General features: G+C 34.3%; 8 protein-coding genes across 9 annotated transcripts; 5 read left to right on the top strand and 3 right to left on the bottom strand.

Moving 5' to 3' along the window:
* Positions 1–18,729: 18,729 nt before the first annotated feature.
* On the bottom strand, positions 18,730–20,383 carry LOC133785008 (H/ACA ribonucleoprotein complex subunit 3-like protein). The gene is made up of 4 exons (XM_062224267.1): positions 20,306–20,383; positions 19,931–20,007; positions 19,507–19,549; positions 18,730–19,007 (listed from the first exon to the last, which is right to left on the bottom strand). The coding sequence occupies exons 2-4, from the start codon at positions 19,982–19,984 to the stop codon at positions 18,910–18,912; spliced, it is 195 nt and encodes a 64-aa protein (XP_062080251.1). The 5' UTR covers positions 19,985–20,007; positions 20,306–20,383; the 3' UTR covers positions 18,730–18,909.
* Positions 20,384–22,402: 2,019 nt separating this feature from the next.
* On the top strand, positions 22,403–24,878 carry LOC133785005 (uncharacterized protein At1g03900). The gene is made up of 3 exons (XM_062224265.1): positions 22,403–23,105; positions 23,222–23,506; positions 24,520–24,878. The coding sequence occupies exons 1-3, from the start codon at positions 22,611–22,613 to the stop codon at positions 24,586–24,588; spliced, it is 849 nt and encodes a 282-aa protein (XP_062080249.1). The 5' UTR covers positions 22,403–22,610; the 3' UTR covers positions 24,589–24,878.
* Positions 24,879–25,369: 491 nt separating this feature from the next.
* LOC133784988 (protein CHROMATIN REMODELING 8) lies at positions 25,370–31,094 on the bottom strand. 2 transcript variants are annotated; one of them, XM_062224256.1, is made up of 8 exons: positions 30,844–31,094; positions 30,468–30,630; positions 29,505–30,053; positions 28,987–29,392; positions 27,928–28,804; positions 27,190–27,799; positions 26,582–27,043; positions 25,370–26,427 (listed from the first exon to the last, which is right to left on the bottom strand). In XM_062224256.1, exons 2-8 carry the CDS (start codon positions 30,555–30,557, stop codon positions 25,747–25,749), a joined length of 3,675 nt encoding a protein of 1,224 aa, XP_062080240.1. In that variant the 5' UTR covers positions 30,558–30,630; positions 30,844–31,094; the 3' UTR covers positions 25,370–25,746. The 2 variants fall into 2 exon arrangements, with proteins under 2 accessions (XP_062080240.1, XP_062080234.1); XM_062224250.1 differs by having other exon boundaries at positions 30,468–30,636; positions 30,844–31,093.
* A 214-nt stretch (positions 31,095–31,308) lies between these two features.
* LOC133785000 (ABC transporter I family member 19) lies at positions 31,309–34,510 on the top strand. Its single transcript, XM_062224261.1, has 6 exons — positions 31,309–31,514; positions 31,642–31,802; positions 33,101–33,152; positions 33,344–33,480; positions 33,709–33,795; positions 34,075–34,510. Exons 1-6 carry the CDS (start codon positions 31,310–31,312, stop codon positions 34,360–34,362), a joined length of 930 nt encoding a protein of 309 aa, XP_062080245.1. The 5' UTR covers position 31,309; the 3' UTR covers positions 34,363–34,510.
* An 8,105-nt stretch (positions 34,511–42,615) lies between these two features.
* LOC133784981 (uncharacterized) lies at positions 42,616–47,917 on the top strand. Its single transcript, XM_062224245.1, has 14 exons — positions 42,616–42,831; positions 43,043–43,346; positions 44,027–44,201; positions 44,399–44,482; positions 44,650–44,891; positions 45,011–45,218; positions 45,408–45,487; positions 45,669–45,753; positions 45,894–46,025; positions 46,125–46,238; positions 46,329–46,376; positions 46,735–46,819; positions 47,122–47,178; positions 47,262–47,917. Exons 2-14 carry the CDS (start codon positions 43,123–43,125, stop codon positions 47,381–47,383), a joined length of 1,656 nt encoding a protein of 551 aa, XP_062080229.1. The 5' UTR covers positions 42,616–42,831; positions 43,043–43,122; the 3' UTR covers positions 47,384–47,917.
* A 3,193-nt stretch (positions 47,918–51,110) lies between these two features.
* LOC133784975 (protein SCARECROW-like) lies at positions 51,111–53,299 on the top strand. Its single transcript, XM_062224238.1, has one exon. The coding sequence runs from the start codon at positions 51,591–51,593 to the stop codon at positions 53,238–53,240; it is 1,650 nt and encodes a 549-aa protein (XP_062080222.1). The 5' UTR covers positions 51,111–51,590; the 3' UTR covers positions 53,241–53,299.
* Positions 53,300–59,162: 5,863 nt separating this feature from the next.
* LOC133784964 (casein kinase 1-like protein 6) lies at positions 59,163–64,243 on the top strand. Its single transcript, XM_062224229.1, has 14 exons — positions 59,163–59,923; positions 60,042–60,082; positions 60,457–60,526; positions 60,729–60,877; positions 60,967–61,062; positions 61,285–61,355; positions 61,611–61,672; positions 61,757–61,820; positions 61,930–62,014; positions 62,285–62,411; positions 62,570–62,643; positions 62,724–62,787; positions 63,310–63,449; positions 63,577–64,243. The coding sequence occupies exons 1-14, from the start codon at positions 59,848–59,850 to the stop codon at positions 63,817–63,819; spliced, it is 1,362 nt and encodes a 453-aa protein (XP_062080213.1). The 5' UTR covers positions 59,163–59,847; the 3' UTR covers positions 63,820–64,243.
* Positions 64,244–64,809: 566 nt separating this feature from the next.
* Positions 64,810–67,820, bottom strand: LOC133784971 (vacuolar protein sorting-associated protein 2 homolog 3). Its single transcript, XM_062224235.1, has 11 exons — positions 67,669–67,820; positions 67,533–67,577; positions 67,131–67,165; positions 66,990–67,040; positions 66,802–66,906; positions 66,620–66,691; positions 66,416–66,487; positions 66,227–66,307; positions 65,991–66,026; positions 65,842–65,897; positions 64,810–65,289 (listed from the first exon to the last, which is right to left on the bottom strand). Exons 1-11 carry the CDS (start codon positions 67,700–67,702, stop codon positions 65,238–65,240), a joined length of 639 nt encoding a protein of 212 aa, XP_062080219.1. The 5' UTR covers positions 67,703–67,820; the 3' UTR covers positions 64,810–65,237.
* Between the last annotated feature and the right edge of the window lie 2,612 nt (positions 67,821–70,432).

Raw genomic sequence — 70,432 nt, 5'->3', positions numbered from 1 at the left:
GCATTTTTACGTGAATTATATTATTATATGATGGTGAATGCATGCATATGGGCTCATATATTAATTATGAGGGTAATTTGTTAATTTGGTCACTGTGGGCGTAATTGTATATTTTGGGTGCATGGTTGTGATTAATTAATATAGCCACATTATAAGGTGGATTGGTTCGAGCTAATCGACATGAGACGATCATGTGATGTAAGTGTTCGGTCTAGTCATAACGGGTTTAAGTTCGGGGCTCGGGGTGAGTCTCGGGGTGAATATAATGGTTAGAGCATTACCGAGAATTAAAGGGTAATGGGGTATGATTTATTGGTATTTGGGAATATTGAGAATAGCGGGAATTGGAGAGCGTTAATTATAATTAACGAGATAGGCGGGAAATGACGGTTTTACCCTCGGAAGCTTTTAGAGGGATTTATTTGGCTTAAGGGCAATATGGTCTTTTGACCTTAAAGATTTATATCAGCCTTAGGAATTTTAGAAGGCTGTGGATTGATATTAAAACAGAGCATATCCTCATCTCTTCCTTTCTCTCCCGTACAAGCCTCCTCCTTCACTTTTCTTTGAATTTTGAGAGCTCAAATTGAGGTGTTGAGCTAGGGGATTAAAGGTAGCAGCTAGGGAACTTGTCTCAGCCATTAAAGAGGATTCAAATCGTGTTTGAGGTAAGTTTCAACCATTAGTTTCTGGTTTATGCTCTATTTTGGGTTTAAACTTTTAGCTTGTGATTTTATGGTAAATAGTTGGAATTAATGGAAGTTTAGTTGATGTTTAACTTGGGTTTTGATGTGGGTGAGTTATTGATAATGTTTAGTGGTTAAATTGGGTGTTAGGTTGAGGTTTGGAACTGGTTTGAAGGTTTGGTTTCGAGGAAAAACGCAGGGGAAGCAAGCTGGTGGCTTTCTGGTTTGCGTAATGTGCCGCGGCCTGTCTATGGTGTGCCGCGACCTGAGTGTGTTTCTGGGAGGAATTATGCCTCTATCTGAGGGTGAGCCGCGGCATGGCTATGGTGAACCGCGGCCCATCAGGGTATTTTTGACCAAAATTGTGTTTTTAGCTTGGGGATTCAAGCCATGGGCCTCGGGGTTGATCCTAGTACCCGGTTAAGTGAGGATTGATGTCCCGGAGGCTAGATATTGATTTCGGAACTTAAGTTGATCATTTTTATTGATGATACCTTATATTTGGTTATGACTAGGTGACCGCTAAAGGACTAAAAGTTGATCGTTCTCAAGGGTTGTTCTTTTAATCGTTCTAGCTCGACTTTGAGGTAAGAAAACTGCACCCTGTGTATATGAGACATGCATGGCTATTATTGGTGTATGTCGGTTGATTATTATGTATGACATGCATGGCTATTATGATGCATGTTGGTTGATTATTGAGTATGACATGCGGGGTTATTATTGATGCATGTCGGTTGATTATTATGTATGACATGCATGGCTATACTTGATGCATGTTGGTTGACTATGAAACGTGACATGCATGGTTGTTACTGGTGCATGTAGGTTGACTATTAAACGTGACATGCATGGCTGTTATTGGTGCATGTTGGATTGCTGGATATATATTGCATATGATGAATGAGAAACATGTGATTGGGACATGCTTTATATACTGAGTATGATATTGTTCAAAGCTTGAGCCTCTGTGTTATGCATGGTCCTAATTGTACTAATACCTGTTTAGTAAGCATGTTGAATACCTTGTTTATGGATATGGAACATGTGATATATGACTGGAGCATGACTTACTTGTGTATGACACTGACTAGTCAGGGACCGACTCTAAAGTCGAGAATCACGCACTGAGTGGCTCTATGGCACTAATGCTAGACCGACCCAAAGGGTCGAAGAACTTATAAGCACTTGCCTGGTCTACGACCAGATGACTATAGCCAAGGTATATGACCTCGGTGACCGTTTGTCACATGGCTAAGGGACGTTGTCCATAGTTTCGACTCTAGAGTCGTGAGGAAGGTTATGTTGGTGACTAATCACCTTGCACCTGTCCTAATCAAACTTAAGAAAGAATCACTTATCGGTTAAGCCCTGGTGACCCTATCGTCACATGGCTAGAAGGAGCGATGCTCACTATTGTGACTTTTGGCTATTGTCACCTATTCGCTTGGACTGATAGTCCTGAATGGTTATTATGACCGTTGTTGATATTATATCATGCTTTATTGTGTTTTCTTGCTGGGCTTTGGCTCACGGGTGCTACGTGGTGCAGGTAAAGGCAAGAGGAAGCTAGACCATCCTTGAGTTGGAGAGCTTAGGTGGTGACGTGTACATATGCAGCTGCTCGTCCGCCACGGCCGAGGTTTAAAGTGGAACTAGGGTTGAACCCTGTTTTGCCGCTTAGAACGACCTGTTGTAAATATTTTCTGTAATAAACTCTGAAACTTTATTTTCGGGATCCCAATGTATATATATTAAACATTCTAGTGAAACGTTACATCTCAATCAAAATGTTTAATCCCTAAACTGCTAATCATACCTAGATCAGGATTTTGGCCAAATGACTCGATTAGCGAGTTTAGCACTATTTACAAGGCACACCGTAACGGTCCCAGGAGTTGGGGCGTTACAGCAGGTTTTGCAAAAACCTAAAGCATCGGGACGTCTGTTAAAATGGGCTATCGAACTCAGTCAATTCGAGATTTTGTACACCCCCCGAACTGCTATAAAGAGTCAAGCCCTGGCCGACTTTGTGGCAGAATGCACAGGATTCAAGGAGGATCCTGTGGAAGAGTCACCCCAGGTCACCTCGACCCAGGCGCCACGGAAGATCTTTGTGGATGGCTAATCTAATGAGAACGGCTCCGGGGCTGGAATCATTTTGATATCCCCAGAGGGGCATAGATTCCACTCGGCGTTGAGATTCAGATTCGAGGCCTCTAACAACGAGGCCGAATACGAAGCTTTGCTGGCCGAGCTAAGGGTAGCCCAAGAGTTGAAGGCCAGTTCCGTTCAATGCTTCAGTGATTCCCAGCTCGTGGTAAACCAGGTGCTAGGTAAATATCAAGCACGGGGAGCCAAGATGGCTGCTTACCTGGCCAAGGTAAAAGTCAAACTGTCCGCATTTGAACGAGGCTCAATCGAGTAGATACCTCGAGAGCAGAACGCTAACGCAGACGCCCTCGCCAAGCTCGCTACCTCCGGGGAGACGGAGGCGTTGGGGTTAGTACCAGTAGAGTTCCTGAAGAAACCAAGTATAGAAGAGGTCGGGGTGGAAATCGAGGTGATCGACGCCAGACCGACCTGGATGACCCCCATCCTTGAGTACCTTACCGAAGGAAAATTACCCGAGGGGCGTAATGATGCACGGCAGGTACTGTACCAGGCTCCAAGGTATACGATGGCAGATGGGGTGTTATATCGGCGTGGGCATTCCCTACCCCTCTTACGATGTGTTCTGGCAAGCGAAGTGAAGGCCATCTTGCAGGATGTGCACGAGGGCTTTTGCGGGGATCACACTGGGGAGCAAAGCTTGGCCCTAAAAGTCTTAAGGCAAGGATATTACTGGCCCACTCTGTCAAAGGACTCGATCTCGTATGTCAAGAAATGCGACAAGTGCCAGCGATTCGCCACAGTTGCCTGAGCTCCCCCAGTCGAGCTGAAGATGATCTCGTCCCCATGGCCATTTACGGTCTGGGGAATCGACTTGGTTGGCGCCCTTCCTACTGGAAAGAGCGAGGTCCGCTACGCCGTGGTGGCTATCAACTACTTCACAAAGTAGGCTGAGGCAGAACCTTTGGCAACAATCACTTCCAAGAAAGTCTTCGGCTTCGTGGTCAAAAGCATTATCTGCCGATTCGGGCTGCCGAAGAAAATCGTATCCGATAATGGGACTCAGTTCGACAGCGACCTCTTCACCGAATTTTGTGAAAGGTACGGCATCATGAAAAGCTTTTCCTCCATGGCCTATCCTCAGGCAAACGGCCAGGTCGAGGCTGTCAATAAGACGCTAAAGGCGAGCCTTAAGAAAAGGCTGGACGAAGCCAAATGGGTCTAACCAGAACAACTCCCACAGGTACTGTGGGTATACCGGACCTCGCATCGAACCCCTACGGGGCATACTCCTTTCTCCCTAGCTTTTGGGAGTAAGGTAGTCCTTCCTGTTGAGTTAAAGGTATATTCGCATAGAGTCCAGACATATGACCAGGATCGCAATCATGAACTACTTTGGTCATCCCTCGACCTGATTGATGAAAGGCGAGAAGAGTCACAGCTCCAGCTCGCACATTATCAGCGAAAAATTACGCATTATTTCAACTCAAAGGTCCGAAAACGCGCTTTTAGCATTGGCAACCTGGTCCTCAGGAGAGTCTTCTTAGTTGGCAAGGGTCCCAAAGATGGAGTATTGGGACCGAACTAGGAAGGGCCTTATCAAATAACCGAGGTCACAAAGGAAGGAATCTACAAGTTAGCCAGGCTTAATGGAGAAGCGGTCCCACAAGCTTGGAACGCCATCCACTTAAAGAAGTATTATCAGTGACACCCTTGTAAGGCTTACTCAGAAAGGCCATTTCTTATGTATTAAGCAATGAGAATTAAATCTTCTTTCATTATTGTGTATATTTGCAAATGTAATCTCAAGTAACCACGAAAGACCCTTTCCTAATTACTTGGGGGGGCATATGATACCTGGATAATATAACCAGGCCGCCTTAAAGACTTAGAAGTTGATTCAAATCGATTGGTCGGTGTTTTTCTTAAAAAACACGACAAATTGATAAAGGATTAACACAAACTAAGTCATATCCTAGATATAACCAGGTCCTAAAACTTAGAAGTTGGTTCAAATTGATTAATCAATGTTTTTCTTATACAGCACAAGATATTAGTCAAAGAATTAACGTGAACTAAGTTTTCAAACTAATGTCCTAGACATAACCAGGTTCTAAAACTTAGAAATTGGTTCAAATTGATTAATCAGTGTTTTTCTTAAAAAGCACAAGATATTAGTCAAAGAATTAATGAGAACTAAGTTTTCAAACTAATGTCCTGGACATAACCAGGTCCTAAAACTTAGAAGTTGATTCAAATTGATTGATCAGTGTTTTTCTTAAAAAGCACAAGATATTAGTCAAAGAATTAACGCGAACTAAGTTTTCAAACTAACGTCCTGGACATAACCAGGTCCTAAAACTTAGAAGTTGATTCAAATTGATTGATCAATGTTTTTCTTAAAAAGCACAAGATATTAGTCAAAGAATTAGCGCGAACTAAGTTTTCAAACTAACGTGCTGGACATAACTAGGTCCAAAAACTTAGAAGTTGATTCAAATTGATTGATCAGTGTTTTTCTTAAAAAGCACGAGATATCAATATAAATTAACGCGAACTAAGTTTTTAAAGCGAGGTCCGGGATTCAACCAGGATTTGTCTTAAAAGTTGGATCAAGATTGGTTAATATGTTTTTCCCAGAAAAATATAAGAGTATCAATCATAGCACCACCAAAAAGAAAAACAAACTAAGGTGCATAGAATAAAAAATTGATAAAACCAATTGTCTCGAGGTGAAAAAAACCTCATACAAAGTTACAAAAAAATATATATACAAAGAAAAAAAAAAGGCCCTAGGCTCCACCGGGCTGCTCCGTTGAGGTCGCCGTCTTGCCCTCCTGCTCGGCCACTGTGGAGGCCTCCCCAGTCTCAGAAGGCGCCTCTTGCTGGAGGCGAGCTTTGAACCCTTCCCGGAAGTCCTCCCAGTCCGCTCCTAAAAAGGAGAAGTCGCCGTCTGAGTTGAAGACCCAACAGTGGTAGAGCATGTCCTCCATGGCGGAGCTGGAAGCTGCCTTCTCCGTTGCCAGGGCAGCCTTAGCCTCCTTGGCTCCAGTCTTCGCAGAGTCCAACTCGACCATCGCGGCAGCAAGGGCGGCCTTGGTAGCCTCAGCCTCTTGAAGCTTAGGACGGGCTGCATCTAGCTCAGCTCGCGCAGCCGCAATGGCATCCTTGGCCTCCTTTTCCTGCTGTTGGGCTGTCTGCAGGGCAGCCAAGGTAGTTTGATGGGCGGCCAAAACCACCTGATGCTCGCCCCTCATGTCCTCGAGCCGAGCCTTAGACCTGGATATGCTCCGGTGAAGAGCCAGAGCACCCTACAAAACAAAGAGGCAACTGCCTTAGAAAAAAAACGAGAGAGACAAGGCAAATCATGGTAACCAAAGAGTATAAAAGGGCAAAGCCAACTTACCGTTAGAGTCATTCCCAGTGAAGACTCCATCACACTCTCCGGGCTCCTTGTCTCGATTGCCCGCAGGTCCCTCTCGGTGGCGTTGTAGTAGTGGTCGACGGTGTAGGTCGCCGTCTCGTACACCGTCCCCCGGAAGACGTTAGGAATCTTCTCTAAGGCCTAGGGGTCCACCGGAACGCGCACCTCGGGGGCTACGACTGTCAGAGTCCCAGCCTCCACCTCCATGTCCCGAGCAGGGGCCGGAGCTCGTGGAGGAGGCGGGGGCATCTTCTCCACTGCTGGAGGAGGCGGAGGTACCTGGGCCTGGGCAGCTGGGCTCTGGTCTTTCCCCTTTGCAGGGGATTTGGATGTTGTCCCGACGGCCTTCTTTTCCACCCGAAGCTTCTTCACCATGGGCCCGGAAGCCCCAGCGGAGGAGTTCCCTCCGGTGAACCTAGCTCGCAAATCCTTGTTCCCGGGCTGAGATATCTCCTCTGGCAAAACAAAGACAACATTAGTATACAAGTTAGCATTTATGCAAGAGCAACAAAGATAAGGAGAAAACAGAATTCAAAAACATATATCGTAAGGTATCCTACCCCCCGAGTTAGAAGAGGAATCTATGGTCACGACCATCGACCCCGGAGCTTCTGCGGGGGAACCTAAGACAACGACTTCGCGGGCTGGCACGAGTTCTGGGTCTGAATCTGGCTCAGGACTAGACTCTTCTACGTACTACCTAAGACCCGGAGCTACGGTACCCTCCTGGAGAGAGGGCCATGACCGAAGGTTGGTCCCATACTCCTCAAATAAGGCCGACCTAAAGGCTAGGGTGTTGTCTACGACTACGGTAACCCTAAGGCGGCTACTTTCGTAATCCAGCACAAGCCGGTTGACACAATGGAGCAGGGTTATGTGAATTATGCCATTTATGCATGTATATGTGAATTATATTATGATATGATGTTATATGCGTGCATGCGGGTCCACATTTGAATAATTATGTTGTTTTGTTAATCTGGCCCATTGAGGGTGAATATGTGTATTTGGGTGCATAACTTGATTTGTGAATGAGATTCCATTATTATGGAGATATATTCGAGCTATTCGGCATGAGACGGTCATATAGAGTGGATTAACGATTTTGTCATAACGGGGTCAATTTTGGGGTGATAGAAATGTTTATTTGATGATAGATTGGGAATATTTGAGATCAGGGTGAAATTTCGAAGGTTTTGACTATAATGTCCCCGGGGGTATTTTTGGGACCCCGAGCATTAGGTTTTATTTGAGGTTACTTAAGCTTGAAGTAGTTGTCAGATAAAACGTACGATCAGAAAACCATTCGTTCTCTCTCTAGTTCATTTTCGCCACCCGAAGCATTTTTGAGGAAATCTTGAGTTCTAGGAGTCGGAATCAAGCGAGGATTGAGGAATAGCGATCCTAGGAAATATTAGAAGCTTCTTAACCGAAGGATTCGATGGAAAACAACCCAATCGAAGGTAATCGAAGTTTAAGTTTTGAGTTTTTCCGAGTTTCTAAGCTTTGAATTGATTTTGTGAATCGTTGAGTTTTCGGTTTGTTTGAACCTTGGGTTTTGAGGGTTTTGAAGTATTGAGAAGCTTGGGAACTTTGTTTTGATGATTGGGGAATGTTTAGGTATGATTTTGGAGGCTTTGGAGTGTTTAAAATACGTTTGGGAGTGGCCCAGAGTTGAGGGTCGCGGCCCTGCTTCGAAGAAGCTGGTGGGAGTTTTTGTTCCTGCTGGGCGCCGCGACCCTAGATGGAGGGCGCCGCAGCCCTTGCTTCAGGGAACTCTGGGGGCCACGGCCCAAGGTGCCAGGGCCGCAGCCCTTGCCCTGTTTTTGCCCTGTTTCCTCGTTTTGACCCCGGGAACTTAGTTATGGGCCTCGGGAGTGTTCCTACTACTTGGATTAGTTGGGATTGATCTTCCGGAGGCTAGATATTGGTGTGGAAACCTATGTTGATCATTATTATTAATGATGTCCCCTTTTTGGTTATGATTAGGTGACCGCTGAAGGACTAGAGGTTGATCGCTCTCAAGGGTCGTTCTTTTTATCATTCTAGTTCGAATCTGAGGTAAGAAAACAGTGTATGAATACAGCTGCACCCTATATATGTATATGACATGCGTGATTATTACTGAGGCATGTTGGTTGATAAATGTGGACATGGATTGCATATTATATGCTAGTGAATGTTGTATGCTTGTACATGTACTGATTAGTCAGGGTTACTGACCTAAGAGTCAGGGATGGCATAGCGTCATGAATGCAGGGCCAAATGAAGATTAGATCTAATCGATATTGGCATTGAATGGCTCTATGGAATTAATGCTGGACCGACCCTAAGGTCGATGAAACTTATAAGCGATTGGCTAGTCTATGACTAGTTACTCAGAGCCAGGGCGCAGGGCCCCGGTGATTGCTTGTCACATGGCTAGGGAACGATGTTCCAAGGTTATGACTCTATGGTCATGAGGAAGGTTATGTTGGTGACTAATCACCATGCACCTATCATGTTTAAGCTATGAAAGGTTTGTTATCTGTTAAGCCCTGGTGATCCTATCGTCACATGGCTAGAGGGGGCTGTACCCATTTTAGTGACTTTTGTGACTGTCACCTATCTGTTTTAGACTGATAGTCCTGAATGATTATTATGATCATTGTTGATATTATATCATGTTATATTGTGTTTTCTTGCTGGGCCTTGGCTCATGGGTGCTATGTGGTGCAGGTAAAGGGAAAGAAAAGCTCACCCAGCCTTGAGTGGAGAGCTTAGGTGGTGTTGTGTACATATGCGGCCGCTTGACCACCACGGCCAAGGAGTTCTCAGAGGAACTAGGGGGTTTACCCTATTTTGCTGCTTAGGTCGGCGGGATTGTAAATTTGAAACAGTAACGACCATTTTGTACTGAGAACTACTTGTAAATGTTTTGATAGCTCTGCAGAGCAGTTTATAATGTAAACCATCCTTTCCTTTTATTGGTTTTTCAACCTTAACCTATTAATCACATTTAGAGCACATTTTTAACCAAAGGATTCGGGTAATGAGTCAAATTTCCGGTTCACCGTAACTAGTCTGGGGTAACCAGGGCGTTACACCGGCTGCTGCCCCGAACTGGGCCCTCTCCACGTTAGCTTCCTGGGCGACCTCCCGCGCCCTCTTCCGCCTCATGAGGGGCACCTCATCCTCCTCGTCCTCGTCTTCGTCTCCTCCCCCGGCCTCCTCCTCGGGAATGGGCCTCATCTCGCGAGCTGGGGGAGGCCCCCGCGGTCTCCTCAGGTTCAAAGTCTGGCCCAGGGAGATCAGTTTGCATGTCACGAGCCGGCGGTAGTCCTTTTCACTGGGGGGCAAACCCGCCAGCATCTCGTACTAACTCTCGAGGATCACAGACTTGTCTGTCCTTGCAAAAATGGCTGCAGAATTATTCTAAGTCAGAAATGGATAAAGGGGGAGCTAATCAATACTTAACTTACGAGCTAAGAGTAAAAGGTACTTACTAGGACGGTTGAAGTAGTGAAGTTCGTGTTAACCCAAGATATGTTTCCAAGAGGGGGGGTGAATTGGAAATTTAAACTAATTTCGGAAATTTAAAACTTAATATGCCAAATTATACAATAAATCAAATTTATCAAGTAAAAGCAAATAATATGGCAATCAAATAGATATAGCAAATAATCAAACTTGTAATGTAAAGAGTTTAAGGTTAAGAAATTGCAAACTCTCGAATTTTACAAGGTTTGGTAGAACTAAGCCACCTACGTCCTTGGTCTTTAAAGCTATGGACCTAGCTTTGAGTTCCACTATTGAGCCAAGTCAACGGGCTTGACTAACCCTTACAACCGAGAATTTTTCACCAAGGTATTTCCAAACCTCTTACAATAGTTTTCCACCACCAAGGACTATCAACCTCTTTTTCGGATTGTTGAAGTGCCAATCTCACTCTAACCGGGTTGTTTACAAAACCGGTGCCAACCTCACCTCAATCACAATATGGGAATGTGTTTGATATTACGAGCAAAAATCACTCTAGAAGTATGATGATACAATGAGAAACCTAGAGTGATTAGCAAGCACACTTAGAAGAAAAAAAATACAAATTTTGGCTCAAGTGTGTGAATATGTGTTTGGATGATTTAAACTTTGGGAGCTCTTTGAAATCAATGGATTAGGTTTGATATATGTAATAAATGCTCAGCCAACCCCTAATTTTGAGTGAAAAATGAGTTTATATAGAGTTTGGGAAAAAACTAGCCGTTTATAGCCATTGGGGGTTACTTTTTGAAGCTGCCTGCCGCGAACCGGAAGTCCGGATGGGGAACTGGAATTCCGGATGGCAGGCAGTGAGCAAAAGTTCAAAATATGCCTATTTTCCTGTTTTTCAATTCTTTATAACTTTTAGCTCGTTTATCCGATTTAAAAAATTCCAATTGCGTTACGACCGTATCAGGATGTATTTTCTTAAAAATGAATTTAGGATGTCTAGTTCTCATTTTGAAAAATCACCATTTTTAGCACGTGAATGAGCCAAATTTTATACTTATGACTTAAAGTAAACTTGCAATCACTTTACAAGACTAAGAAATGAAATTAAACCTTTATCTTGAGTTTCTTGAGTCTTGAAATCCATTTCGGGTCATTTCCGGAAAATTTGGTAGAATGACCATTTTGCCCTTGGTCATAAGTTTGACTTTGAATTGCTAATTCACTTTGGTTTTTGCTACAAAATTGAGAAATCATTAGTAACAAATAATAATCAAATATTTGTTAATCATCAAAACAAGGAGACTTAAGAGTTTGGGTCAACAGTTCGCAGTTGCGAAACCCTGTGGACATAAAGAACTGGTCTTTGAAGTCGTTGGGGTGGCTGGACAGCTCGATGACCGCAGTCGTATTTGGAAATCGGGTCAAGTAGTAGAACCCGTCGCCTCGCCCCCACTGCTCTGGACTGGCCTTGAGGCAGAAAAAATATAAGATATCTGCTGGAGTGGGGACCTCCCACTCCTATTTCAGAAACAGATATCTCAACCCCGCCAACAAACAGTAGGAATTGGGGGGGAGCTGGAAAGGAGCCAACTTCACATAGTTGAGGAAGTCGGTGAAATATTGGTCCAGCGGGAGGAAAGCCCCAGCCTTGAAGTGCTCGTCACTCCAAGCCGCGTATTCCTCCCCGAGCGGCGCGCAGCTCCGTTCACCTTCTAGGGGAGGTCGGGCGATCAGGGCGCCCCTCCCCATCTCGATGTTGTGGGAAATGAATATTTTATTCACTTTCCCCTGGTCAGTGATCTTCGAGATGATCTTCTCAGCTTCGAAGAAGGCATCAGGCGCCACCTCGAGCTCCCGCTCCACGGCTGGCCCGAAAACGGGGATGGGGGAGTCTGTCACCACCTCCTTTCCTTTGGATTGTTGGGAGGACGAGATGCCTGCAGTCTTTTTTGGGGCGTTCTTCTTGGGTCCTATCTGGTCGCCTAGCGAACAAAAGAAGAAATTTTAGAAAGGGTGACCTGAACATAAGAAAGAATTTGAAGAGGTGTTTCCTTTACATGGGCTGAGGTAATCTCAGCCCGTGGAGAGTGAGACTACGCGGTTCTATGAACACGCGCCTATGCTCCCAACGGATCCCCTATTACTCGGAATTCGTGTGTCAGGAGGGTTAGGATAAAAGTTTGCCTTGGAAGGAAAGTTTCAGTAGGCAAGAGGTGCAAAACCGCCTGTGAAGCGTGTCCCCTAAGCCACCCGGTTTTGCACAAAAAATGCTGGATATTTTAAACAAGCATACCCAAAAATCCTACCCGGAAAACGCACCCTATGAGCCATGCTCCTAAATGGTTTTCTTCTACAATCGATGCCCTAAACTAAAAACCTACACCCTTCATACCCACAAAAAACCAACAAAACATTGCATGCAACTACAGGAACTATTTACCTAAGCTACAGTGAAAAGACAATTTAAAGCATACACAGTCAGAAAACTTACGAAGTATTTTGTTGTGGGGGGGGGGGGGGGGGATGAAGGGGTCGTCTGGGTTGGGGCCTCGACGGAGTGACTGGTTCCAAAACCTCAAAGGAGCCCTTGCGCCTGATCTTCTGGAATGCTGGAAACGGAAACCGGAAGAAAAAGAGGGTTTTTTGAGGATGAGAAGAGAGAAGAAGATGGGAAATTCAGAAAATTTTCAAATAAACGGGTGGCCCATGCGTATGGAGGCCACCCCTTTTATATACGTGAAAGGCCATGAGAGGAGGGCCGTTGGATCGCCCTGATGTGGGATCTGAGACTCTCCACTCGAAAGGCGAAACGACGGCTGAGTATAGGCTAGGCCATTTAATGCGGTTCTTGAAAGATGTACCATCACCAACCACGATGCTCCACGTATTCGGTGCCTGCGTAATGGGTGGAATATGGAGAGTCCATGGAGAAGCCTAAAAGCCCCTACTGTGGCCCCAAATGACGTTGTGTGCCACGAGCAGAGGCTTGGGGGGTAAATGTACGCCCTAATTTTCCACGGGCTATTAGCGAGCTGAGATATGGCGTAATTATATCAGCCACGTGGGTACCACGTTGCCGGAGCTGCTGTTGTCAGGTCCTACCTCTTTAGCTCGAGGTAACCAAAGGTCTATCAAGACTAGTTAAGGGTCGAATCAGGATTATGAAGACCGTAGGTCAAGAAGGCATCCAGCTCGGGGCACGAGCTGGAGTTGGAAGCTGTGTGATGGACCCAAAACGGGTATGTTTTAAATATTTATACTCGCAAGCGCACGAATCGTATTTATAGAATAGTGTTCGTGTAAGCACGAGATCGAACCCAAAGGAGTTGACTAAAATCGAAAAAGAGAAACTTATTTTAAACCAAAATTAATAAATTCTAACCTAGTTCCAAAGATTGATGAGATTTTTTAATAATGACAATACAATAAAATACAATAATATAAAAATGAAATACAATATATATAAATATAAATTAAAAGTAAAAATTAAGATAGTAAAATAAGATTATTAAGATAATAGAATCCACAAAATATAAGTTCAATAATATTTATAAGTATATTGATTCCCAAGTTTTAGTGATAGTTAAAATAAATCAAGCTATCATTTTCCAAATAGATTTATAATTTTAAGCACAAATTACTTCTTAAAAAGATAAGATTTTTCTTCACTTTTCAAAATTATAATTTCAAAGCATTTAGTGTAAATCAATCTAATGAAATAACAAATAAATCAATGAACATTATGTATAAGGCAAAACATAATATTTTTGTTCTAAGCATGGATGTGTACAATTTAATGACACATCTTACACAAAGAATATTATGGTTTTGCACTAATGAAGAACAAAGTGTAAATATGTGCTAACAATCCAAAATACATGATATTTAAGATGAAAGAATATATTTGAACAAGAAAAATCTATAAACTTTGTTGCACAAAATGGGAAATCAATATACAAAATAAAAACTATCTAGTTACAAATTATTTCATCATCACCTTAATAATCTTAAAAAGATTAGAAACTCATAACTAGAATAGCAAATACACACTAAAAATTACAAACATAAATAGGAAAATTTGGAGGAGAAACCCCCAAATATTTCCTCTAAAAATACATAGAAAATAACTAAAAAGAAGAAGAAGATGAAGAGAGTTGAGAGGTTTTGAATGTGTAGAAACTTTGTGTAGAGTAACCTCCTCCCAAAATGCACTCCCTAAATCCCTTATTTATAGCAAAAAATGAGGTATTAAAATAATCAATTTAAATTAATTAAATTGATTAAATTAATTTAATTAATTATAATATGGTAAATAGGGGTAAATTATAGGGTGTAATAATTATGTTTTGGGGTAAAATGTGTATAAAGTGGTGTAAAAATGTGGTATTTTTGTCATAGGGGACAAATGGTACAAAAGCATTTTTTGTGGGCTCAAAAAGTGGCATGCATGAGAATTGGCAGCTGTGAAATGGCATGGCAGGAGGCAAGTGCTGAAGGCTCATGGTCTCTTGGTGCATTGATGAAGGAAATGCATTAGTGCATATGCTGAAGGAGCTTCATTGATTGTAGCTGCACGTGATGGTGAAGATGAAGGAAGTTGGTCATGACTCATGGTGGGAATTGGGTGCTTTGTTGGAAGGTAGGCAGCTGAATGTGATGGTGAGCTTCGGGAGGAAACCGTGGGGTGCTGGTGGGCCTTGGAGCTTGGGCCTTGAAGGTGGCAGGGCCCATGAGGCTGAAAGTTTTCAAAAATGCCAACTTTCCTATATTTTCTCCCAAAAATACCACTTTTCTCTCATTTTTCATTGCTTTCAAGAGCATAAATTCCCTACAAAATAAATATAAAATAAATCATAATACAATATTTTCAATTATAAAATAAATCAATTTAATTATTTGAAAATATTAATTATAACTTAATTATATTTTACATTTAAGTTCAATAATACAACATTTTTTTACCACTAACTTAACAATAATAATTCAAATAATTAACTACAACATTTTACAACAAAATAATTATAAAAACACACAAAAATCTATAAAATTAAAATAAGCCTAATAAATTCAAAATTACTTAAAAACTTAATAAATCAATTAAAAACTCAAGAATTAAGCAACAATTAGCACATAAAAAGTGGTAAAATAACTCTATTTTGTAAAGTTATCACTGTGACCTTTTATAAAGTCAACCACGCAAGGTAAACGTGCATATATCAGACATCACGTGTCTGATATATCCCTGAATTCTCGGACACGCAGCAGGAACGTGCGTGTTCAAGCACCCACGACTGGGTTGGGCCGTGCGACCCATTATCCCCCTTTTATTGATTAGACCACACTTCATGTGTCAGGTTTTAGGAATTAATCATGAATGTCACAAAAATGACATGACGGGTAAGGAGGTCACGGGATGACCCCCCTTTCCAACCCCCAGGTGCCTTCTCCTATAAATATGGAGAGGTTGGGAGTTGCAAAGGGTTGGATTCTATGGTGTAACAAAATACCTTGTAAAGAATACCAGAAATATAGCAATAATAGTGGCTGGTGGAGTAGAAGGATTTTAACCTTTGAACCACCTAAAAAAAGTGTTTGCATTATCATTTTACATTAAGATCACTCATCCATTTCGGTTCAACACTTAGCACTAATCCCATTCTCTTATTTTCTTAATTACCTGTTGGCGAAGAACCGAGTCAACAGAATTCTTATCACATGTATCTATTGAAATAAACAATATAACACAGAGATAAAGTAAATTACTTATATGTAGCGAAATAAATGAGATTCCACCATTTCAGTTCTTTATCCTTTTTGTTCTTTTCTGATTGCCAATAACTAAAACACGAATGCAACACAATCTTCCTCGCCAATCTTTGATCAAGCCTAACTAGTGTAGGAATTTTTTTCAACATATGAGATATAGATCTAGATAAGAAGAAGAGAGAGTGGCTGGAAGAATGTATTCTCTAAGGTTTTCTATGATTGAAAACTAACCAAAACATGTTTTCTGAAAAAACCCTAACTATAACATTCTATTTATAAAAACACCTAAGGGTGGGCATCCGATCCAATCCAACATTTTTTTCCTAATCCAATCAAATTAATAATTAGGTTTTAAAAATCACAATCCAATTAACCTTCAAAATCCAATCAAATCCAATTAGTAATTGGATTGGTTCGATTTTTTAATTGGATTTCGATTTGGAACTTGATTTTTATTATTAACTTAAAATTATATTAAAAAAATCACATAAAAACTAAGGTTCAATTAGGTTATGTGTTTCTTGTAGGATTTAATTTTCCAATCAAGTATAGTAGGGTGGAGAGAAACAAAAAGACAGACAATAATAGTGCAATATAAATATTTTTTTTATTATATAAAATAAATATAAATATTTTTTAATATATATTTATGTAATTGGATTTGATTAGTTTTTAATTGGATTTTTACAGCGTCATCCAATAACCAATCTAATCCAATTAAAATTCAATTTTTCAAATCCAATCCAATTGTAATTGGATATCTAATATTTTGAAATTTGATTGGATTGAATCTTGCCCACCCCCAGTATCATCCAAGAGCTTATTTTCTTAATTAAATTAATTGTAAAATAAAATGTAAATAAGCCACTGGGCCACACCATGTAAGTCGAGCTTATGATATGTGTTTTAAATTTAAGGCTCAATAGACTCAAATTCATTTTTTTTTTTATATATTTTATAACTAACTATTTATAATTTGAAACTTTATATAATATTTTTTTATTAATATTAACACAAATTTGTCATTGTTAATAAACATGCTCAATTTTTTATAATAACTCTTATTTTCTCTAATTCATATTCATGTAAATATCACAAAATTTACATAGTCAATTGTATATTGTAAATTGATAATAATTGATTTAATTATGGATCTATGAATACAAGCTACAATAAGTTCTCATGTGTTTATTTATATAATAAATTATCTCACAACTTATTAATTCCTCGTGACTACACTATAGATTCAGAATTGGACTCTTGAATTCATAGAATGTATTTCCACTAATGTAAATATGTTATCCATTGTTATAACCATTGTCGTTAGTCAATCCTCTGTCGATAACCTACTAATGAGTCGAGTGAATTTTACTATTTTACACCTTAGTATTTTATCCTTAACTCTCACTAAGTTTCTTGTGAATGATAGTTTCGTAAACTTAATTATAGAAATAAGTACTCAATCATTTAATTATTTGAACTAAGTTATTAAGGAAATAATCTTTTCACTTATATTACGGAAGTTATAGATTTCATATTTATGATAAATATTCTCGTTCAATTACACTACTGAATATCCAAGATGTAAGTATAGGCTATTCAGATAATATAATTAATAGAAATATTTTCAACGTTGTGACACTAATAAGATTAGATTTGATAATAACGATACTTATTTATCCATCAATAATCAATGTCAATCCTAGTCTAATGTAACTAGATACCTCAGATCTTATCTACTTTGTCAATGTCTTGGATAAGACACTGCACCATTATGTAAGTAAATCATATTATAGATTATTAAATCAATGAAAATCTCGTGCACTGATTCAATCTTAGGACTAATTCATTTTTAATATATCATTACAATTATAATCCACTGTAATAACTATAATTGTAACTAGTTACACATGTTCGTGATTTTATAGACATTTGTATTAAAAAATAATCATGTAATAAAACATGCGAGCAATACAATTGATGAACAAAATGATTTATATTCATTATTGATAATAAAATGTGTTACTTAAAAAAATTGGTTTTACAATGGCATAAAACCCAACATGGCCGCATTGTGGAGGTAATGGTTGTACACTACACAGTGTTTATGTGATTCTGTCCAATTTGACTAGTGTTGTATTCATGGAGTATTATTACTCTTCTCGCTCGAGTGATGGCCCGACATAGGGAGGGAGATAACCCCTTATTCTGGGTGATTTTCTTGTGTGAGAGAGATGATGTCCCCACTCGTTTATAAGCTGGAACTATTGTCTTGTCGAAATGACACTTTTATGGTGTGTTTGAAAACAATTGTTTAATTATTAAGGTAGTAATTACATATCCGAGTCATTGCACTATATTTTAAAATATAAGGTGTGTTTGGATGTGAAGTGACAATTACTTATGAATTATTATTATCATATTTGGCAAGACAGATAGTAATTACACAGAAAATTAATATTATGTAATAAATACTATTTAAAATTGATAGTAAATAGTAATTACAGTCAATTCTCATGGGGATTATGACTATGAGAATTGGAGTGCAATTGAGACTCCTCAAATTACAATTATTGTGTAATTACATAATTAGATAAGCACGCTAAATTGAATAATTACTCTAAATTACACTCAATTTCAATTACAATGTAACTTTCCAAACAAACCCTTATTCTCTTGACTTAGGCTTTTCGGCTTTTGGAAGACTCTCATGAAGGTGCTCGATGTTGTGACATGTGGCTCATAAATATTTTACCCCCAACAAAAGATAAAAAAATAAAATTATGATTATTCTTTCTCCAAACAAATAAAAATAAAAGAATTACATGTTTTATTACAAACGAATTATATTTATTTAGTCCTTATTAAGGTCTCCAAGATGTCATGTTTCGTTTTTACTCACTACTAGTTTATTAGCTATTTTTTTTTAGGATAAAATGTTATTTTTCACACCAAACTATAATATTTGTGGACTTTTACCTTCCGAATTTATTTTGTTTGGCAAAAATATCTCCGCACTGTACTTTTGCCAATTCTGTCCAAAATAAGAACAGTTTGTTGACGTAGCAATTAAAAAAATAATTTTTTTTATTAATTAATCAATTATAAATTAGAAAATATAATAAAAACCATTTTTAAAATGAAAAATTGATTTTTAAATTTAAAAAATTCTATAAAATCCTATAAAATAAAAAAACCATAAAAAATGAATTCTTATAAACAAATCAAGCAACAGATTCGTGAGATAAAGCTTTAAATTTAGCAAAGAAATTATAAACAACTTAATAATTATATTTCATGGGTTGTTTCTAGGAGTCTCAACCATCCCAATACAAGACATTCAGTAGTCTCCATTGAAAAATATATAGTGCAAAATCAACTAAGAAAGACCAAAACTAAGACACTACCACATTAAAATAACAGATTACAACTTTTTATACCAAAGGCATTTCAATACTTCTGAGGGGCCTGTTGGGTCGGCAACAATGCGAACCGCTTCTTCAAAAGATATCTCTGCCTTGAGTGCTTGTCATCCGGTGAAAAGCGGGCTGCAAATGAAATCGAAAAGAAAACAGAATCAATAAAGACATAGCCAAATCTCAGAATTTGTGTTCAGTGGAAAAAAGAATAGCTTTGATATAGTATGCACAATGTCTAAGACAAAAACCAGCTCCCGGTCTTGAAATTACAATGTCAATAAGTTCTTTCAAAATTGACTATTTGTTCACAATTAGAAGTATTCCAGAAATGTAGTGTGCGATAGATAGAGTAAATAGCTCTACGAACGAATGGGTCGAATTTCAATCAACAGAATGAAAGCTCAAGTCATTACAGCAGAAAAACCAACCAAAGTATAGGTTTTGAAATGAGAAGTTTGTATTGTTAATCATTACTCAGAAGAATCAAGATTACAATTGTCCAATGCGAATACGAAGGTGGCAGAATAATTTAGGCATAGGAAGTTTATTAACACAACTAATTTCCGGAACCATTATAGAACAAAATGCCAACAATGCCACTATACCAAGAGCAAGTTTGAAATTTTACCAGGATGAGCAGACTGTGTAGCCAACCCCAGTGGTGATTCTTTCTGCAATCAAAGAGCAGGTTATGATCAATGTCAAGTAGATTAAAGAAACTTAATCTTAAAAACAAACCAATATTGATGGATCATGGAACAATAGTATAAACAGAGAATAAAAAAAAAGAAACAAATGAAATTTGAAGCCTAACATTGAGCTTCCAGTAATATCAAATAAAATCAACCTAGACACTACCCAAAAAGATTACTCATAATGAATCAAGGTTTCCCAATTTCATTGCTTCATTTCAGATGTAAATTGGGATAACGTGGGTTATAGTAAACAAAGCTTCAAAATGGGTAACAGTAATAATTCTAAGTTCCAATATTTAAAGGTGGGTATCTAAGAAAAGGTTAAACAAATTGACAGAAAAACATAAGCATCTTTACCTTAGTAGTATAGACTTTGTTACCTTCCTCGTTGATGTAAAACTGAAGATACATTTTTGCTGATTGTACGATACAACCTGTTAGAATAAAAGCAACAAAAACAAAATCCCATCAACTGATCGTATTCATAATATACACACACACAAAAAAAAAAAGCATTTCAAAGACATCAATCAATACAAAAACTTCAATAACAAAAATCGCTCAAAAAGTATTTTCCTCCAGTTCAAACGAAGGATATTCAGGCAAAACACAAAAGACCCTTTCTTCTAAAAAGTTTATAGGGTGCTAATATTCAAACCTATGGAAACTTGAAGAACAGAACCCTAAACTTAAAACCCTAAACCCATAAGAAAACAAACTTCAAAATTTAACCTTTTGGGAGAGTGAACGACGAGAACTGAGGAAGGGAGAGAGTCTTTGCTTCTGTTAATAGGGTTCGTTAAGGTTCGCTTGTTATATGAAGCAGCTTATTTGGGCCAAAACAGGCCCTTTTATTGGGCTTTCACCTAAAGCCCAAAAAAGACCACAACAAAATGGGGATAAAATGGTAAAAGGTAGCTTACGGTGAGAAAAATATATATAATTTTTAAATTTTTGGAAAAAAAAATAATTATACATATAGTAAGTTTCGGAAAAAAAAAGTTTAAAAATATGGTAATTCCATACAATATATAAATAAATTACCATAAAATTAATTACACAACTCTTTCTTATTTTATCTTCTCTCCCTCACGATATCTCTCTCTCCTCTCATTTATTTATTTCGGATATTGGTAATGCCACCTCCGTTGTTGCCCCGACGACGACCTGGTTCTTCTTCTTCTTTCTTCAAATATGGTTTTATTCTTCTTTTTCTTTTTCACATATAATTTTGTACTTCATATTTAATTTTTCTAGGTTTTTTTTTTCCAAATCTGTTTAAGCAACCAGTACCATGACGTCTGATTTATTTTATTCATATTTGATTTTTTATAGACCTAACTGTAACCAGTTACAATAACGATTAATTTATATTATTTTGTTTATATTTGATTTTGTTTTCACACCTGACTAAGTAACCAGGTACCATGGCAATTGGTTCTTTTTTTTAGATTTGATTTTTTTGTTCAAACCTTGCTGTAACCAGTTACGATTATGATCAGTTTAAATTTTTTGTATGAATCTTATTTTTTTCAAAATCTGGCTAAGTAACCGATTACCATCACAACTGTCTCTGTTTTTTTTCTTCGTTTTTTTCAAACCTAGTTGTAACCAGTTACCTTCACGATCAATTTAGTTTATTTTTTTTATATCAGTTTTTTTCTTCCAAAATTTCACTAAGTAACTAGTTATAAATCAGTTGATATTTTGATAATGGTACATTACTTAAAAAAATAAAAATTATTTTTATAGTTGTGACCAATTACTACAACATTACTTAAATAATAAAACTGATTTTTATAGTTGTAATCGGTTACCACACATCACTAAAAAAAATGGATAGTGATATACGACTATTATCACAAAAAAAAATCAAAATTGTTTTGTAGTGGTAACCAGTTATTTTGGATAAAATGTTGATTGAAGAAGATAAAAAATAGAAGAAAATAAGAATAAATGAGAATAAAAAGTATGATTAAGAATGTATTTTATAAAATATAAATGATAAAAATTAACATTAGTAGATTAAAATTATAAAAAAATAATCTCAAAATATATAAAAAATAAGTACTAAAAATGAATAAAAGATAAAATATGGTGTACAGATATATGGGGAAAAAACCTTCATAAAAATGTAAAAAAAAATTGCCATAAAAAACTTAAAAATAAAAAACTGTCATATTTTTCAAAGTTTATAAAAGAGGATTTTTCATAAATATGACTTTTATGTTATTATTGTGCAAAAATATGAGAATTATACATTTATTAATTTATATGAGAAAATTTATTGAAGAAAAAAATAAAGTATGAGAAACACAATTACTTACTAACTAAATATGATAAACTTGATTAAGAGTAAAACTACGACATAAAATAATTTTTATACAAAAATGTAGGAAATTAAACCTATAAAAGTGAAAATTCTTAGAAAAAACCATAAAATAATATTTTTTTTTAAAAATAAAACCATATTTTTTGCAAACTTTATTAAAAAATACATATAAAATGTAATTTTATTTTAAAAACTAACAATTCAGAACAAAAATAAAATTATTCTGCTTAAACATTGTGTTGTTATATTCAATTTTTTCTTCATCATTAAAATTTAATTTAGAATTCTATTTTAACTATTTTATAAAATATAAAGTCTAAAAAATAATTTATTAAAATACAAAATACAAATAAATAACGAGACAAACATAGGTAGGATAAATCCTCTAAAATATCTCATGTGTAATTTCCTCAATATTAAAGATTTTACTGGGCTTTACCTATTTATACTGAAGCCCAAAAAAATGGGAATAAAAGAGAAAGAGAAGGGTAAAATGGTAAAATTGGAGACAATCCAGTTGACCTTTCTTTCAGGCAAGGCAAGGCTTGGAACCCACGTCTCTGCAACAGCGCAACCCCATTGATGCCCTCTCTGCACCTTCGTTGATTCATTATCACACAACACTCACTCTTCAAATTCACGTCAAATTCAAATTAAATTTCGAAGCTTGCTTTTTTTCTTTTGGTGTCGTGAAAAATCGAAACGATGTCGTTCGACGAAGAAGATGAGGCGTTTGAGCACACTCTCCTGGTCGTCCGCGAGGTATCCGTGTACAAAATCCCTCCCCGGAGCACCTCCGGCGGGTACAAGTGCGGCGAGTGGCTTCAGTCCGACAAGATCTGGACGGGTCGGCTCCGAGTGGTGTCGTGCAAGGACCGTTGTGAGATCCGACTCGAGGATCCGAACTCGGGCGAGTTGTTCGCCGCCTGCTTCGTTAATCCTGGCCAGCGTGAGACCTCAGTCGAGACCGTGCTCGACTCGTCTCGCTACTTCGTGCTCAAGATCGAGGACGGTAATGGAAAGCACGCTTTTATTGGGTTGGGTTTTTCTGAGCGAAACGAAGCGTTTGATTTCAATGTGGCTTTATCGGATCACGAGAAGTACGTTAAGAGAGAGCACGAGAAGGAATCCACCGCCGCCGGTGAGGTCAGCGACGATGCCCATATCGATATCCACCCTGCTGTTAATCACAGATTGAAGGTAACAAATATATATATTTATTTCATAGGCAGAGATTCGAACTCAGAACCCTTTACATTGCGCGTTATTGTATTTTGTGTTCTTGAATGTCAAAAATGGTTCACTGGAGAATGTAGGAAGGTGAAACTATACGGATAAATGTGAAGCCTAAACCGACGAGTGGAACTGGGATGCTATCAGCGGCTGGGCTTGCGGGTCCAGGAAAGCCGAAAGCAGTGGGCCTTGCTCCGCCGCCGGGGACAGGAAAAATCAGGTCTCCTTTGCCACCTCCTCCTAATGATCCTGTTATTGCTCGGTTGACCTCCCCTGGTACTGCTACTACTCAGGGTGTTGGTTTTAATGTCACCAAGGAAAACACCAGGAGGGATAGTGATTCCTTATCAGATCTTTCCCCACTTGAGGTATGATTCGAATTTCTTATTGTGGAAACAAATGCAAATGTTGCAGACAGTAGAACTAGTTTACCCCATTTGCGTTTTAAAAAAATTGAGCACATTCTTGCATTTCCGATGGCAAAAGGGTTGGTTGTTCATACTTTGTTGTGTTTATGGTATTGGGTGTCTTAGTCTCAGGCCAATGAGTTGATCAAATATAGTTAAGTTATCATCAAGTCATTGGGTCTTGATGTGTGATCCAAGTTTTGTTATTAGCAAAACTGAGATGCCAGGATGTGTTGATGATTTATTTTTTTGTGCGGAGTAGCTTTGATATTTGATACATAGAAGCTACCAGATAGTGTTGTTTGGACTTTCTCTTGTACTAAAATCAAACTTGTGCAATCCAGTTCCAGTCTACACATGTTCATTCTTACTATAGCTTGTTGCTGCATTGATTTAAGGATTACTATAATTGTGGCATTATTGGGAAATGTAGTTTGTTCTATTAGTTTTAGAAACAAATTCCATGCGAAGGAAAATAAACCCTGTGTTTCAACTCGATGTTCATACTTGTTTTCCATTGAAGTTTCCTTACCTCAAAATGTAATTAAATCTTTATATCCCATTTCGTTGAGCTGCAAGCTGTGATTTTACGACTTGACACAATTACTTTTAATGATGAGTTATGGGAGGTGCTCAAGTAGTTTATGATGAATGTGTTGATCTTTGATGGGCCATGTTGATTGGTGTCGTGAGTTTATTGTTGCTCGTGGGTCATTACTGTGTTTTTTTCCCACTAAGAAGTATCTTCTAATTCACTCAACAAAAAAGGTTTTCTTTCCTTATTGTGAGTAGAACAAGAAGTGATTTGTATCATAACCAAGTGATTGGAAGAAACCATGCATTTACAGTCTGAGAGCTGTCTTTTGTAAACTTGTTTATGAGCTTTCCTCTACTCAGATGAATTCATCCGAACACAGCCAATCCTTCCCTTGAAATTTTGCTACATCGTGTATAACATTATGACATTTTTGCAGAGGAATCTTCCTTCTGCTACAGGCTCGGGATCAGCGAAGACCACCGCAGCTGGATGGGCAGCTTTCTGATTGTGGAAGCAATTTGTTCATTGTGGTTGAGTTCATGTCTGATGTTCTTTTTTTTTATAATTTTTCCTTTTTTTTTTTCAAAAGAAAAAGAAATGAAGGAATATATGAGAAAAGTGAGAAGGCGCTAAGTACTGAATACTTATTATCTGGAAAATAATTTGTTTTCTGCAATATATTTATATGCTTCTCTGATCCTAACAGCTTCTCATTGTGAACTTTCTTGGGCTGTTGATCTTCCTAACTTGTTTGGATATCTATTATGTTATGTGTTATGCTTCTTATTTTTTTTATTTCATTCCTAAACAAATTAGGACGAAAAAAGATCGTTTGTAGAAAATGACACTTTCTTATTTTCTTTCTTGTGAGGCTTTATACAGATTTAGAAAACGATTACTACGTATTTTTTTTACAATACCGGTGGATCATTTTTTTATTTTCGATACTTGGATAAATATAATCTTAGTTTATACTGTAGGTATTTAAAACTTGTAAATTTTTAATAAATTTTGAATAATTTACGAAGCTGAAAATAAGGTTTAAATTGTCAATTTTTATAAATGTACACAAAAAGTACAAGCACGCATGTAACAGATAATTTAGACCATGTTTTAGGTATTATGGTTTATTATAAATTTTTTAAAAATTTATAGGATGTTCTAAATAATTATAATGTAAGCCATCATATAAATTTTTTTAAAAATTATATAAAGAAAAAAAAAGATGTGTTGTAGTCGATCTTACAAATTTAATAAAATTAGAAGTTAGATTTTAGTAAAAAAAATTAAACTTTAGAACCAAATTATAATAAGTCGGAAGGTATCCAATGACATATCTTAATAGTATCCCATGCGACACGTTTGTGTTGTAAACGACATCTATATCTGAGAGAGAGAAAAAGAACGACGATATATGCCATTCCTGCAGAACTTACCCACAAAGTTTAAAACTAGATATTTCACTTCAAACTCTCTCAGTTTCCAAAATCAAGAGTAAAAATTTTCTGTACAGGGCCGTTTCAATATTCAAAACAAAAATACATAAAAAAACTGTTCAATGTGGTTTTGTTACAAGATGTACTAAAAATGAAGAACCACTATCCCTACTACTCTGTTTCCTAAGACCTAGGATTAAACAAAATTGAGTAACAAGGATCACAGATTAGTTTTGATAATCTGGCTTTAGAATCCACACTGAGCCGTTTGAGGTTTTCTCAAGTACAGCTATTTCCTTCAAAAGATTTTTAAACAAGGGAAGATCCTCCGAGGGTATTCTGTCCCTAAAATGCTGCACTATGCTAGCAGAATCTGTACTCCCACCTCTTTGCGTTATGAAAGTACAGATTTGACGAATTAATACTTCAGGCTGAACTCTAGACTTGTTTTTGGATGATCTCGACGGTCCAACATCAGCTGATTTTCCTCTGTTAACATTAGAAGCAGTGGACAACTGATGCTCGATTCCAGCACCAGCAGCACTCGCTTGGTTTCCTCGGATTCTGGCTAGTAATTCTGCCGAAGATAATGCCTTTCCACCAGATGCCCCAGCAGAAATGCCATTGAGATTATTTGTTCCAGTTCTTGAAGATTCGTTTGATGATTTAGAGCTGTTGATTAACTTTGAATTCACAGTTGAGCCAAATTTATGCCGGACTGATGAGGGTGCACCGGCGGTTCCTGATTTCCCAGTCCATGTTGGGACGGAGATGTTTTCACGGCTTCGAAGCATTCTTGATTGGCGCAATGCTTCAGCTGCTCTTTGAGCGACTCGAGAAGCTTCCTCCTCCAGCCTCATTTTTTCTACATCATGGGCATTCATAATCGCATCATGGTTGACTGCACTCTGGAAATAGAAAACAAAATCCGGTAAGGAAAAAGAGGAGGACCAAAAAAAAAAAGAAAAAATAGAACGTGAGTTGGTTGATCATTGATATGCCTTAACCACAGGTCAAAGGAGGTCTGGAATTTAACATTGATAAAACAGTATAAATCCATACGTGTATCCCATGGGCGAAAAGAGACTTCAGAATGTTTGCTTCTTCATCCTTTTCACCTTCTTCACCATCACTGCGATCGGCTTTTTCTTTCCCTTTTCTCCCTGAAGGTGCGGCTTCTATGTTGTTTCCTTGATCAGTTAAAGCCTCAGCAAATTTGACAGATTTCTGCTTATCCTGTTCTTCTTTTTGCAATCCGACAACATTAACATCCTCAGATAATTGACCAAAAATATTAGAAGTCTCGGTAGTCCCAGGCTCTCCATCATCATTTAGAGTGAACAGATCCTTCATATCTCGAGCTTTAAAAAACCTTTTCTGTTGTGGGTTCTTCAGTATTTTATTAGTGAGAAAATGCTTGTAAATCTGTCGATGATATACCTTCTCCTCAATAGTTCCACGGGTGATGAGTCTATATACAGTTACATCCCGCTTCTGACCAATACGCCAAGCTCGCTCTCTGGCCTGATTCCATGAGTGTGCTTTCAAAGTTAAGCAATGTTTCAAAAAGGAAGCGAAATACCTTTGAGCATCCACCGCAGGGAAAATGTATCAACAAAGCATATTGAGGGGCATCTAAACAAGATAAAAAGAAGAATCAAGCACATCACCTGCATGTCAGTTGAAGGGTTCCAATCAGGATCGAAAATGATCACCCTGTTTGCACCAGTCAAATTCGTCCCTAACCCACCAACCTTCGTTGTCAGAATGAAAATAAACAAATCATCTGAGTTGTTAAAATCATCTATTAAGGCCATTCTCTGTTTTACGGGAGTAAGACCATCCATTCTCCTGTAGTTATAGCTACTAGAAATCAAAAAGTTTTCAAGTATGTCCAGCATTTGTTGAGTCTGGGTGAAAAGAAGAACACGATGACCTTGCTCCTCCCAAACTTTGAGCACTTGGCCAACTACTTTCATTTTCCCACTTCGTTCAGGATTTCCATAATCTGGATTCTGGCAGGAATGTTCCCTCTCAAGCAGATCAGGATGGTTGCAAATCTTGCGCATCACATCAATTCCAGAAAGAGAGTTTCTATTCCCATCAAATATTTGTTCCACCTCAGAGCTAGCAAGAAATGCTCTGTAAACAGATCGTTGCTCAGTAGTGAGACTGCAAAAGAGGACATGTTCGGTCTTCTTAGGAAGATGGGCATTGACATCCGCCTTCATGCGCCGAAGGAGATAAGGCATAATTAAATCTCGCAGAACCACAGCACACCTGTGTCATGAGTTTTTAAGTCAAGATAACAGCACATTGAGCAATCCCACAAAATTAATACTTATGAACCAAATTTGAAACAGATATCTGTAACTATCCATAGTTTCAGAGATATTGCAATGTGCTACCTGTATGCTGTGGAAACTTGTAGTGGTGAAGCATTTGCATAACCTCCCACAGATATAGGGACAGCAAATTCAGCTTCAAACACAGGCAAGACACCCAACTTTCCTGGGAAAACAAAATCAAACAAAGACCACAACTCAGCAAGTTTGTTCTGAATTGGTGCACCTGTCATTATTATACGGTGAACTGTCTGCAGCTGTTTGCAAACCAGAGTAACTTCTGCATTCGGATTCCGAATACGGTGTCCTTCATCTAAAACTGCATATCCCCACTCTATGTCAAGTAATCTCTCCCCTAATATACGGAGTTGCTCATAAGTGGTAATAAGCAATCCAGATTCTGACCTCAAAACACTGTTTATCAAAGAATCCCACTTCTTAGAGGTTTTGGATGATAATTTTTCCTCATAATCACTGTCCAGTGAACCTTCACTCTCAAAATCACTTTCATAAGAGTTGGATCGTTTCTTTCTATTATTTAGATCCTGAGCAGAATCATGAAGTATTTCCACCTTAAATCTTGGATACCATTTGTTAGCCTCCCTTTTCCACTGTCGCAAAAGTGTGACCGGGCAGACAATTATGCTCGGTTTATACATGCCACTGAAATGCAAAGCACCAAGAAAAGACAAGACCTGGATGGTCTTTCCAAGCCCCATCTCATCTCCAATAATTCCTCCTGCTCTTTGGCAATGCAATTCCCATAGCCATTGGACCCCCACTCTCTGATAGTCAAAGAGTTGGTCAAAAATTTTCTCTGGTATCTTCAGCCCACCTTCAAGAACTACACATGGAGTTCCATTATCATCTTCACTATCAATGTCCTCTTCCTCCTGTTCTTCTTCACCAGCTGAATGGGACAACTTTTCTTCTATATCTTCTGCAAAATAAACAAACTTGTCTCACACAATGATAAATAGTTCAATCACAGACATATCATTGAAAGGAGAAGAGGAGGGGGACGTAGAACAAAGCCAAAATACACAGTTCTTGTAATAGAACATAAAATCTACCAGAAATTTAGAGACACCATCCAACCCTCAAATATCACAACTGACATACCACTTTCTTCCAAGTGACGATCCTCAAGAGATATGCGCTTCTGCCACCTTTTGTTAGGTAGAGGACGTTTACTTTTCGTTTTGCGATTCTTCTTTCTCTCTGCCTCATTTTCTAGAGACTGGTGAATCTTTATAGGTTTTTTGAGCCTATGAAAGGGGCGAGTGGGTGCTTCAAGCTTTGGTAGGGCATCTGGATCAAGCAGCTTTGTTGTTGGGCGAGCTTCGGCAGCCTCAGCCATTGATTGGGCAGCTCTGGCAATGCTAACTGAAGCAGAATCATCATTTTTGTCTTCTTCTGTGGATATGTTATGCCTCTCAGATGGCCCTGGTTTTTGAAGGCGACGCTCAAATCCCTTAAGCCTATGAAAGGGAGTTAAAATTCCTTTCCGAACTAATTCATCCCTTTCCTAGCATATCATAAGTATATAGTTAGTGTAAAGTTGCAAACATGAAATGTCTATTGTACCTTCTGAAAAAACAAATGCAAACAATTTGCTATGGTTGGGTATACGAACTCACAGTTTCAACAAACCCAGTAGAAGCTGCATCCAATACTGCATCAAAATCACCATCCTCATCAAATGAGACAATTTTATGTCGCTTCTTTGAAGTTTTGCCTGTTATTGGAGCTTCTTTTGACTTCCTTTTGGGTTTTAACTCTTCCTTGACAATATTCGATATTAACTTGTCATACGCAATACCTTTGGAAGGTTTGTTCTTTTGCAAATCTGAAATCTCTTTCTTAATCTGAGCCTTTGTTTTCTCTAGACTTTTTAACCGATCAGTAGCTAAAGCATGGTGAACATCTAAATCATTAGGAGATTCTTTAGGGCTGCCTGTATCCCCCAGCGTTGTGCTGTCAGGACCATCATATGTATGGTCTTCATTACCATTTCTTCCTTGTATGACAGTAGAGGCAACAGCATCTATTTCAAATTCTACAGCTCTCAATTTACTGAAGAGTTTTGCCTGGTTTGCTGATGATGGATCTACATTTTCTGACCTCTCAAGACCACTATTATTAGTGTCTTGTCCAACTTCAGAACAGTTCTCTTCATTTTTTCTCGCCTGACAATGAACACTCACTATTGTCAATAGAAAATTTCCAAAACAACTTTCTAATAACACATCATTCGTTAGCCAAAACTACTACAATTTCTAAAGTAAAAAAACCAATGTTCGTATCAATGCTAATATTTGCTGGAAATTTACTCATTACTTAATGTCACCAATTTCCCTCAGCAGAATTATGATAACACGCATTGTTTACAGCATACACATATTGCTTTTTTCTTTTTCCCCTACTCCAAAATGTGCATAAACAAGTGAATTCAAGACGATTAAGAATCGGCATTCAATTCAAGGTTCATTTAAGCAAACCAAGGATTACATTCCACTAATAAGTGACTAAGGCACTAAAGCAAACTTCCTTACAATGCAACCACTTCAACAAAGTAAACAAAACAAAAAACAGCACATTACCTCTGACAATATGTTACGCTCAATATCTTCAGGATTCGCCGACGTTATACCCAAACTACTCAGCAAAATCCTATCTTCGTCTTCCTCCATGGTATGTACTACGATGATCAATTTCTTCACTCAAATTTGTATCATTTTACATTACTATACACGCAATCAGCACCTGAAACTGTACAAATTTTTACAGCAATTATAAACAAGTACGCATTCAAGTTTCCATACCTAAGCAAATAAGGTTCATCATTCACGCCATTCTTATAAAAATCTCAGATACTGAGTAAATGTGCCATTGAACATATAACAAAAATATTTCCCCAAACATATACATATACATGAATGTGAGAACAGATTGAAAACAACGAATTTCAAGAGTTACCGAAACTAGAGACTTGAATCAGCTCGGGTTGAAATTCGTCCACGATTCCATTGTTAGGTCAAAAAAATTAATTTAATTTAAAAAAATTTACAAAAAAATCAATCGAAGCTTATTATAAGAATCGAGCTGTCGAAGTCGAAGGCGAGGGCATTGGCTCCCTCGCTTTCTTTGGCGGGTTTAGTCGTGGAAAAGCCAAAAAAGCCCCAAAGGCCAAAATAGTGGGGAAGGGCTTTTCTTTTTCTATTTAACAGAGAAGGCGCACGATTACTAACCTACGCCAACCCCCAATTTGACTAGCGACGTGGCTTCTTGCCCAAGCAATCAAAGTCTTTAGCTTACGTGGCTGGTTGAGAATCAACCACATGGACCCGTTCAACGCTCGAGCTTAATAAAGCCACCAACCTTTCCACGTGTCTTAATTCTATTGGCTGTTTTGGGTTCGGGAAAATGTACATAAAGCAGGGGAATGAAACGATCGAGCTCCGAGCTACTCGAAGCTATGGCGGACGGAGCAGTGAGAGTGGAAGATTCGAAGGACGAGAGTTCGAGCGGTGGGATCAAGGTGTGTGGGTTGCAGTTCAGCTATGACGGACAACCGCCGCTCTTCGTCCATTTCGACCTCAACATCTCGCCCGGATCTCGATGCCTCTTGGTTGGCGCCAATGGATCTGGTAACCAAATTACGTTCACTTAGTTTACATTTTCATTCGTGGTCTGTTTGTTTCCCGAGAATTTCGAAAATAATTTTCCAAGAAAAACTACGTACGTTTTTTTTTATATGTACAACTATAATGGCAGGGAAGACAACCTTTTTGAAGATTCTGGGTGGTAAGCATATGGTTGGAGGGAAAGATGTGGTGCAGGTGTTGAATCGTTCGGCTTTTCATGACACCAATTTGGTTTGTAGCGGTGATTTGGTATATTTGGGAGGATCTTGGAGTAAAACCGTTGGTTCTGCTGTGAGTTTCTTTATCGTTATTGATTCTTTTCTTCTTTTTCAATTCATAATCTTAGTTTTGGAACAATTACTAGCACCACTGAAAGCCTCTAGCTTAATAAGAAGGACATTTAGGGTAGAAGAGCCCCCACTCTGCTTGTAGTGGGATGTGTGCAAGTTCTGCAAAGCTTTTTATGGGCACTGAATTGTTGAGATGGGTTAATTTTGTGTGTGTATGTTATATGCATTCATACATACACGTGAGTATAACTGTCAGTTATATTCCACTACTACAGAGCTCCTTTTATATGTCATTTCCTGCTCTGTTTTTGTTAAACACATATCTCCCTTTAGGGATATTGTTAATGGGTTTTCTTCTTTTGCTCTAGTATGCATGTGATGATCATGTATTCTGTAGCTTGGGCATCATTTATGACTCATATATTTTGATTCACTTTACTGACGATATATGTGCTTTTGAAAGGTGACACTTGATGCTATGCTAGCTCATGTAGTGTGCTGGTAGCTCAAGTGTTGGGTGGTGAGTGTGTGTGAAATGAATAAAGGGTTCCCCTCTTTAAGATTTAGGACTTTACTGTTTAAGTTACTTCATTACGGTTAGGTTTATTATTTAGTCTTAAAACACATATATTATGGATAAAATTGTTTCTTTACGCTTTCAGGGAGAAAATCCACTCCAAGGAGACTTCTCTGCTGAACATAAGATAGACTCGTATTTTTTTATTCACTTTACTGACAAGCTATGTGCTTTTAAAAGGTGTCACTTTATGCTAGCTCAAGTGGTTGGGTGAGTGTGTGTGTGAATGAAGGGTTTGGCTCTAAACTGGACTAACTAATGGCTAACAGTTTTCTGTCATGTTTTTTTTTTAAGGATTTATGAGTTTATAGTCTGAGTTACTCAAGTACGGTTAGGTTTATTATTTCAAATGCATTTAGTCTTAAAACACATACATTATGGATAAAATTGTTTCTTTAGGCTTTCAGGGAGAAATTCCACTCCAAGGAAACTTCTCTGCTGTACTTGTAATAGACTCATATATTTTGATTCACTTTACTGACAATCTATGTGCTTTTAAAAGGTGACACTTTATGCTAGCTCAGGTGGTTGGGTGAGTGTGTGTGTAAATGAAGGGTTTGGCTCTAAGCTGGACTAACAGTTTTCTGTCATGTTTTTTTTTTTTTTAAAGATTTATGAGTTTATTGTCTGAGTTACTCAAGTACGATTAGGTTTATTATTTCAAATGCAATTAGTCTTAAAACACATACATTATGGATAAAATTATTTCTGTACGCTTTCAGGGAGAAATTCCACTTCAAGGAGACTTCTCTGCTGAACATATGATATTTGGAGGTAGGTTATTAGCTGCTATCCAATGTGTTGCTTTCTAATTAATTTTCTCAATTTGATGCCATACCCTTTTCAAAATAACGACTTGAATGAGTAAGACAACCCTAAAATTGTCTCTAGTTTGTTTGAAGTTGGGTCGAATTTACCCATTTGATGTTTTAACTATTTTCCTTTTAACCCCCAAAAAATGACAGTTGAAGGGAGTGATCCTGTTAGGAGAGATAAGTTGATTGAGCTACTTGATATTGACCTGAAATGGAGAATGCATAAAGTATCAGATGGGCAGCGGCGTCGAGTCCAAATCTGCATGGGACTTCTTCACCCATTTAAGGTATAATAAAAAATCATGAATATAAGTTCGATCAATACAATATAAAATGGTTGTGTGCTCTCTTTTTCAAGGGTTCTCTAAAAATACCCAAATCAGAGTCCTGATTATTGATTAAACGTTGTAATTCACATCAAGCTGACTCTGTCTTTGGTATTAGTCTGAGTTCAGTTAGAATGAGATTTCAAAAACAGGAGGCCAGCATTTTGACCACTTTCAATGTCTTAACAGGTTCTCTTGCTTGATGAGGTAACAGTCGACTTAGACGTTGTTGCTAGACTGGACTTACTCGATTTCTTCAAGGAAGAATGTGAACAGGTATTATTGACTTGTTCTAATTATTATTACATCCACACATGCATAAACACATCAAATGTGAGGCTTTAAAGAACATATATATAAATGGGGAGACAATACATGTGCCATTGGATCTGAAAATTTAATTTGGTGATTCTTTGCATTGAATTATTTCCAGACAAAGCAATTTCATAATGTGATGTTTAGTTGTCTGGCCATGTATTATGAGTTCTGTCAGCGTTTTGCTCTTCTTGATGACTCCCTTGTTGCTGGTTTTGTGATTTTTCTTATTAATTATAGAGAGGAGCTACAATAGTATATGCAACCCATATCTTTGATGGGTTGGAGACATGGGCAACCCATCTGGCATATATCCAAGATGGTGAGCTTAGGAGATCCGAGAAGTTGTCTGAGATTGACGAGTTAAAGAACTCAGCCAATCTACTCTCGGTTGTGGAGTCTTGGCTTCGTTCTGAAACTAAGCTCGTGAAGAAAAAACCTGTCAACCCTCCTGCCCAAATCCAAAAGAGCTCTCCTTTTGGTTCTTCTCCTTTTGTCTCATCCAGACACATGGCTTATTACCGTTGATTTCTTAAACACCAATCCTCAAATTGAGACCTGCTTTTGTTATGTGAGTAAAGCAGTAATTTAAGCTTTGATAATTTCAATTACACATATGTTACTGAAATAATATCGATTTGTTCATAATAAAAAGTCTCAGCATTATCATTTTGTATCTTTTGGAAGTTGGAGCATTCTTTTTAGATTTTGAAACAACTTTCTTTAAGCTTTGGATGAGTGTTTAGTGTCACCCTGCTAGTCACTATCAAGTTTTGGAGTTTTGTTTTTGTTTTGGATAGTATTGGAGTATGGTGCTCCACATATAATGAGTGTAAAAATATTGAGCCATTAATAAGAACATGAGTAACTCCACTAATAACCGATTGGTTTTTAGATGGAGTCTAAAAATTATTGTCATGGTATCATGAGTCAATTCTCTAGCAGACATTCGATCCACACGGAAAGATATTTGAGATTCAAATAGTGAGCTAAGCCACACGAGATCCGCATAGTGCAGAAAGATACATGAGATCCAAAAAATTAAGCGAGCCGAAAAATGAACACTTGTGAAAGCAAACAAATAGATGACTTAATTTAGATTAAATACAAGGAAGGCCACAAGAACTATTCATGATGGTACAGCATACCAACTGAACTGAGGAATTTATCTGATTTAATCTCTTAATTACCATAATCTATCAGTTACAAGTTACCATAAAATCTACTTTGCTCTGTTTTTTGTATAGCGACTTTGACATGTATGACTTACCAAATTATGCATTTCACTATCTACGCTTTATAAGATTACCACATGTCCATCTGTTTATTGTGACTAAATACAACTGCTTCTATACAATTATATAATAATGTTAACATATAAATAATATTTGTAATAATTATGTTACTAAAATCATCCACAATGTAAATACTAATATTGATGTCAAATTTTGAACAAAAAGTAAATAAATGTTGTACACATATTGAGATTATGCTTTGATGTACAAATACTATATGCAATGTCGTGGTTAATTATGTTAAATTTAATATTAAGCTATGTTTTGTGTTAAATTTAACATTGTACTATTTTTATTCTATTTTCATATTGTGTTAAAAATATAACATATCAGTATATATTTAATATTTACTACTCATAGATGAAGATTAATAATTATGATGATGTGGCAACATAGTGACTTAGTATAACAAGTCACCAATATGTAAATATTTTTTTTTACATTAATTTCGAATTTAGTTTTTTTTTTTGCCATAATTAATGTTGTTTCCAACCAATGAGAGACATTAGCTATATTTAGAAATTGAAATGCATTTGAAAAATGAAAAATTTACAATATTATATTTTCATAATAAATACACGTTTTTCATCAAGTAACCCTTCCAAAAAATTGAAAAAATCAAATTTATTTTTAGAAATATTAATTAACAACTTTAATTCAATAGTTAATATTAAAATAATCATTCATGATTAGTAACCATTCAAAATGCACTCATATTTAATATTGTATTAAAGTTGTTTTAAAAGCACTCTTATCATTGACTTTACTCTCTTTTTCAAAATACATCACCAAAATCTAACTTAGTTCTATTTTATATTATTAAATACATCAACTTCTTCATTTTTTTGTCTCTACATTATTTAAATATTATATATTTTTTAATATTTATATATATAAATAATACACATTAACAAAATAGGAATACCACTGTTAGTGCTCAGCAGTACTGTGCCTAGTCTCCTCTTAATTTGCCACCTCCATCTTAAAGTCTTAGGTGTTGTTTGGTAATAATTAAAAAAATAATTTTTTATTTAATTAATTAAAAAATTTACAATTAAACATAAAATATGTTTGGTAACTCTATTTTTATTTATTATTTTTTAAAATTTTAAAATTTTTAAAAATATAATTTTTTCACTTTCAAAATTTTTTTAAACAATTTTTAATTTTTTTTTCATTCTCGTCTTCAAATCAACATATCATATTGTTAAACAAAAAATAAAAATAAAAGTTATCAAACACATTTATTATTTTTTGTTTTTAAAATAAAAAACAAAAATAGTTACCAAACATATTTTTATTTTTTTAAAATAAAGAAACACAAATAAAATAATATTTTTATTTTTGTGTTTAAAAAATTCAAAAACAAAATTTTTACCAAATGGACGAATATTTTCTTCTATTGTTTTTAATATATATATATATATATATTTATTGAGTTTGGTAGAGCCGTAAATATCTATATAATCTCTACTAAATGTATATAGATAGATTCATACATATCTAAATATCCTCTATATTGTTGGGATTTTCATGATTGTTGGAGTTGAAAATTTTTTGTAACTAAACTTGTACTAGATATAGAAACAAACACCAAGACCAATATAACAAGATTATCGTTACAAAACACACACAAAGTAGTAAAAGATGTTAGGAAGAATGAGAAGAAGAAGAAGAAGAAGAAGCATATAATATAATATAATATAATAAACCAATACTCAACCACTCCAAACTTGTGATGGGAATACCTCTCCAAACTTTTCTCCACAACCACTCATCTCATCATCTCATCTAAACCAAACCAAACCAAAACAAAACAAACACTTTCAGTTAAAACAAACAAGTTTATAAAACTGTTCTATTCCCTTTTGCTAATCTTGGTTTGAGACCCAATTGATGAGTATGAATGTAATGTCATGTCATGACCCATATAATACATATTTTGTGATTATCATGACCAAAACCAAAGAATATTCTTCAACAAACTACTATATTTAAACATTATGAAATTATTTTGTGAGGCTTAAAAGGGATTGTGGTGTTAATAGATTTTAAACCAAATTAATTTTATTCTAATTGTTAAAACTGAATAAAGGTATTGAAACAAAAAAATTTCAAACACCTAAAATATCAACTTTAACAACAATAAAGCTCTCTAATAATTATTACATATTTAAAAGTAACTTAAGTAATTTAAATATAGAATAAATCATTAATTTTTTTTATTTGTGTACAAATAAATAACATAATATATATTTATTTGACTGTATATATAAGTCTTACTATATAGATGTATAATTTCTTAATGAGGTTATTCTTATTTTAACTGATTTAAATTGGAAAAAAAATTATAATAAAATAAATGTTATTCTTAAAGAGTGTTTGGTATGGGGTAAAATGAAAGTGAGAATGAGAATCTAAAACACTTATTATATTTGATTTAATTTTTTATAGGATAAAATTAATAATTTTTGTGGGTCTGCATATATTTTAAATATAAAGTGAACCATTTTATATAATTAAGTTTAATATCATATTCATTCTAAGTCTCTTTATAATTTCTAAAATCACTCTACTGCGCAAAATAAACATCGTATTCGTTTTACTGTATTTGGGTTTTGAAAAATGGTCCAGAATGTCCCCTTATCTCGATAAACATTTCAACACGGCAAGGCAACATCGCTTTGTCTTTTTCCATTTTTATTTTATTATTTTTTTTTGGCTTAGAAAAGAGTTCAACTTTGTTTGAAGTATAGTATCTAAACATGACAACGTGTGAAAACTAAAATATTATGTGTATTAGAGATGAACTAATTCACTTACTCAAAATATTTTATGTGAGAAACAATCAAACAAGTATAGTTTGTCATCTTTTCAACTGTTTTTTTAAAAGAAAAAGAAAACAAACTTCCCAAAATGACGCCTTATTTTTAGTGATACAAGTAATATGTAAAGTAGACACAAGAGAAACCTTCACTTAAACCACTAATGAATATATATATATATATATATATATTATGAGAAAATTGTAGAGTGCAAACCATGGGAGCAGTCGGTACTAGAATAATTGTATAGGTTATAGTTATTTAGAGTCTGTAAATTTTTTAGAAAATTTCAAATAATTTACAATATAGAAAATATGATTTAAATAAATTATGTATAAAAAAAAACAGTCATACTTGCAACAGATTATTTAAACATTATTTTAAAATTATAATATACATAGTCGTAAGAAAAAATTCGTTGAAAATCATTCTCTTATTAAAAAAACAGTAATAGGTGCACCAATATGCCCATTTTTAGGGATGCACCCTAAACTAATCCTATATTATAAATAAATTTATGTATTAGTAGGTTTATGTTAGTGGGTGACATATTTCACGTTTAGATAATATAAATTAAAAAGAGAATACAAAAATCAATATATTTATACGTTATTAAGCATATGTAGGGTTAAAATTCAAGTTAACTAACAAAAAGGAGAAAGAAAAAGAAGAAGAAAGAAAACTAGTTTGATTTATAGTTTAATTTTATACTATTGCTATTATCGATAATATTATTTATATACCAACAAGTATTATTATTTGTAAATTGATTTTTTTTAGAAAATATTAATACAACATTTTATTTTATAAAACATACTAAAATTAACCACGTATATGATTTTGGTAAGAAAATAAAAATAAATAATAAATAATAAACGACTACTTTATATTTGTTTTATTGTAAACATAATTTTAATTGATATGTTATATTTTTATTTTCGGAACTAAAGGTAAAATAATATTTTTTGGATATATAAAGGTAAAATAAATATTTGTTGGATATATAAAGGTAAAATAATTGTAATAATGTAAATTATTTAAAAAAAAAGTCTTGTGTGATATTATAAAAAATAATTATAATTTTATTACTTGTACCAAAACAATGACAGAAATATCTTATTAATTAAATTTTTTTTTTTACCAAAATCAAATAGAAAGTTATCTTTATTTATTTATTATTATTATATAGTTATATTTTAGTAAAAGACTAAAATATTTTAAATATCTAATTATACTTATAATATTTTGCACTAATCTTATTTTTTCTCTTTAAATTGAGTTTTACTAATATTTTAAAATTATATTAATTATTATAACATATCAATAATAAATCAAATCTATTGTAAAAATTATATAATTTAAAATATATTTATTGTATTTTTTTTAATTGATTTTTCATAAATTTATGTTCGATATTGTATTAAATGTTTACACTTTTTTATTTTATTATTTATTATCATTTAAAAAAAATTGATTTTAATTTTGTTATAAAAGAAGCATGCAATTTTATTTCATTTTTAGGATAAGAAAGATATATAATTCAAGACCCAAATTATACATAAATATATCTTATAATTTATTATAAAATAAGATGTATATATAAATTTGTGAGGTATAAATATAAATATAGCTTCTTTTATCTTTTACCCTCGTAGTCACTTTTGTTCATTTATATGTGCAGGTAACTATTTAATAACATTGTATTTATTTACATGAACTTACCAATCTCATTTTATTTATAACAAATATGATTATTGGTATTTTGGCAAAAGACCTATTTTAAAAATTATTTTGCACTCTAGTTTAGTTTTAATAATTTTTTGTAAAATTGTCTCTTATAATTTAGACAGTTAGTCGAAAATTTAAACAGCTAGTTGAAAAATTCAAATAGTCAATCAAAAATTTTAGACATCTGTTCGAAAATTTAAACAACGGGTCGAATTTTAAATAGATGTTACTTTATTAAAAATTATCAAAAGTAGATCATAGTACTAAATCACTTAAAAAAAAGATGTTTGAAGGAGCAATTTTCACTAATTTCTCATGATCAATTAAAATGATTGATCTCATCATTATATATAATATTTCACTTAATGTGCATATATTACGGAAAAATTTCCTAAATCTAGTCGAACGGATAAGATCATATAGAATAAATTGGCCGAAGCCACTCATGATTATATAGATAAAAAAATTATGTGAATATATTATTATAATTTTTAAAAGATCATGCTTTTAGGAGAGATTAAAGTAATCTAGTGTTTTTTTTTGGGGGGGGGGGGGGGTTCCAAAAGTGTTTTGTATTTTAGTTAGAATAAATAACACTTTTATCTTTAAATTTTTGACACTATTAGATTGTGTCCTTAAAATATACGGTCAGTTAAAATTTCTTCCTGAATTATTGATATCATCACATCGTGCTCCTGTTACGATTTGCATATAGAATAATCAGCATTATTATACGGTCAGTTAATATTTTGCACTAATCTTATTTTTTCTCTTTAAATTGAGTTTTACTAATATTTTAAAATTATATTAATTATTATAACATATTAATAATAAATCAAATGTATTGTAAAAATTATATAATTTAAAATATATTTATTGTATTTTTTTAATTAATTTTTCATAAATTTATGTTTGATAATGTATTAAATGCTTACACTTTTTTGTTTTATTATTTATTATCATTTAAAAAAATTGATTTTAATTTTGTTATAAAAGAAACATGCAATTTTATTTCATTTTTAGGATAAGAAAGATATATAATTCAAGACCCAAATTATACATAAATATATCTTTTAATTTATTATAAAATAAGATGTATATATAAATTTGTGAGGTATAAATATAAATATAGCTTCTTTTATCTTTTACCCTCAAAGTCACTTTTGTTCATTTATATGTGCAGGTAACTATTTAATAACACTGTATTTATTTACATGAACTTACCAATCTCATTTTATTTATAACAAATATGATTAATGGTACTTTGGCAAAATACCTATTTTTAAAATCATTTTCAACTTTAGCCTAGTTTTAATAATTTTTTGTAAAATTGTCTCTCATAATTTAGACAGTTAGTCGAAAATTTAGACAAGTAGTCAAAAAATTCAAATAGCCGGTCGAAAATTGTAGACAGCTGGTCGAAAATTTAGATAGTTGATCGAATTTTAAACAGAAGTTATTTTGCAAAAAATTATTAAAAGTAGATCAGAGTGCAAAATCGCTTAAAAAAAAAGAAGACAATTTTCACAAATTTCTCATGATTAATTAAAAAAATTGATTACATCATTATATATAATATTTAACTTAATGTGCATATATTACGGAAAAGTTTCGTAATTAGTCGAACTGATAAGATCATATAGAATTAATTGGCCGAAGCCACTCATGATTATATAGATAAAAAATGATGTGAATATATTATTATATTTTTTAAAAGATCATGCTTTTAGGTAGTGTTTTTCTTTTGGGTTATTACACTAGTGTTTTGTATTTTAGTTTGAATAAATAGTATTTTTATCGCTGAATTTTGACATTATTAGATTGTGCCTCTAAAATATATGGTTAGTTCAAAAAATTTCTTGAATTATTGATATCATTATTGTGCCCCCTGCTACAATTTGTATAAAATAATAAATATTTTTGTTCTCCAAACTTTGATAACTACCAATTATACTATTTACTTATAAAAATTTTAAAATCTATTAATTCTTAAAAAATTAAAGAAAAATTATTAAAAAAATTCAATAAAAGACTAAAATTATTTAAAATTCATTTTAAATACGAGTTTGAAAATATTTTTTTAAATAAAAACTAAATTGTTACAAATGAAAAAATAAATAAATTTCCTTCAACTTCTTTATTCTTTTTTAATATATTTGTCTAATTACTTCCTATCTTTTCATTTTTGCCCAATATTTTTAATTAATTAAGTTTTATATATTTTTTTAAAGTTAGTACATTTTAAATTTATAATATTTTATATATATTTGATTTTTAAAATGATTTTAGGGGCAAAAATGAGAGAAGAGAAAGTAATTAAAAAAATTAATAAAAAAAAATAAAGGAGAAGAGAATATGTTTTTTTTTAATTGTAACAATTTAGTTTTTATTTTAAAAATATTTTCAAACTTAAATATATTTAAAATAAAATTTAAATAATATTAGTATTTTATTGAATTTCTTTTAAATAATTTTTCTTAAATTTTTTAAGAATTAATAGTAAAATAGATTTTTAAAAATTTATAATTAAATGAAACATAATTTAGTAGTTGTTAAAATTTGGATGGTAAAAAATATTAATTATTTTATGCAAATAGTAAGAAAGCACAATTTAATAATATCAATAATTTAATGAAAAATTTTAACATTGTACAATTTGGTATTGTAAAAAATTTAGGGAAAAAAATACCATTTATTCTTTTTAGTTATTACACTCTTATTTAGTCATATTTTATTATCTTTTTTGGTGAGCAAATAACGCGAAATCCGCCGCCCAAAAGAATCTTCTCGGATCAATTTCTCGTGAGATCCAACGCATGAGGAGGAGGAGGAAGAAATAATGCAAATGAGATTAAAAAAATTTATTATTATTTTTTAAAAAATACAATAAAAAAGAAAAGAAAATGGGAGGAGGGAATGATATTAGAATTAGAGAGAGATATAAATATAAATATGGAGGGAGCTCTCTCTGCGTATGCGTATGGTTCTGTGTGTGGCTCTGTGTCCGATACGGAATGAGAGAATCGCGCGGACAACAAGAAAGGAAGATAATTCCACTCCCTAAACTCTCCTCCAATTCGGGATCTCTCTAGGGTTTCCTCTCTCTCTCTCTCTCTCTCTATCTACCTTCTTCAATTTCATCTCACGCGGTAAATATCTCTCTCTCATTCCATGCTTTCTTCGCTTCGTCTTCTTTGTTCTGTGGTACTGGTATTGAGTTTTTGATTGTGGAAGTTTTTGATTTTGATCGAAGTCGGGAATGAAAATGTTGTGGATGAATACACTTTTTTGATTTTGTTATTGTTGTTATTACCATTTTGGTCGATTTGTGTGTATTTTGATTACGGATGCGAAATGCAGATGGCGTGGAATTCGTTCTATCTGCATTTTGAGATTTTTCGTTGAAGAAACGAGTATCGCTGGTTGATTAGAGGAAGGAAATGGATTCGGCGAGGAGTTGGTTTCAGAAGCTTCAACCGCGAGATAAGTTGAGAAGTTCGACTAGGAAGAAGGATTCTTTATCTGGTGATATTGACGAAATGGATCCCCAAATGGATGAGGAAGCGCTTTCCAATATCACGAAGCAGAAGGTAGCTGCCGCTAAGCAGTATATTGAGAATCATTACAAGGAGCAAATGAAGAATCTGCAGGAGAGAAAGGAGCGGTAAGTTCGTTCTCGATTTTTGCTTATTGTTATTTAAGTTGAAGGAAGGGATTGTCCATTGAAATTTTATCTTTTTGTTTTTTTGTAGGAATTGAAATTTTATCTTTTGAATGTAAAGTTTCTGGGAATTTTGATATTTTTTTTTCCTTCAGAATTTTACTTTTAATTCTAATGAAAGTGGTTTCGGGTATTATTAATTTATAAGTTCATTTGTCCTTTAAGTTAAACAAAGTTCTATCTCGTCTCCTTGGATTGTCATCATATCACAATTATCATTTTTTAAGGCAGTTGACCAAAACCTTATATATTATCTGTTACAATACTTTTGAAATATTTTTTTCTTTTTTAAAAAAAAAACTTTGGATCGCATGAGTGCATCAGTTAGCTTATTATTACTAGAAAACTGCTTTTTGCTACTTGTATTTTTTTTTTTAACTTTATGAAGCGTCGCCGTATTTCGTTATGTAAAGGCTCTCGGGCTATAACTGACGTGTGATCCCAAGCAAATGATCATATTGGTCACTTCCCTCTCCAATGGTGTAAAATATTTAAGCCAAAATTTCTTCACATCAGATTACTAATGTAGAAACATGTTTCTGTTAATTATATGCAAATGATGATTGAGGCCCATAACATTTTTATTGATGTATTTCATTCCTTCTTTTTTCCCTTTTATGCAGGAGAAATATTTTGGAAAAGAAATTGGCTGATGCTGATGTCTCTGAAGAAGACCAAAACAACCTTCTTAAATTTTTGGAGAAGAAGGAAACTGAATACATGCGCCTACAAAGGCATAAAATGGGTGCTGATGATTTTGAGTTACTGACAATGATTGGCAAGGGTGCATTTGGGGAGGTATAATTTTTTTTCATAAGATTGAGTATTTTAATCTTTTACTTATTTATTTTGTTCTTATGAATTTCCCTGGCAAATATTTCACTGTTCAGAACTGGTGCTCCTTTTTTGTGTAATAATATAGTAGTGGGGTTTTAATATATTCTGTAGGTTTTTTCTAAATTTTTTATCAATATTAACTTGACTTTAATGTCCAGGTTCGTGTCTGTAGGGAAAAGACAACTGGTCATGTATATGCTATGAAAAAGCTGAAGAAATCAGAAATGCTTCGTAGGGGTCAGGTATTCATTTGGTATTATGGATTTATTATTATAGTTATTTCCAATTGGGTTTCTATTTTTTTTAGGTTGTTATTTCCAATTGGGTTTCTATCTTTTTAGGTTGTTATTTCCAAACGGATTTCTATCTTCTTAGGTTGTTATTTCTAATAGGATTTCTATATTTTTAGGTTGAGCATGTTAAAGCTGAAAGGAATCTGCTCGCTGAGGTGGACAGCATATATATCGTCAAACTTTACTGTTCATTTCAAGATGATGAATATCTTTATCTTATTATGGAATATTTACCTGGAGGGGATATGATGACTTTGCTTATGAGAAAGGACACTTTGACTGAAGATGAAGCTCGATTTTATATTGCAGAAACTATTTTGGCTATTGAATCTATTCATAAGCACAATTACATTCATAGGTTTGTGGGTATAAGTTTCATGATTTATCTAGATATTGTGATATGGCTTAAATTTAAATAATTTTTTCGGTTGGATTCAAGACCGGAGGTGAGTGATCTTATTAGTCTTAATGTTGCAGGGATATTAAGCCTGACAATCTGCTACTTGAGCGATATGGACACCTGAAGCTGTCAGATTTCGGGCTATGTAAACCGTTAGACTGCAGTAACCTCCAAGAGGACTTTTCAATAGCGAACAATCCAATTGGGGTTGCACAAAGCGATCAGAATCCAGCACGCACCCAGCAAGAACAACTGCAACATTGGCAGAAGAATAGGAGGATGCTTGTAAATTACTTTCCATTCATGAATTTCATTCTCCTTTTCCTCTTTTTAATGTGGTTCAAAAAATGGTAGTGAGGCGAACTGGTTTCCTTTTTCTCTTTTTCAATTCTGTCTCCGTATGCTTGTAATGAATATTAGTTGGACACTGTTTTCATATATGTTTTCTTCAACTGAAATATTTGGTTACTGCAGGCTTATTCTACTGTCGGCACACCCGATTATATCGCTCCAGAGGTTCTGTTGAAAAAAGGTTATGGGATGGAATGTGATTGGTATGTAGTTATGGACTTTACTTTAGGTGCTTGAGCTTTTCACTATCCAGTAAAGCTTTACATTGTCATGAAACTATTTCAGCAGGGGCTTTGTTGGTTTTAAATTTGTGGACTACAATTTTAATTGTTCAATATATTATTGGGTTGGGGGTTTGACAAAGATATGTTTGTTGATACGTAGGTGGTCACTTGGTGCTATTATGTTTGAAATGCTGGTTGGGTACCCACCTTTTTATTCTGATGATCCAATGTCGACTTGCAGGAAGGTAAACCCCCTCAACTCATAATATTTTTTCCGAAATTGTAATGCTTAAGTTTGTTTAACCACCATTCCATCTGCCAAATAAGCAATAAGAAAATCTTCATTTGTGTGATTATTTGGTACTTCTTCCTTGTTTATTTTCAGATAGTTAATTGGAGAACTCACTTGAAATTCCCGGAAGAAGCAAAGCTATCTCAAGAGGCAAAAGATCTTATTACTAAACTCTTGTGTAATGTCAACCACAGACTAGGATCAAGAGGCGCAGACGAAATAAAGGTGTTGTATGGTGTGTCCTATTCTAGATTTCTTAGAATTTTTTTTCTCATAAACTACTTGCATATAATTGGAATTACCTTGTGCTGATGCTTTTATTAGGCTCATAGTTGGTTTAGAGGTGTTGAATGGGACAAGCTCTATCAGATGGAAGCTGCATTTATCCCTGAAGTCAATGATGAATTAGATACTCAAAACTTTGAAAAGTTTGAAGAGGTACTTATGTCTCATTTTCTTGCTGATACTGTAAAACTATAATTATGTCAAGTTTATGTTGGTCATGGTGCTTCTTTTTGGATTTGGCAGTCGGAAAATCAAACAAATACTTCATCCAAAACTGGTCCTTGGAGAAAGGTAGGCTTACAAGTCTTATATGCTTCTTTTTTTGCCTAGTACTTTATATAAGCATTGCTATTTCCATGCCATTGTTGCTTACAGTTGGTGTAAGCTACGTCCTTTCAGGGACATCCGATAACAGTTGGTGTAAGCTACAAAACAGTATTATACTATTTTTTTAATATATATTGTTTTCATCAATGCCTTAAATAGGGACTACTGTTCCCATATCATCCGATCTATTTAAGATGAATTTGTGGCCTGCCTGCCTGTATGATGATCTCCCCATTCAATTTCTTTTTTTATTTTTGGTGCTGATTTCAATTTTTTAGTTTTAGTTCTAGTTTTGGAAATATTAATCTCTTTCTGTTCTCAGATGCTTTCTTCCAAGGACCTCAATTTTGTGGGGTACACGTATAAAAATTTTGAAATCATCAACGATTATCAAGTTCCTGGGATGGGTATATTTCTCTCCCGCATTATTATCTTCCCGCGTTAATATTTTAGTAGTCTAAAAATACATCTTCGGTTCCGGCAAGTGATGTGTACAGTATTTTTTAACTAAATAGTCAATAAACTGAATTAGATTATTTGCAAGATAAAATCACAGGAGTAGAATCTATTAGCAGATAGGTTTTAGTATATTTGAAAATATACAGTCCTCTCTGGTTTTAGTTAGACCAGATAATCCCATCATTACATATAACGTATTTCTTCACGAAACTATTTGGATGACTAATTAGATGATTTTCTCTTCCTGTAGCTGAGTTGAAGAAAAAAACAAACAAGCCGAAGCGACCATCAATTAAAACCCTTTTTGGTATGCTAAAACCTCTTTCATTTCCCCCTTTGTATACATATATACATGCACCATTCTCACCTCTTTGGGGCTCACTTGGGCAGATGGTGACTCGGAGTCATCCGAATCATCAGATACACCGGCCAGTGATCAATCAATGCAAGGGAGTTTTTTGAACCTCTTGCCTCCTCCATTAGAAGTTCCCGAGGATCAAAAGAGCCCCTAATCTTGCCGGTCTATTTGATGGCACAGGAGCTTGTTTTGGGGGCCAAAGTTTACTTACTTTCGAGTGCTTAGATATGTAATTCTTGATGCTGTTACTGCTGCTGCCCATGCATGAAACTTTTTCAATGGCCTTATCAGCTGATAAGGCTGGAGCTTTGAGGTTTTATTCACCAAAGGGCCCCCATCAAGGCCTGAAACAAAGGTGCTTGTAGTCGAAGAAGCCTACTAATCACACCGTTGACACGCAACCGAAGAACAGGTCCTGTAAGTTTTTTTAATATTTTTTTCCTATGTTGAAAAAGTGCAGATGCAGACAGAGAACTTGGAAGTAGACTCATTCTAATTCATTCTCTACTGATACGTGTTTTTTTTTTTTTATTCAATCTTTTTTCTTTAGTTTCCAATTCTGTTGTTCTAAGTCAACCTATTACTAGTAGTTACCAAATGTTGTACAAAGATATGCCTGAGAACTCATACCATGTAATAGTCTGTTGTTCCAATTCTAATAATGAGAGACAATTTGTTCGGCTAAAAATCAGGTTGTCTCTCCTCCTCCCATTGTACAGTGCTCTGCCAAAAGTAGTAAAAGTAAAAACCCATTTGACAAAACGATTCGTTTAATGCCGACAGATTGATCGTTTACAGTACTATTTGTGTGAGGGACAAGGACAGAGACAGTGATACAACGTTGAAATGGGATTGTCAGATTGATCAGTAATATGCTTGTAAGGTCACTTTCTTCTCCAACTATTTGGTTTGGTTTGGTTTGGTTTGGTTTGGTTTGGATTATTTATCTTTAGGCACATGTGGTAGTTACTCAACTCAATGGAGGAGGCGCCATAGCTAGTAAGGTACAATGACACAACAAAATTCAAATATAACTTACCAACTAAATTGAAATATTTTCAATATTTTTTTATTATATATTTTCTAATAAGAATAAGAAGTAAGTAATTGAAGACAAAAAGTAATGCTAGGAACGTACGTCAGCTGTTGTTGTTGAGGGGCCATAGTAAAGCTACGTTTGAAAATTAAAGCTTGACTTTTTTGGGTTTAAAATAGGAATGCACAGAGATTTTGCAAGATACATGACAATTAGGAATCTCCATAGACAGACAGATTGAGTGTGTGAGTGGATTGGGCACTATGTATGTATGTATGGTAGAGTTATAACTTATTGTGGTTTATTGACATAAAATTATTATAATAAGAAAAAAAAATAGATAAAATAATTATATATTCTATAAGTTAAAATGTAAATTTGGTTTGTACTAAATTTTTCTGTATAGATAACTATTTGGTTTTTCGTGTTTTTACAAAATATCATCTTGGTATTTGTGTTTACAAATAATGCTCATTTGATATCCTGTATTTTGAAATCGTACATATTTGGAACACTGTATTTTAAAATTGTACATATTTTGTATCTTAAACTCAAATTTAATTAATAAAATTTTATTAGTTTAATCAAATTACTCTCAATCATACGAGCTACAAATTATATATAATTACTGGCAGTTTGGTCATGTAGACAAAATTTTATCAATTATGATATGAAATATCAGCATCATTGAAAACGGAGGGTACCAGAACGATACTTTGCAAAAACAAAGGGTACCAAAAGAGTAAATTTCTTATTTTTTAATATAAATTTATTCATGAGTTATTCTTGTTTATTACCAAACTTGTTAGTATGTGTACATAATTTTAAGAGTATTGTTAAGGAACACCAATAGTGTTCTTACATATTTTAATTTAAAAAATAAAATATGGGATTTGATAGTAAATTATACCGATTAATATAAGGTGATATTGAGATCATGAATGATGCCTAATGGCAATGAGCTTTCTAAGAGAGATTCTAATTTTTTTCCTAAAAAGAAAGGAAAGATATTCTCTTTTTTTTTTTTTGGTCTATGGATATCATATACGACTGCCACTTGTCATGATATTACTCATATTAATGTCAAACTATTGTCACCATTTGCTTGTACAACTATCTATGACTAAGTTTTTAATATTAATAATTGGTGTTGTCATTAACACATTAATTGGCAGACACTCTGGCCAAAATAGACTGATCGTGTCCAACTAAATATTGGAATTCATGTCATGATTGTAATTTGTGTCGTATTTATTTATCTATAGAAGTATATATATATATTAAGCACGTTCTTAGGGAATGAGATCTCATGAGAGAAATATATAAGAAATTCATAAAATGTGAAATTATAAATATATATAGATTTGATGGTTTCAAGTTTGTTATAGTTGTATTAAAAAATAGATAAAGTGTACCCGAATTGTGTTCCACCCCCACTTTTAATGAGAAATTGTGTTGTTACATGATTTAGGGCTTCTATGCTCTCTAATCATTCAATCATATATAGAAAAGTTATGTATATATATTGAGATCTTTTTAAGCAAGCCATTAATTTTGTCTCTATTATAATAATATGGACGTATTTTGTTTCGGTACTTTGAGAAATTATAATTTAATTTATTTTATATAACAACGTACATGATAGTTATAGTAGGTATTTCACCTATTTTTAAAAAATTCTAATAATTTACAATACTTTTCAAATAGCATGTTTTTGACGTGTATAAAAAAAATTAAGTACTCATGCAACTAATTATTTCAACCTTGATTTCAGTACCATAAATTAACCTACAAAAATTTCAATATATTTGCCACTAAAAAAAAGTGAAAATTTTGTGTAAATTAATCAAGGAAATATTACAGTAGTCACTTGATTCAATATCACAACAGTGTCTCTTGATTTAACATCATTTGATCATATTATATATATATATGTGTGTGATTAAAGATTTTAGTCTGAGATAGATAGGAAAGGCAAGAAAGACAAATTGACCAGCTGACCCAATTCCCCTAACCTAACCCTTTCGGCAAAGTAAAGTCTTTTGACGGTCTTATTGGTAGCTCTACTTTCTGTTGCAGCATACGAATGAAACCAAATTTAATGCCTTGACCCAATCAATCAAGGACGGTTTTGGTTCTCTTGAGTTGCCTTATTATATATATATATATAAATAAATAAATAAATAATATATATTATATATATGTGCCATTAATGCCCCTAATAAAAACTAGCAGCCAGAGAAAAGATTTTTGCTGCTGTCCAAGTTAGTTTATACTTTAGTGTTGATATTTGGCAACTTATCGAGAATACCTTAAGGGATAGTTTATGATTGTTTCCTTTGTTTACCGATAATACTTGTTAAATTTAAATATATAAGATCCAATATTAAATTACACTAATAATAGTATGTTACTTTTTTGTTGTGTTGGACATCACTGATATTATTCAACAATTTTTTTATATTATATAAGAGAAATGATACTCCAACACTATAAAGATGTGATATATTATTATTAGTGCAATTCAATATCAAATATCAAATCTCAAATATTTGAAATTAATAAGTAATACAAGGTGCTAACCTAAATTATCAACTTACGTGTTGTTGGTCACCAACACTCATTATATAATCCCTAGCATGTAAAGTGTGACGTATTGTTTAATGTAAGCTGAACTAATCATTTAATTACTAATGCTAAGGTGGAGAAAAGTTCAAGTTTATAACTGGCTATTACTACTATTTTTATTGAGTCTAAATCCCAAAGTTGCTTAAAAAGAACGTTAAGCCCTTAAAAAAAACTCAATACTAATAATTCATATCGACAAAGTATTATTTATTCAGGAGTTTAAACCTTAATTAATACACATACATAAAATAAACAAATATATTATATATATATATAGATATTGTATAGTGGGTTAGTTGTTCTTTCCATGTCCCCCTGTACTGTTTCTCTTTTCAGACAAATCTCATCGTTCTGATGTTTTAAATTTTGTTTTCTCTATCAAAATCGTGACTTTGAATGGCTTTTAAAAAATATATATAATCTAAGTAATAATTATTATGTGATTATAACACTAATACTTATATATTGAGAAAATCACCACCAGACTGACGTTGCCTAATTTGGCTTCACATTACTTATCTTTTTCTGTGTGTCTTGGCTATGCCGGCGATCCCAATTGATTGGTTTTGAACAAGTATCAAAACCTGTGTTTAATTATTATAATTATGCCACTTAATTATGTTATTATTAATTAACTAATTACTTTTAATTCTTTGGTTATATTAAGTATTATAATATCATAAAACTCTCTTTAAATATGGCTTTCTCTTCTCTTCGAAACCCTCCCTCCTTCCCTCTCACACACCATCTTTTTTCTCCTCCAATGAAAGCTGGAACATTTGAAATGGTTCATGGTGGGGTTTTGGATATGATCCAACACCAGCACCATGAATATTACTTAAACCCTTCTACTAATTCTAGTTTGATCCCAGTTCAAACCTCCATGATTAACCAATTCCCCAAGCCTGTGAATAACGAGCTCTCTGATTGGGTCGAGCAAATCACCAAACAGCTCATCGACGACCCACCTGAGATCACAGCCTGTAGTAGTCTCGAAACTTTTCAGGCGGCCACCACTACCTCGAGCGACGACAACTACTTCGTTCAATCCGCGTCACTTTCCGGTGACTACTTTCGACCAAGAAAAATCCCACGAATAGAGCTAGCTAATACTAATACTAATAGTAGTAGTAGTAATAATAATAATAATAATAATGATCTTGATGATCAAGAACAGAACTTGACCCAAATGATGACACTTCTGCTAGAATGCGCGGTGGCAATCTCCGTCGACAACCTCGGCGAGGCTCACCGGATGATTCTGGAGCTTACCCAGATAACGTCTCCGTACGCACCGTCGTCGGCGGAGCGCGTGGTGGCTTACTTCTCCAAAGCCATGGCTAGCCGAGTAGTGAACTCGTGGCTAGGGATAGTGCTCTGCTCTCCTTATCCCCTACCTCTGGTCAACCACAAGTCTCTCCACGACGCTTTCCAGGCCTTCAACAACGTCTCACCTTTCGTCAAGTTCGCTCACTTCACATCCAACCAAGCCATCCTCGAATCCTTCCACCGCCGCGACCGCCTCCACGTGATCGACCTCGACATCATGCAGGGTCTCCAATGGCCGGCCTTGTTTCACATCCTCGCCACACGTGCCGAGGGACCGCCGTCGCACGTGCGGATCACCGGGGTCGGTTCCTCCCCGGAACTCCTGTCCCAAACTGGTCAGCACCTCTCCAGCTTCGCCAAACGACTCGGCATCAACTCGTTCGAGTTTCACCCGGTAGTGAGGGACCCCAAGTCAGGACTGTTAAACGTCGGCGTTTCGACGTTTCGAGTCAGGAGAGGAGAGACCCTCGCCGTGCACTGGCTCCGGCATTGCCTCTACGACTCGACCGGACCAGAGTGGAGAACGATCAGACTCGTCGAGGAACTCAAGCCCAGAATCTTCACGTTGGTGGAGCAAGACTTTGCGCAATCAGGGTCGTTCTTGGATCGATTCGTGGGGTCGCTCCATTACTACTCGACCATGTTTGATTCTCTGGGAGCTTATTTGGGGGCTGATGATCCCAACCGGCACACGGTGGAGCACTGTTTGCTTCATAGGGAGATAAACAACATGTTGGCGATTGGTGGGCCTGGTCGGAGCGGGGAGGAGAAGCTGAGGGATTGGAGGAGTGAGCTAGTGAGGAGGAGTAGTGGCGGCGGCGGTGGTTTGGAGCAGGTGGCAATGAGTGGGAATTGCATGGCTCAGGCTCAGTTGATATTGAATATGTTCAGTGGTGGTAATAGTGGCTATGGATATAGTTTGGTTCAAGGAAATGATGGCACACTTAGGCTTGGTTGGAAAGATACTTGTTTGTATACTGCTTCTGCATGGACTACTTCTTCTACTTACAACTATTGATTAAAGTTTTTATATATATCTATATATATATTTATATATGAGTTTATAGATTATTTCCTATTTTTTTTCCGATTATATCTCTCATGTTTTGTCAAATTATTTTTAAAATTTTTTTTTTCTAAAATATTTTAAATAAACTCCTGAAATTAATTTTAATCAAATTTTTTTGAACTAAAATCACAAATAATTCCTCAAACTAACAACTTAGAACAAAAATACAGTCATTATGCCTAAAAATCGTGTTATTATATTCAATTTTTTCTCATCGAAATTAGATTTAGAAGCCTATTTGAACCATTTTACACCATAAAATCTAAAGAATAATTTATCAAAATACAATATACAAACAAAGAATGAGTCAAAAAAATAAGGTATATAAACCCTTTTTATATATATAATGAACGTTTTATTAGTTCAAGATCACATCTCTACAAATAAAAGTTTACAGTCTATAAATTTCACATCTTCTTTGTTCAAAAAAAAAAATTCACATTTTCTTATTCCACCATTATTTAACAAATTAACTACTTACTTAAATAATTTACTCTCACATATTTAATTATATTTATACTTTTTTACTTAATTGATAATTTGTCAAATTTTAATAGAAAATTTCTATTTCAACTCCACATATTGATTTAGTGCCTTTAGTACCCCATATTATATTGTATTATATTATACATTTTTATATAGTAATATTAAAATGTTATATATTTATATGTAAAGATCCAAGTGAATATCAAATATAATATTGTATAAGATTATATGTTATACAATATTATACAATACGACTATCAAATAGTATATAGACATGTCATTTGGAATGAATCAAGATTTCTTCATTCTAATTTTAATGTATTAATTTATATATAACTAATAAATGAATGCCACGCATCATTTAAAATGTTTCAATAAAAATAATAGAATTAAAAAATTATTATAGTAATTATTAAATTTAAATGATGTAACATAAATTGGGACATTAAAATTAGCTTCCTTATTCATTTTGCATTTTGAAGAAAGCTTAACGTTTCTCTACATAAATAGTAAGGTTCCATTATTAAGCCAAAAAAAACTCCAAAATCTCACATTTTCAATATATATGGTAATTTTTGAAATTGGTTTTTTTTTTTTAGGGTAGGTAACCATTTGGTACTCTGTGTTTTTGCAAAGTATCATTTTGGTACCCTGTATTTTAAAATCGTACATATTTAATACCCTAAACTCAAATTTAATTAATAAAATTTTACCAATTTAATCAACCTGCTATCAATTATGTAAGTTACAAATTTAAATTTAATTACATAATTACATATAACTGATGACAGTTTGATCATATTGACAAAATTTTATCTATCAAATCTGAGTTTAGGGTACCAAATATGTACGATTTTAAAATACAGGATACCATATGAACATTATTGAAAACAGAAGGTACCAAAATGATACTTTGCAAAAATATAGGGTACCAAATGAGTAAATTCCCTATAAATTACTGTAAAATGACTATATATAAAATGGTTTATACATTTTTAGACCATGTATTTTGACTCATTATCTGTTTAGTCCTTGTGTTTGTAAAATAGTTCAAATATGTCCCTACATCTGATTTTGATGAAAAAAAAATTGAGTATAACAATACAGTTCTTAAGCAGAATGACTGTATTTTTATTTTGAGTTGTTAGTTTGATTAATTATTTGTGATTTTAGTTCAAAAAACTTTGATCAAAATCAAATTTAGGGGTCTATTTGAACTATTTTAGAAAATATAGGGTCTAAAAAATAATTTATCAAAACACACGGTCCAAACAAGTAATGAGATAAAACACAAGGTCTAAAAAAGTAAAAACTCTATATAAAAAGTTGTTCTGTCAAGCACATCCATTACTTGTATAGTTAGTAAAACTGTTAAATTTCTTTTATTAAAGCTAGTTAATTATTACTTGTAATGTTAAATAATTGGCTATATGTGAGACCAGTAGCACTGTTGTTTTATTGGGGGCCATGATATATTTATAGTCTTCAATTAAGTGTTAATTAAGGTTTGTTTTATAGTTAAGAATAAAGAAAATTTATTAATTAGTGTCTAGACTTTTAACAAGTAGTCATGTTACAATTGTTGTAATTATTTTCCAGACCAGAAGTCCATACTTGATCTGATTGTACTTAATTAATTCATCACTTTTTCTAACTTAATAAAATACTTACATAAATTTCCCATACGTTGTCATTGTCTTGAAAAATGATCCAACCTTATATCATTATATAATATATACATCTTATACATAATTGAAGGCCTCTTGTCAAAATAAATTAATTATTCATTTCTAAAATGATTTTGTACTCTGGTGGTGTAATTTTAATAATTTTTTTTTGTAAAATAATTTATTATAATTTAAATAATTAGTCAAAAATTTAGATAAATGGTTGAAAAATTCAAATAACTGGTTAAAAATTTTAGACAACTAATTTAAAAATTTAGATATCTAATCAAATTTTAGACAAAACTTATTTTACACAAAATTATCAACATAGAATAAAAAGCAAAATCATTAAAAAAAAAGTTACTTTTACCCATGTCTCTATAATTAATAACATTTATACATATACGATGCCATATATATATATATGTCGTTTTAAGTACATAATATATAAAATACTATATTGTCTTGTTGTAAGTGCATGAATATAATTAACTTTTTTATGGTACTTATTAGTTGCTAATAAGTCGTATATAATTAAAAATGTGATTATTAAACTATTATATTTCTCCATAAATTAACTCAAATATAGGTTGACTGCCATGTGAAAATGATGATGAGGATAATCAATCAACGATTTTCACTTTTTGATTCCCAAATTTCAAGCCTTAATTTTATCATGAAAATCATGTTTATTGGTGAAAAAGGATTCTATAGTATCTATTTTGGAATATGTTTTTTAGACCAAGGATTTTTGTGTTACAATTGGTTATTAAATATAATAATTTAGTCTAACACAATATGTTGGTGGAGAATAAGTAAATAAAAAATGAATGAGGAGACAGAGGAAAAGATAGAAAGAAAACTATCTTATTGTTTTAAATTACTATTTTATTCATATATTTTAGTGAGGGTAATTTAGTAATTTAACATATATTTTACCTTTTCCCTCTCGTTATATTTTGGTGAGTGTTACATTTATTTATTCTCATTAGTTCTTTTCACTCTTTTTCTTCCATCTCCTTTTCACTATATAGTACTATTGTCTCCATAAATATCTCTTAAAGTGTCATGATTTTTATGAAAGAAAAAAGAGAAAACAACAAAAAATAAGAAACCAAATAAAAGAAAAGAAAAAAAACTCATAAAGAAATTCGAACATATTGTTGTCTAGCAAATTGTTATGACCCGCATGTGAATGGTATAAATTGATTCAAATGTACGAAACAAAATCTCAAAAAAAAAATTGGAGTGTCTCATTCAATATGAAACTAATTTAATCGTGACATCCTATATTTAATATTTCCTTTATAAAAAAAATTATTACCACATATTCACATCAAGTTAATTTAGGTGTCATAATTAGATTAATTTGACATAGTATAGAAATCATTAATTTGACAAAAAATCTTGATTTGTAAACTTATATATTTGGTGTAATAATATAAATATATTGCGATTAAAAAAAATAAATATAGGGTATTGAGCATATATATATATATAAGGTATTGCTATGGTGCATACCTGAAAATGTATATTTTTTGTGATTTCCGGCTCGTTAATAGTTTTTTGTGCGATTTTTTTTATAATCGTGTTTATTGTAGTTATTTAGAGCATCCTGCAAATTTTCAAAAAATTCCAAATAATTAAAACTAGATTAAAATAGGTTGTTGCACGAATAATTAATTTTTTTTATACGCGTGGAAAACAGTTTGTTTGAACTTAATTTTCGGCACTGTAAATTATTCATAATTTCTTAAAAATTTGCAGAATGCTTTAAATAATTACAATATACACGGTCATAAAAAAAAATCACAATAAAAATTATTCACGAGCCGAGAAACACAAAAAATAACAAAAGGGTATCTACCACAAAATTACCCATTATATATATACACATGTATAGTACCTTCTTAGAGTTGAGCTTTGGATTCTCTCAAGTGAGTCATAAGTACCTTTTCATATCAAGGATAGCACATAGATCTCTATGAATCTAAAAGAGGCCCAAATGTAATCAATAAATATATTGAAAATATGATATGATATATATATATATATATTTATTTTTCTTATAAGAGTTGAGAGGAAACATGCCGTATATTAAATAAGGGTGATTTGTTCCTTGTTAGTACATAACATATGAATGGGAAAACGTGCATACACACTCTCATGTTATGCAAAGTTTGGATTTAAGAGAAGTGGCTCTCAAGTACTCCCAACAATAGTCAAATTATTATTCATTGGATTAAGACATTTAGTTATAGGCTCATAGCCTCTATTTTACCATTTTATACCTAGAAAATCAAATTATTGGTGTTATAAGACTTTATGCTAACTTTTCATTGCGATCCGGAAGAAAATTATTTGTGCAGTAATAATTCTGATTTATATGATTATTAAAACGAGAAATAAGAGAATTTAGCGAGGTAAAGTGGAAAAGAATAGAAATGATAAGGATAATGACTTTTATTTTAAAAGAAATTATAGATCAAAAGATAATTTTATCATTTATAAATATATCTCACCAAAATATTATTTTTTTATATTTTCATTTATCAAAAAAGTTGATTTAGTCCATTTAAGCATTTTGATTACATTTTCTGATTTTATGAACAAGATAAAATAAATATGTTTCTTTTTCTAATTAATTTTAATAAATAACATATTATTTTATATTGATTTTATATCATTTGGTTAATGTGTCATGAAATCGATAAAATTTTCATTGTACATTCGCATAATCTTTTCACTCATTTTTATAATAACATTATTCCATTAACATAATTTTTCATTATTTTGTCGGACCATTTCGCGTAATGCGAATGAAGTGATTCATGTACTTGCTATTACTGTTACTAGTATTTTAGATGAGCGTCTTTGGACTGATTCTTGTCATCGTTTGTTATGTTCGTTTCTAATAATTGATTTACTTTGATAATCCAAGTCATTTTTCTAAAAAAAAAATTAAAATATAAAATTGCAACCAAAAAACAAATATATAAAATATAAATGTTACCCATGCCAATCACACCCCTAGTCTCTTTATAAAATGTAAAGCCTATATTCAAGCAAAAGTTTCACTCTTTACAAAAAAAAGTGAGAAATACTTTGCCAAGTAAGAGACCAAAAAGAAAAATTACTAACTATAAATTATTAGCTCAAATAATAAGGATAATGACTATTCATCTAAAGGACCACAAAGACCTCAAATTTTCAGACAACTTTAGATAAAAGACAAAAACTAATATTACCCAATTGCCATTTTTATTTTTTTATTTTTACAACTTGTAAAATGTCATCTATATATATATAAATATTAATGAAAATGAAAATAGAGAATATCCAATTATCCATTATTTAAATAAAGAGAAAAAGTTGTGAAGTTGGATAGAAACAGCTTGGAAGATACTTAGAAATCTAATTAGAGAAAAAGGAGGAGTTGGCACGTTTTATAAAAGTATAACCAAATTTCTCAACTTTGACAACCCAAACTTGTTAAGACCATTTCTTTATTTATTATTACAATTTTTTTTTAACTAACAAAAATAAAATAAAAAATTAATTACTAGACGATAAAAATGTTTTCACAAAACACAAAAAAACAAAGACAACAAAGACAACATTTTTATTGTTTATTATTATAAAAGAGATTAAGATAAGTTATTATCTTATTACAATCTAATAAATATATAATTTTTTTTATATATATTATTATATTTCCGACCTGCTTTTCCTTCTTCTTCCAACTCCATTTTTTTTTTCTTCTTTATCGGCTCATCGCTTTTCCTTCTCTTCTCTCAAAGTTTCATCTTTTGTGTTTCGAATTAGGGTACTGTGTTCTTCTGTTTGGTTCTTGAGAAAATCTCTGAATAAGGGCCTGATTCTGTAGACTCCAGTTGGTTTGGGGACGAAGTATTTATAGATTTTATTTCGGTTTTTTTTTTTTTTTTTTGGGTTTTGTCTGATCGTTAACGGTCAATGTAGGTCAATGTTCTTCCGATTAGGGTTTCGATTCTTGGTCTGAAATTGGGGATTTGGGGTTTGTTGTCGGAGGAAGGTTGATTTGCTTTGGACGGAATTTTCTGTACCTTATTTTTGGAGGATTGCGTTGAGAAAGGTTGAATCTTTTTCTGATTTCGAATTGGGTATTGCGGAGGTCGCATCTATTTCACTTGATTTTGATCTGATGCTTGGTTTGGGACGGTTATTTAGCTCTTTTGGCGGTTTTTCGGGGGGCAAAAAGATAGGATTTTTTTCGTGTAAGTTGGGAAATTATTGAATAGATTTGGGCATTGTTGTTGGCTGGATATGAGGTTATGCTCAAATAAGGACTAGATTGGGCATAAATCTTTGAAAAAGTTAACCATTATTAGACTCTGGATCGAGGTGTTGAGGTTGGATTGATCATGGAGCATGTGATTGGTAACAAGTTTAAGCTTGGAAGGAAAATTGGGAGTGGTTCATTTGGAGAGCTCTATCTAGGTATGCTTGTCAGTGATGCGGTAGAATTACTTATTTTCTTTTTGGGGTTCTGATTTTGTTTCCGGCATTGTGTTTTTTAATTATTTTTATTCTGAAAATTGGTCCTTTTTTCGGGTAGGTGTTAATGTTCAAACAGGAGAGGAGGTTGCTGTTAAGCTGGTATGTCACTTTTTTGGTTTTACTTAGCTTTATACATTGTTATGAGTATGTATACATTTTACATATATCTATACATATTATCTTAGGCTCCCCTTTTTGTCTGCTAACAAGTTCTAAGTTCTGTTCGGTGATGAGATTGTGGATAATCCGGTCCTCAAACATGGTTGGCAGTAGAGCTGCTGAAGATTGTCAAAATCATATACACTACCGAAAAGACTATAGATCTTGTTTTGTTATTATCACTACGACACTTGAGATTTTGAATTCTGGAACAAGCTTAGTGTAGTTACTAGTACTATAGAAGCTTCCTACGAAACATTATCCACTCTTAATCGATTACAAAAAAACTCAACTTTTTGCATCCCAAATTTCAGGAACCTACGAAGACCAAACATCCCCAGCTTCACTATGAATCAAAATTGTATATGCTTCTTCAAGGAGGAAGTAAGCCCTCTTTATCTATTTCATTACTTGTTTTTCAATGGTCAGTTTTATATAGTTTTTGGGAGTGAAATATTTGTGAGGCAGGCATCTTTAATTGGACAATGTTTGTTATTCGAGTTCAGATGATAATAACAATACTGTTGCTGCGATTTACGTAATTATTTTTGTTTTTTAATATATATTTCATTTTCTTCTTTTGAAGCTGGAGTTCCTCACCTCAAATGGTTTGGAGTTGAGGGAGAATACAATGTTATGGTTATTGACCTTCTTGGACCAAGTTTAGAAGATTTATTTAATTATTGCAATAGGAAATTGACATTGAAGACTGTGTTGATGCTCGCGGATCAATTAGTAAGTTCTTGCAATTGCCTTTGTTAAAAATTGCTATCGAATCTCAAAGCTAATATGGTTCCTCTTCTTTTTGTAACGTTGCTTTTCAGATCAACAGAGTTGAATACATGCATTCAAGAGGTTTTCTTCATCGTGACATAAAGCCTGACAACTTCCTCATGGGTTTAGGGCGTAAAGCCAATCAGGTATTTTGGTGTTCTGAGTTTAGTGCTTTATCTCACATTTAATCATTTATGTGCTTCTCTATTGTAAAGATTTATCAAACTTTTGGAATTTGTTTCACTGAGGACATTCAAAATGTATAAATTGTTTTAAATAAATTTTATCGTTTACGGCTGTGAGATCTTGTTTTCTGTTCCTGTGTTTTGTAGAATCAGTGTATTTAGATTTTAAGTGTCTTGCTGCAGGTATACATCATTGATTATGGCCTTGCAAAGAAGTATAGAGATCTTCAGACTCACAAGCACATACCTTACAGGTATATTTGATATGTTAGGCTATGATTGGATAATGTACCGAATGTTTATGCTTCTCTTAAGGTCAACAAACTAACACTGAAATTTCTTTTTCTTTTCTATGGCTTTGGTTTTCTTGTTTTTGTCCTTGTTTTTTGGAGTTTGGGGGGTTGGGTGTTGATAGCTTTGGCCTTTTCATAGTACGAAAATGTAGCATAATCTTTTTGCCTTTGTTGTAATATCTAATCAGTTTTTTTCCCTTTTCCCTTATCTTTCAGGGAGAACAAGAACCTCACAGGTACAGCTCGCTATGCGAGTGTTAATACTCACCTTGGAATTGGTTAGTATGTGATAATGGGCAGCTACATATTTAAGTTTTCATGAATTACCTTTTATTCAATATTTTGTTTTATTGTTTTTGCAGAACAAAGCAGAAGGGATGATTTGGAATCTCTTGGTTATGTACTTATGTATTTTCTGAGAGGAAGGTAGAAACTACTCTAGCCTCCCCATTTTTTTTCTTCGATATTTGATACCCGTTGAGTGGTTTATTCATCTTCACTTGTTCTTTACTTAATTTTACTTTTTGTTCATCAGCCTTCCTTGGCAGGGATTAAAAGCTGGCACGAAAAAACAAAAATATGATAAGATTAGTGAAAAAAAGGTGTCAACTCCCATAGAGGTATTACAACTTGGAATTTTTTTTAAGGCACTTCGCTTTCTATCCCCCACTTTTATCTGCTTTGGCATGGCCATATGGTATAATATACAGGCAGACTTGGGTGTGAAGAATACTGTATTTTTCAGTTAATTGCTGTCGTGTTTAAGTGCGCACTGTGCACTTATAAATTATAGAAATACTTCCTAGGCTGGTAGTATTGGTCTATGGTTGGACTTGTTAAGCTTACTCATTAAGAGTATATAATTATATAGCTATTGGCTTGTATTACAGGTTTTGTGCAAGTCTTATCCATCGGAGTTTGTGTCTTATTTTCACTACTGTCGTTCATTGCGGTTTGAAGATAAACCGGATTATTCATATTTAAAGAGGCTTTTCAGAGACCTATTTATTCGGGAAGGTAATACAGCAAATTGTAGCTATGCTGTTCTTATAGTTTGTAAATATTTATATAGATCTATTATTCCAATGCTTTGTTTACTTCTTCAGTGTGTATCCGCGTCTTCCTTATCTGTTCTTTTATTTCCAAAATTTACCTTGACACTGCTAGTACTGCAGGTTATCAATTTGACTATGTGTTTGACTGGACTGTATTGAAGTATCCCCAGATTGGTGCCAGCTCTAAAGGACGGGTCAGTATTGAAGCTTGCTGCTACTATAGAATTTTGTTTCCTAGGAACATTACTTATTAAGTTCTCTTGTTTATGTTTAGCATGTCAGTGGAAAACCTGGTTTGCAGGCAGGACCATCTGTAGAAAGACCAGAAAGAATCTCAGGTGTGTTCTCTTTGAGTTCATTAGATGCTTTTTTCTTGTTTCCTACTCCCATTTCTTTCAGGGTTGGGACATTTGATATCTGTGGCCTTAGTTGATTATGGTATTTGATATTGATGATGACGCAGTGGGTTGGAAAGGGTGAGCATAGCTCATCCCAAATCCATGGCAGGGGAATCCCCCAAAATGGGAGAAAACACTCTCTCAAAACTCTATTTTAAAATATCAATAATCAATAATGTGTCATTTCATTTCCACTCATAAGTTTTATATAGCTCACTAACAACTTTGACATCATAATAGAAATAATTCAAAATAAAACACATAAAAGAAATAAACTAACATATTACTAGAAGAAAGACACATAGTAAGCTCTCTCAACTATTCTCACTACATCAGATGACTCTTTGGTTTGGATGTGTGTTAGCCATGATATATTTATTATCATCATTTTCTGTTATTTTTAAATTTCTCCATTTTCTTATCAAAATGCTTAACATAGTTTCACACTTGATTTGTTAATAGTTGGGAAAGAGATCCGAGAAAGATTCTCAGGTGCGGTTGAAGTATTTTCCAGGAGACATGTCTCTGGTTCTAGTCCTAGTCCGCGAAATGATCAAACAAAGTACAGGATACAAGAGGATGTACCTTCATCGAAAGATGTGGTAAAACTTTTGCTTTTGGTTTTATTAGTTTGAAACTTGGAATGCGGTCTTATAGTAGTTAAATGAATACGCAGTATACAAGCGTGTTCTTGATTCCAAATCTTCTAAACTATGCTCAATTTTCCAGCGCCCTGATTCCGAAAGAGGACGTAGCTCTTCTCGATATGGAAGCACATCAAGAAAAGCTGTCATCTCAAGTAGCAAACCGAGCTCCTCGGGCGATCACAGTGATGGTCGAAATGGTCGGCTAGTCTCGAGTAGTGGCCGCCCTTCTACCACACAAAGGATTCTGCTAGCACCCATGGGAGCAGGAAGACGCACCCGAGATGATCCTCTTCGTAGCTTTGAGCTCCTTTCCATCAGAAAGTAATATGGGAGGGAGTCTGTTGTTGTTGTCTACTAAAAAGAACAATCTCTTTGCTCATCTCACGGATACATAATTACCCCCTATATGTGATGAACTACTTGATTTTTTTTTATTTTTTTACTTTCAATTCATGGTAAATGGGGTGTGTCTCCTAATCGCCACGGTTACATACAAAAAAAAAAAATACCATGTCGTATATTGACATCTTCCCCCATGCATTTTCATCTCACTTTTCTCCTATGAAGAGCTTTTGGCTTTTTTTGTAATGGGTGTCTTGATATGTATCCCCTTGTAGCAGAGAATTTGCGTACGGTTTATTTTTTCTTTCTGTATGAGAATTATTTTGTTGACTTGAGGGTTCATTCTGTACCGGACTCGAGTAGCTGTAATAATGACTATCTTCATTATACTTGTACTTCTTCTTTGAGACCTGCGTTGGTTGATTATGTATGCACTTTTAAGCCATTTCAAGAATTTGTTTCACCTATAAAGAAAGACTACTTTTGATTTAGATTTCAACCAATGACCAAATTCTTTTTCAGGGCCTCAGATGTTTGCTATGAAGAATCGACTTCTCTAACTACTGAAGTCGATTAGCCTTTCATGTTTCAAGTCAAGCAAATCACACTTGTTTGGTACTTGAAAATAAATTGGTAAAAAAGGGTTTTAACTCTCAATTAATTCATCAAGGATATAATGGATGTGTTGTAATGTTCTGGTTGATGAGAAAAAAATTAAGTAATGAGTGAAATCTGGGAAATGTAATGTTGTTCCATTTCGAGGCAATGGGAGAATAGTCATGAACCAGATCTCATTACATTATATCCAATGAAAAAAGATATTTAAATATTGATCTTTGGACCTTGTACAATCATGTCACCCTTTAATTTGTGTATGAATTAAAAAATTACAAGCAGAAATGAGTGACCACATAAGTAACCATCAAATATGAGAAATGCTAAGAAGCACTACTGATCCCCACTACACTACAAGGAGTCATGAACCAGATCTCATTACATTAAATTCAATGGTAAAAGATATTTAAATATTGATCTTTGGACTTTGTACAATCATGTCACCTTTAATTTGTGTATGAACTAAAAAATTACAAGCTGAAATGGGTGACCGCATAAGTAACCATAAAATATGAGAAATGCTAAGAAGCACCATTGATGCCCAACACTACAAGGAGGTGGCATATCGTTATTGGTAGAATCCAATATCGGGTCCCACATATTTGATTTTAATAAAAATTATGGAGTGTCGCTAGTCAACCATAAGGTGTCATCTCATATAGTGTTGGACACCTTAAGGTACCAAATAGCAATAATCATAAAATATGTATAGAGAGTAGTAAAGCTTTACATAGTTCAAAGAGATAGATTCCAGAGGGTGGGAAAAAATGAGTTGGAAACTTCAGTTCATGGATTTCTTAGAGCTGCTAACCGATGCTCGAGCTCGTCAATACCGGAACTGCAAGGAAGTGAAAATTCATGCATAATTCAAAACTCTACGAATCATACTTCAAATAATCATTTCACATCCCACAAAAACATGGTCTTCGTGTTTCTTTAGGTCCATAAAATCTAACAAAACTGCTATTTAGGTCAATGATTATTTTTAATGAAGCTTTTGTATTCCTTTCCCTAGGCGGCTAGGCCTTTCACTCAATGCATCCAAGTCATCCCAAATCTATATTTTTAGGTAACTTATGCTGAGTTTTCAAGTAAAGAAGATTAAGTAGAGATCAAAATGCCATCAATATGATCAAGCTCAACAATGATATTATGGGTTTTCACCAACCATGGCAGCAAATAAAAGAAAATACAAGTAAAATGAAGAAAAGGAAGTTTGTTTAGAGAAAGTAATGACTTCACCCCAACCACCCTAGTATTTAGTATTTAATTATTTATTTAATAATCGAAGCCCCTGAGCTGATGTTAAGAAGCTCCTGAAATCAAACACAGTCAGTTTTAAGGCTTAGTCATTTATCAACAGAGTTCAATGAGAAAGGAAGGGAGGTACCTGCTAGCATCCTCGGTTTTCTTTGTTGCAATTCTTCCTTTCGGAGCCATTGACAACTAACAAAAGTTCAAGTGTTCTCATAATCAGTCTAAAGGGCAATGAATCAAGTACCAACTAGCAACAAAGACCAGAAGTAACGGAATACCAACCTGTGAGGCAATATCAACGCCAATGTCATCTAGCACCTGCCAAAAAACAAGTTAAAGACAATGTATCAATTCCAATGATCAGGTCTACTTGCTACTTGGTGTTTTAGCAAAAAGAAAAAGGTGCACCATAGTAAAAGGATTCATTTTGCATCAAAATAAAATCGTGAATTTTGCCCTCTTTGTTTTTTCAAGAGTAATCCAGAAAATACAAAATATTTGCTCTTGTAGAAGCCTACCTGGTTTGTCAGGTCATCAATCTCCTCTTCCGCCTCATCATCATCCAAGGCATCGTCTATTGCATCAGACATCATTTCAGTCTGCATGAATGAACTTTACACCATTACAACCCAGAAATATGCAACCTAACAATCAGACATGAAGTTCTCTCTATGAAAAGCTATTCTAAAACAGAAAAAAGATCTTACAGTCATATCCATTTGTGCAGATTGCTTCTGGAACTCCCGGATGACTTTTGCTTGCTTTTCAGGGGCCATTTGCTGCCAGTAAAACATCTCAGTCTCCAAAAAAAATTGAACGCACAGTAATATAAAATATTACCCTTTCTTTAAGGTTAATGTGATTGTGTTGTAAAGCATAATCCATCAATTCATCAGTCACCAAATTCTAACCTTATTTATGGCTGACATTGCCTTAGTGGCACCCTGAATGCCAACGGCAACTGAAGATTGAGCATGCATAGCCTGCACAACAGGGAAAAATAATTCTAAGAACACAATACACAGAAAACTAGAGTCTAGACAGAGCCAAGCCAGAAGCAACACCATGTAGACAGAGAGATTTGTTACCCTACCTGTGTATGAGTTGATATGCCTCTCATTTGAGCTCGACTACCTTGTAAGTTGGCTATCTGCTGCCTGAGCCGGACTAGCTGCCGGGCTAGAGTTCTAGTTGCCGCCTGCAGAACATAGAACCCAATAACATATCAGAGACGTTTGAGTATAATAATGACAATCCAATCGAATACAGAACAGAACATACCTCATTCCCTGTTTTAGCAGTTCTCTTTATCTCGGCAAGAAGCTTTTTTTCCTGAGACGTTGATAAAATACATAAGATATAATGGCCAAATTTTGTATTTTTATTTGAAAAACGAATATCATTTGGAAGATTTTTACTTACTTCCAGTTGCAATCCTCCAATTTCCTTCTCAATACCTGAAAAAACAGATTTTAAAATACAACGAAATTAAACACGAGCATTTGAATATTGTAACCAGCATTCCAAAATCTATAAATCAAGTAACACAAGAATATTACTAACAGAACAACACTCACACACCATCGTTTCAATGACTCATTTCTAACGTTAAACCTTATAGTATAAATTGGTGAGCCTATATATAGAAATTTGCGATTCATCACTTATATACGAAATTCTCCACACAAAATAATCCCGAAACATAATAGCTCCAAATCTTTGTACACCCACGTATATAAATCCGACAATTCGATCATAATAACGAATTGATTATAAATTAAATCTCAATTCCAATCTCAATTTCGATGAATTTGTATAATTTACCTCTGGTGGCATTGTTCATCTCTCTCTTACTCGCCCGAAGAGCCTCTGAATCCAATCAAATACCCAAAAAAACCGTAAGAAGATAATGATCCAAAATCGAATTACAGATACAATAATTCAGACACAGTAAACAAACCTTTGGCAGTGGGTTTCTTGGTGAAGATATTCATGGCCGTATCTGAAAGCTATTGATCCCAATTCCCAAATCGTTTTAAGCAATTGAGAAGAAAACAGAGAGAGAGAGTTCGAAGTCAGGATCAACCAAGAAGTTTCGTAGCTTTTCTTCCTTCGTTTCGTTGATTGATTTCTATTTATAAGGAAGGACTTGTCAGTAAATATCCATAACTTTTTCTCATGTTTTTTTTACTTTCAATAAAGTCCTTCATTATTTTTGAAATTTCAACTTTGTCCTTACTCGAAAGTGAAAAAAAGTTGAAACTTCTCTCTCAGTCAACGCGTAACTTCCTTTTAGATTAATACATGATTAATTTAATTTAATTAAAGTATTAAACAACAAAATGAGAAGTTCAATTAGCCCACTCTCTCTAAATAGTTGACCTTTATAGCCAAATCCAACTATTAATCGTGCTTAAATACAAGACTTTAAATATACAAGTGTAATATTAGTAACATTATTAATTTTGTCCACATAATTCAAAAGGAAAATTCCACCTCTTATGCTTAAAAAGCATGAGCATATTGAAAATAAAAATACTTCTAAGGTCTAAAATTGCAAAACCATACCTGGAAAATTCATTTTGGACCTAATTACCCTTTTTCACTTTTTCCATATTTTCTCTCTTGAACCCTAATAATGTATATATGTTCAAAGCATAAATATATTCATAGTTTTGTTTATTTTGGTAAAAAAAAAATTGGTTATTTTATAAAATCTGAAATTTTGGATATGTGGGTATTTTTTTTTTTTTGTTGCTAATTTTCGATTGAATTCTGTTGTACCCTAAAATTAACACGAGTTCAAGTAGAACATCTGGCTAACAGTGATGTGAAAATCTCGAGTTTGGGGGCTTGACAACACGATACACAAGATATTATCAGACCGCCTCTCAAGATAATATTTGAGTTTGAGACTTATAATGACCAGATCCAACTTTGGGCGCTCTGAGCTTACTACGAGCTAGGGTTCAGATAGTCTTTGAACACGAACTCGGGTGAGATATTCAGCTCGTGGAAAACTGGACAAAATGCATGCTAAAGGATCTCAAGAGATTCAGAGGCTCCTTATACACTCATTAATGCCTAGGTTGTATCGCATACCTATCATTTATTATCCGAGATAGCAGGAGTATATTCTATTCTGTTATCAAATCATTTCCCAATGTAAATGGGAATAATCTGTATTAAATATATACCTTATTTATTCACGCAGTTGCCCAAACCTGTCCATGAAATTTCCCTATAAATACTAGGGATAATGGACAGAGAAGGGGACGACCATTTTTTGTATTACTAAAACTCTGCAAAAATTAAGAGAGAAAAGTAATAATATTGACTAGTGGATTAGGTGGATTTTAACCACTGAACCACGTAAAAGTTGTGTGTGTGTTCAAGAGGGTGTTTATTATTTCATTACGGTTTATAATTTACCACTAATCTACCTGTTTGATTTTTTAATATATTGTTGGCGAAAAACCGCGTCAACTGTTACACTCAGATTTCGAGGCTTGAGGTTGTGACCTTGAAAGCTGGATTCGTCAGGTGTGAGCTCGCGATGCGTAACCTCGAAGATAGGTAGCCTCGAAGTCCTTATAAGCTCGAAAAACAGAACATCGGAGTATGTCCATTGTCGGGTAGCCTCGGATCAAGTGGCCCGAACTTGGCATGGGTGCGAGCTCGGAATAAAGCAGCCTCGGTGATATTTACCCACTCCGAGTTGGTCTTGGGGAATGTAATACAACTCATAATTTACTCAGAGACCTAGACGGCATGATGCTGATTGCTGATCTCGAACGGCTTAGTGAGTCACCTGAAGAGACGCAGCCCATGCATTCAAGATATATTTATTGTTGTAACTTCCCTACAATAAAGGGATATTAACTAGTCGGTTATACGCCCCCTGGTCTTCAGGGGACGTTTCCTTGCATATAAGAGTTACAAACTTAAAAGTAATTAAATTTATTTATGCATAGAATAACTTCCCGAAACGTGTGAGATTGTATTCTGAGATCATCTATAAATAGAGAGGTCATGTACCTTTGTAAATGACCGAAATTATGTGATCTTGGAAGAACCTCTGGAGAATTCATCCCTGAAGAATTTCCAGAAATTTCCTAAGTCTTAATAACAAAGACTAGTGGACTAGGCAGAGTTAACTGCTGAACCACGTAAAAAAACTCTCATTGTTTTACTGTGTTATTCTTGCCATAATTTTTACAGTTTACGTGCTCTACATTTTAAGTTGACGAAAAATGGCGTCAACAGTTTGGTGCTTTCATTGAGAGCCTTAAGCAGTACGATCCCTGAACAACTATGGCCGCAAATGATCAAAATATTCCTGAAGAAAACTATCCACGACGCCCTGGGAAGCAGCGAATGGTAAATCCGAAAAACGAAGAGAGAAGTGAGTCCTCTGATTCTCGAGGACCTCCAGCACCTCCGACCCCAAGGGTTGATGAGGACATGTACTATAATCCTGAACGGTACGTCCCCATTATGGAACTTGAAAACCGATAACTAAGAAAACAGTTGGCTGAGGCCAATAAGCGGAACGAGGAGTTGGCTAGGTTAGCCGCGGAGGCCCAGGCGACTCAACCCCCACCTCAGCGTGAGAACCAAGCCCCACCTCCGAGGGACGTGCATGTTCCTTCCCGCAAGCCTCGTGGGCGACCTCGAAAAAATGCTGCCACAAGGAGACCGGAGCAACCTCTGCCACCGGCAGA

Source organism: Humulus lupulus, chromosome 1 (genome assembly GCF_963169125.1).
Source record: "Humulus lupulus chromosome 1, drHumLupu1.1, whole genome shotgun sequence".
In the NCBI taxonomy this organism is placed as follows: Eukaryota; Viridiplantae; Streptophyta; class Magnoliopsida; order Rosales; family Cannabaceae; genus Humulus; species Humulus lupulus.
Note: the sequence above shows the minus strand (reverse complement) of the source record. Positions and strands in the feature narration are given on the sequence as shown.

Bases quoted from the DNA above. Each gene is read 5' to 3' on its own strand.
- LOC133784964 (XM_062224229.1), top strand. From the start codon at position 59,848: ATGGAGCATGTGATTGGTAACAAGTTTAAGCTTGGAAGGAAAATTGGG. The intron at 59,924-60,041 runs GTATGCTTGTCA...TTTTTCGGGTAG, and splicing joins ATTTGGAGAGCTCTATCTAG to GTGTTAATGTTCAAACAGGA. The intron at 60,527-60,728 runs GTAAGCCCTCTT...CTTCTTTTGAAG, and splicing joins TATGCTTCTTCAAGGAGGAA to CTGGAGTTCCTCACCTCAAA.
- LOC133785005 (XM_062224265.1), top strand. From the start codon at position 22,611: ATGTCGTTCGACGAAGAAGATGAGGCGTTTGAGCACACTCTCCTGGTC. The intron at 23,106-23,221 runs GTAACAAATATA...TGGAGAATGTAG, and splicing joins CTGTTAATCACAGATTGAAG to GAAGGTGAAACTATACGGAT. The intron at 23,507-24,519 runs GTATGATTCGAA...ACATTTTTGCAG, and splicing joins CAGATCTTTCCCCACTTGAG to AGGAATCTTCCTTCTGCTAC.
- LOC133784975 (XM_062224238.1), top strand. From the start codon at position 51,591: ATGGCTTTCTCTTCTCTTCGAAACCCTCCCTCCTTCCCTCTCACACAC.
- LOC133785008 (XM_062224267.1), bottom strand. From the start codon at position 19,984: ATGTATCTTCAGTTTTACATCAACGAGGAAGGTAACAAAGTCTATACT. The intron at 19,550-19,930 runs GTAAAGATGCTT...CTTTGATTGCAG, and splicing joins ACAAAGTCTATACTACTAAG to AAAGAATCACCACTGGGGTT. The intron at 19,008-19,506 runs GTAAAATTTCAA...TTTCATTTGCAG, and splicing joins TACACAGTCTGCTCATCCTG to CCCGCTTTTCACCGGATGAC.
- LOC133785000 (XM_062224261.1), top strand. From the start codon at position 31,310: ATGAAACGATCGAGCTCCGAGCTACTCGAAGCTATGGCGGACGGAGCA. The intron at 31,515-31,641 runs GTAACCAAATTA...CTATAATGGCAG, and splicing joins GGTTGGCGCCAATGGATCTG to GGAAGACAACCTTTTTGAAG. The intron at 33,153-33,343 runs GTAGGTTATTAG...AAAAAATGACAG, and splicing joins TGAACATATGATATTTGGAG to TTGAAGGGAGTGATCCTGTT.
- LOC133784988 (XM_062224256.1), bottom strand. From the start codon at position 30,557: ATGGAGGAAGACGAAGATAGGATTTTGCTGAGTAGTTTGGGTATAACG. The intron at 30,054-30,467 runs GTAATGTGCTGT...GTTCATTGTCAG, and splicing joins AGCGTAACATATTGTCAGAG to GCGAGAAAAAATGAAGAGAA. The intron at 26,428-26,581 runs GTATGGATTTAT...TTCTATTTCCAG, and splicing joins TTTTCGCCCATGGGATACAC to AGTGCAGTCAACCATGATGC.
- LOC133784971 (XM_062224235.1), bottom strand. From the start codon at position 67,702: ATGAATATCTTCACCAAGAAACCCACTGCCAAAG. The intron at 66,692-66,801 runs GTAGGGTAACAA...CCTGTTGTGCAG, and splicing joins GCATATCAACTCATACACAG to GCTATGCATGCTCAATCTTC. The intron at 66,488-66,619 runs GTTAGAATTTGG...TTTTACTGGCAG, and splicing joins CAATGTCAGCCATAAATAAG to CAAATGGCCCCTGAAAAGCA.
- LOC133784981 (XM_062224245.1), top strand. From the start codon at position 43,123: ATGGATTCGGCGAGGAGTTGGTTTCAGAAGCTTCAACCGCGAGATAAG. The intron at 43,347-44,026 runs GTAAGTTCGTTC...CCTTTTATGCAG, and splicing joins CTGCAGGAGAGAAAGGAGCG to GAGAAATATTTTGGAAAAGA. The intron at 47,179-47,261 runs GTATGCTAAAAC...TCACTTGGGCAG, and splicing joins ATCAATTAAAACCCTTTTTG to ATGGTGACTCGGAGTCATCC.